This window comes from Rhinoderma darwinii, chromosome 1 (genome assembly GCF_050947455.1).
Source record: "Rhinoderma darwinii isolate aRhiDar2 chromosome 1, aRhiDar2.hap1, whole genome shotgun sequence".
NCBI classification, from domain to species: Eukaryota; Metazoa; Chordata; class Amphibia; order Anura; family Rhinodermatidae; genus Rhinoderma; species Rhinoderma darwinii.
In genome coordinates, this window is record NC_134687.1 from 124,033,328 (window position 1) to 124,105,416 (window position 72,089).

At 41.7% G+C, this 72,089-nt stretch overlaps 1 protein-coding gene across 2 annotated transcripts; it reads right to left on the reverse strand.

Annotated features, from left to right (window-relative positions):
* Positions 1–13,717: 13,717 nt before the first annotated feature.
* Positions 13,718–59,933, reverse strand: FHDC1 (FH2 domain containing 1). Of its 2 annotated transcripts, none has more exons than XM_075860343.1 (12): positions 59,687–59,933; positions 44,828–45,411; positions 35,095–35,156; positions 34,579–34,681; positions 30,294–30,379; positions 28,528–28,628; positions 23,187–23,257; positions 22,948–23,055; positions 22,304–22,374; positions 18,302–18,419; positions 17,993–18,157; positions 13,718–17,727 (listed from the first exon to the last, which is right to left on the reverse strand). In XM_075860343.1, exons 2-12 carry the CDS (start codon positions 45,296–45,298, stop codon positions 15,751–15,753), a joined length of 3,333 nt encoding a protein of 1,110 aa, XP_075716458.1. In that variant the 5' UTR covers positions 45,299–45,411; positions 59,687–59,933; the 3' UTR covers positions 13,718–15,750. The 2 variants fall into 2 exon arrangements, with proteins under 2 accessions (XP_075716458.1, XP_075716459.1); XM_075860344.1 differs by lacking the exon at positions 59,687–59,933 and adding an exon at positions 59,592–59,662.
* Positions 59,934–72,089: the final 12,156 nt, after the last annotated feature.

The window sequence follows — 72,089 nt, forward strand, 5'->3', positions numbered from 1 at the left end:
TACCATGTGATTGGCTTAGATACAGGGCCCAGCAGACAGGATCACGCATGGGCCATGTATCTAAGCCTACCATGTGATTGGCTTAGATACAGGGCCCACCAGACAAGATCACACATGGGCCATGTATCTAAGCCTACCATGTGATTGGCTTAGATACAGGGCCCAGCAGACAGGATCACACAATCTGTGATCCTGTCTCATGGGCCCCCTAAGCCTGCTACATCGTAGGCTTAGGGGTTGTGCAGTCCCTAAACATGTCCCACAGGATAGGCCATCAATAGCTGATGTGTCGCCCGGGACCCGCAAATCAGCTGTTTTGAAGGGGCCGCAGCACTCGTACGAGAGCTGCTTCCCCTTCATTTCACTACTTGCGCACACTGTGAATCGCCGACACGGATTCACAGTGTGACCGGAATGAAGTGACAGGAATGAAGGGGAGCAGCTCTCGTACGAGTGCTGCGGCCCCTTCAAAACAGCTGATTGGCGGGTCCTGGGAGTCAGACCCCGCCAGTCAGGGCAAACCTTACCTTCCTCTTCGGCCGCGGCGGGAGTTCTGTCGTCTCGATGCTGTGTGCGGCGCATAGCGCTGTGACGTCATGCGCTGCGCACAGCGCTGTGACCTCAGGACCTCCGCTGTGATCCGGAACCAGGAAGGTAAGTAAAGTATGTTACTATAGTAACAGGGGCCCGCGGCCCGAGTTACTATAGTAACTTTTTATTGATGTGGTGCGGGGGGGCCGTGGGCCCCCCTGGCTTCGGGGCCCGGTCGCAATTGCGACCGCTGCGACCCCTATAGCTACGCCAGTGATCCTAGTTCTAAACATTGGTGGGCGTGAGTTCACGGTGATCAATGCCTATGCCCCTAATACCGGTCAGGTCCCTTTCCTTCATCTCATAGACACTGCCCTTCCGGTTGTGCGGGGGACTGTAGTGTTATGCGAAGACTTCAACCTTACTTTAGATACGACATTGCATAATTCTAATGCTATCAAACGGGTGAAACGCGCTCTTTCACAGCTTCAACTATGTGATGCTTGGCGCCTTCAACACCCTTCTGACAAAGATTATAGTTTTTACTCTCCTCCGCATGGCACCTACAGTCGCTTGGACTACATCCTCCTTCAACACCATGCACTTCCCTGGGCTGCTTCCACGTCCATTGGCAACATATTATGGTCTGTTCATGCCCCAGTGTATTGTACCTTGCACCTTCCTTTTCTCACCAAAGGTCCCTGGTCCTGGAAACTTAACGAGTCCCTGCTCCTTGATGCGGTCTGCAGTTCTGACCTGTTGCAAATGGTTTAGCACTTCACATCCGATTACGCCCGTGATACCAATTCTCCTATGATGCAGTGGGAGGCCCTTAAATGTGTGCTCCGAGGTGTCTTCATAAAACATGGAGCGCGCCTTAAAAGAGAAAGGGCCCATTCCCTGAATCTTGCACTCCAAAAAATTAGCTCCCTGGAGCTGGCTCATAAGCGTGCGCTTTCTCTTCCGCTCTTAAGGGAGTTACAGAGTGCCCGACAAGAGGCCCGACGTCTGTTAGACTCGGCTCAACAGCGTGCCCTCCAAGTTTGTTGGAGCAAGTTTTATGAATTTGGTAACAAAAGCGGACGCATGTTAGCTAGAGCTTTAAAGGCTCAGTTGGCCCAATCCCATATACCAAGTATTAAAGCTTCCTCTGGCCACGTGGTCCATACGACTGTAGTGAGATGGCTGAGGAGAGGGAAGCTGATTTTACCTTGCCGGAGATCCTTGCAGTTATCAAGGCCCTCCCCGGGGAAAAGAGACCCGGACCGTATGGGTACACTGCCAAGTTTTATAAAACATTGCTTGACTGTTTGGCGCCACTTCTGCTCCAAGCCTTTAATTCTCTCTCCCCTGAAGTCTTGTTCCCCACTGGCTCCACCATGGCTCATTTCACGGTCATCCCTAAGGCGGGCAAAGACCCCAAGCTTTGCTCCAGTTATCGCCCCATCTCCTTGCTCAACGTTGACCTAAAAATTTATGCCAAATTGTTAGCGAACAGATTGAATAAACATCTCTCTAACCTAGTACATCCAGATCAGGTGGGATTCGTGCCGGGTCGGGAGGCACGTGATAATACCCTTAAAACCTTTGATATTATCCATCATGCCCGGACTCACCACATCCCCCTCATGATTCTGTCTCTAGATGCCGAAAAGGCGTTTGACAGGATATCCTGGCCCGCCCTTCACCAAACTCTTCAACATATAGGACTCGGACCTTCCTTTGTGAGTAAAGTCATGGCCCTTTATCATTCCCCATCTGCCTAATTAAAAATAAACGGCTCCATATCTGCGCCATTTGCTATTCATAATGGAACCAGGCTGCCCTTTATCCCCTTTGTTGTATGTCCTCGTTATGGAGTATCTCATGGCCTCCATTCGGAACAGCACGGATATTAAGGGTATTCCCATAGGCGGGACAGAGTATAAGTGCTCGGCCTTTGCTGATGACCTATTGGTTTATCTCACTAAGCCGCATATATCTCTTCCCTCGTTGATGTCCGAGCTGTCCCGTTTTGGAACATGGTCCAATTTTAAGATTAACTTCTCCAAGTCTGAGGCTTTGAATGTCTCCCTACCATCCGCGACATTGTCACTCCTCAAAAGTAATTTCCCTTCCTCCTGGCCTGCTAAGGGTATAACATATTTGGGTGCACATATAAACTCTGATCTCTCACAACTGTTTGCCAATAACTTCACCCCCTTACTAGCCAAATTTTGCACAGATCTTGCCTCTTGGCATAAAAGGGAATTCTCCTGGTTTGGCCGTATTAACATTATTAAAATGTCACTCCTCCTCAGGTTGCTGTACCTCCTGCAGACGATCCCCATCTCCATCCCATCCTCTTATTGGCTACATATCCAACAATGTTTTGGATCCTTCATATGGCCAACGGGTCGTCCCCGTCTGAGTAGGACAATTCTTACTCGCTCCAGGGACACGGGTGGGGTTGGTCTGCCGGACTGTCGGCTTTATTATCTGGCGTCGACTCGTGTCCTCGACTTCTTTCATAATCATGACTCTAAACTTTGGGTTCGTCTGGCCCAACAGCTCTGCACTCGTACACTATCTACCCTGCCATGGACCTGACCTGGGAATAGACAGACTCCCGCCTCCTTTGTGCTTCTCCATACCCTTTTGGCTCTGCAGTCCTCTGGGGTGGGGGCTCACTAGCTGACCCACTAGGTCCACTGACCCCGTATACTGACAACCCTGCCTTTCCTGCTGGGGAGGCGCTTCTTTCCTTCCTGGGTAGGTCTCCCGCAAATCCAATATTTTTCACTCAGGTTCTCTCCGATTCCTCTCTACTCCCCTTAGCCACTATCTGCCCAGCTGATACGCTTTCACCACGTCACATATTCGAAATACGCCCAGTTAAAACATTTCTATAGTGTCGTTAAGCGACAGGCTCACCTTCACCGGCCGCTTACTGACTTCGAACGCTTATGTGTCTCCACCCAGTCCCCTGCGCACGCCATTTCCATGCTCTATACAATACTCCTCTCCCAGCAATCCCCTCATCTCCCATCCTTCTGCAGGGCATGGGAGACAGAATTCAACGCAACATTCTCCGATGCACAATGGAGACAATGTTTTTGCCTCTCCCAGATAGCCATACGAGCTCAGGAAACTAGCTATAAAATTATTTCTAGGTGGTAACGGGTGCCCGCTGCCCTGCATAAATTGTACCCATCTGTGCCCGACACTGGCTGGCGCTGTGGAGCAAAGGGGGGAAGCATGTCTCATATTTGGTGGAGCTGTCCCTCCTTACGGAGTTTCTGGGAGGAGGTTATCCAAATTGTATTAGAGGTCACTGGGGTCTCTGTCCCTAGCTCATCCGAGGCGGCCCTTCTATTCATGTTCCCTATGCCATTTCCAATTTACAAACGCTGTCTACTTAGACACCTCCTCCAAGCGGCCAAATCAGTTATTCCCCGTAGGTGGTGAACGGCGGTCCCTCCACTGCTGGATGCAGCGAATAGAGCACCTTCTGGCTCATTCTGCTGCTGCTTCTATCAGATACAGGGACACTTGGTCTCCATGGCTTATGTTCCTTTCTTCCTCCACCTACCGGACTGCAGTGACTTGAGATACACTGCATATCCTCTCCCATGGGACTTCCCCAGGGCGGGGACTACATACAGATGTGCAAGGGTTTGCTTGCTCCAATCATGTTTCTGCAAGGTGCTTAGCTGCTTCTTATTTACTCATGATAATCTGGACCGGAGTCCAGGCTCACCATGAACCCCTCCTGCCTTGTCTCTTCTTTGCTCTTGTTTGTTTCCCATTCTATCTTCTTCTTCCCTTCTTGTGTCTGTCTTAAGTGTTCATCGGCTTCCTGTGATTGCACTCGCCCACTCTTGCCATTGCATTTTAGGACGTATGGGAAGCTGAACTTTGGTATTTTTATTTTCTCTCTTAAAGAGGCTCTGTCACCAGATTCTCAAATCCCTATCTCCTATTGCATGTGATCGGCACTGCAATGTAGATAACAGTAACGTTTATTTTTTTTTTATTTTTTTTAAACTTTCATTTTTGGCCAAGTTATGAGCTAATAAATATATATATATATATATATGCGCAAATGAGCTTTGAAAGGGACAACTGGGCGTGTTTTTTTTCGTATGTCCAACTGGGCGTGTATTGTGTTTTTAACTGGGCGTGTTTACTTGTTTTACTAACTGGGCGTTGTGGAGAGAAGTGTATGATGCTGACGAATCAGTGACCAGTCAGCATCATGCACTCCTCTCCATTCATTTACACAGCAGCATCACGTTCTTACTAGAACGATGTACAGCCACATACACAAGTGTCCTGATAATGAATACACATGACCTCCAGCCTGGATGTCATGTGTATTCAGAATCCTGACACTTCTGAATCTTTTTTGTGAGATTCCAGCAAGCCATGCGTAATCTCGCGAGATTACGAGGTAAACGAGATTTAGTTTCCCTTGCTGGAAATCTCACAGAAAAGATTCAGAAGTGTCAGGATTCTGAATACACATGACGTCCAGGCTGGAGGTCATGTGTATTCATTATCAGGACACTTGTGTATGTGGCTGCACATCGTTCTAGTAAGAACACTATGTGCTGTGTAAATGAATGGAGAGGAGTGCATGATGCTGACTGGTCACTGATTCGTCAGCATCATACACTTCTATTCACAAGGCCCAGTTAGTAAAACAAGTAAACACGCCCAGTTAAAAACACAATACACGCCCAGTTGGACATACGAAAAAAAAACAAGCCCAGTTGTCCATTTAAAACCTCATTTGCATATATATATATATATATATATATATATATATATATATATATATATATATAAAATAGATCATAACTTGGCCAAAAATGAACGTTTTAAAAAAAACAAAAAAACGTTACTGTTATCTACATTTCAGCGCCGATCACATGCAATAGGCGATAGGGATTTGAGAATCTGGTGACAGAGCCTCTTTAAGCAATGCTCCTTTCTCATATGCTTTCTTAGACTCCTATGGTACTTTGCGCTTTCTATAGGATGTGATGTTCACCCTCATGTTTGGGCTGGCCCTCATCTGTCATGTTCTCTTTGGTTGTGGGGACACATTTTCCCTAATTGTGTTTGTACCTGTGTGTATTAAAACCAATAAAAAAAACTTTGAATATGAAAAAAAAAAAAAAAACAACTGTCTGTTGCGTATGGAAACAAACTTGGCAACAATAATTTTGGGAATCCCCCACTGGGTTTCATTTAAAAAAAAAAAAAGAATTAGAGATCTGATGCAGATCTTGTTGGGAATGTCAAATGTTCGTGAAAACCTTGGTAACAGTGACCACAATATAGTTATATTTTACCTATACTGTAAAAAACAAACACAGGCTGGGAGGGCAAAAACATTTAATTTTAAGAAAGCCAATTTCCCCAGGATGAGGGCTGCAATTCAGGATATAGACTGGGAAGAACTAATGTTAAATAATGTGACAAATGATAAATGGGAGATTTTCAAATCTACTTTGGGTAATTATAGTGCAAAATGTATTCCTATAGGTAACAAGTATAAACGACTAAAATTAAATCCCACATGGCTTACACCTTCTGTGAAAGGGGCAATACATGACAAAAAAAGGGCATTTAAAAAATACAAATCTGAGGGTACATCTGTAGCCTTTGTAAAATATAAAGAGCTTAATAAAATCTGTAAAAATGTAATAAAATTAGCAAAAATACAAAATGAAAGGCAGGTGGCCAAGGATAGTAAAATAAATCCCTAAAAATTCTTCAAGCATATAAATGCAAAAAAGCCAAGGTCTGAACATGTAGGACCCCTAGATAGTGGTAATGGGGAGTTGGTCACAGGGGATCAAGAGAAGGCAGTGTTACTAAATGGGTTCTTTAGCTCTGTATATACAACAGAAGAAAGAGCAGCTGATGTAGCCGGTGCCAGTGCTGTTAATATCAGTTGATATACTGAATTGGATGAATGTAGATATGGTCCAAGCTAAATTAAATAAAATGCGTACAAGGCCCCGGGACCTGATGGGATACACCCTAGAATCCTTAAAGAGCTTAGTTCAGTTATTTCTGTCCCCCTTTTCATAATATTCAGAGATTCTCTAGTGACTGGTATAGTGCCAAGGGACTGGCGCAGGGCAAATGTGGTGCCTATTTTCAAAAAGGGCTCTAGGTCTTCCCCAGGTAATTATAGACCAGTAAGCTTAACATCTATTGAGGGATTATGTGACAAAAAATAGTATTATAAGTGACAGCCAGCACGGTTTTACTAAGGACAGAAGTTGTCAAACTAACCTGATCTGTTTTTATGAAGAGGTGAGCAGAAGCCTAGACAGAGGGGCCACTGTGGATATAGTGTTTTTGGACTTTGCAAAGGCATTGGACACTGTCCCCCATAGACGTATAATGGGTAAATTAAGGACTATAGGTTTAGAAAGTATAGCTCAAGGACCGTATCCAGAGAGTTGTGGTCAATGATTCCTACTCTGAATGGTCCCCGGTAATAAGTGGTGTACCCCAGGGTTCAGTGCTGGGACCACTATTATTCAAATTATTTATTAAGGATCTGGGTGTACTTGTAAATCATAAACTAAATAACAGCATGCAGTGTCAATCAGCTGCTTCAAAAGCCAGCAGGATATTGTCGTGTATTAAAAGAGGCATGGACTCGCGGGACAGGGATGTAATATTGCCACTTTACAAAGCATTAGTGAGGCCTCATCTAGAATATGCAGTTCAGTTCTGGGCTCCAGTTCATAGAAAGGATGCGCTGGAGTTGGAAAAAATACAAAGAAGAGCGACGAAGCTAATGAGGGGCATGGAGAATCTAAGTTATGAGGAAAGATTAAAAGAATTAAACCTATTTAGCCTTGAAAAAAGACGACTAAGGGGGGACATGATTAATTTATATAAATATATTAATGGCACATACAAAAAATATAGTAAAATCCTGTTCCATGTAAAACCCCCTCAAAAAACAAGGGGGCACTCCCTCCATCTGGAGAAAAAAGGGTTCAACCTGCAGAGGCGACAAGCCTTCTTTACTGTGAATCTATGGAATAGTCTACCGCAGGAGCTGGTCACAGCAGGGACAGTAGATGGCTTTAAAAAAGGGTTAGATAATTTCCTAGAACAAAAAAGTATTAGCTCCTATGTGTAGAAATTTTTTCCCTTCCCTTTTCCCGTCCCTTGGTTGAACTTGATGGACATATGTCTTTTTTCAGCCGTACTAACTATGTAACTATGATTAACTTCCACAGCCAACTCATTCATGTTTTTCCTGCAACTTTTAAATAGCTTCACAATTCTGTGCTGATTAATTTCTTAGTATATCTTTATAAAAGATCAAAGCTCCATTTTTCAGTTAAAATTCTGGGTCTCTGTGGCCACTAGTAGGGGAAGCTTAGAATTGAACTGCATACTCTTTTATTATTGATTTCAATACATAAACCGTATGCAGGAAGCTCCCTCTAGTGGTGGCCGCAGACCGATAGAATTTTAGGTATATTAACCTCTTCACACGCTGCGCCGCAACTGTACGTCCTGCAGAGGGCTTGCTTCCCGCATCAGGACGTACAGTTGCAGAGTAGTTCCCGGCGCACTCTGTCTTAACGGACAGTGTCCGGGAACTGGGAGATCAGCTTTCCCCGACAGCTGACACTCCAGTCTTGCCGGTCAGCGGAACATCGCCGCTGATTTCAGCAATTAACCCCATAAATGCAGCGACCGATTGCGTTCGCTGCATTTAAGTGGTCTGAAGCACATCGGCAGCCCCCACAAAGTGACTGTGGGGGCTGCCGATGCTTGTCGTGGCAATCGGAGGCCAGACAATGGCCTCCGGGGTGCCATGTACGGAAGCCTCGGAGTAGCAGCCTCCGGCCGGTCCTCCGAAGCTTCCTGTCAGTGTGACTTTCACGTCACAATGCCAGTTGGAATGCATTCCACTACGTAGGTAGTGTAATGTACTAGCAGTGATCAAAGCTGCAAGTCTGAGGCTGGGTTCACACGAGCATGTTACGTCCGTAATGGACGGAACGTATTTCGGCCGCAAGTCCCAGACCAAACAGTGCAGGCAGCTAGGCTCCTAGCATCATAGTTATGTACGACACTAGGAGTCCCTGCCTCTCCGTGGAACTACTGTCCCGTACTGAAAACATGATTACAGTACGGGACAGTTGTCCTGCAGCAAGGCAGGGACTACTAGCATCGTACATAACTATGATGCTAGGAGCCCGGCTCCCTGCAGTGTGATCGGTCCAGGACTTGCGGCTGAAATACGTTCCGTCCATTACAGACGTAACATGCTCGTGTGAACCCAGCCTAAATGTCCCCTAGTGGGACAGGTAAAAAAAAGTAAAAAAAAAGTAATAAAAATGTTTTTAAAAAAAGTGTAAAAATAAAAGTGAAGTTATATAAACAAAAAATGCTTTTTTTTCCTATAAGACTATTATAGGAAAAAAATGAACACATTAAAAAAAGGTACACATATTTGATATCGCCACGTTCGTAACGACCCAAACTATAAAGTTATTTTTCCCACACGATGAACACCCCAAAAAAAAAAAAAAATACACCAGAATCGCTTTTTTTTTGGTCACCACCCCTCCCAAAATAGAGAATAAAAAGTGATCAAGAAGTTGCATGTACCCGAAAATAGTACCGATAAAAACTACAACCCGTCCCGCAAAAAACAAGCCTTTACACAGCTTTTTGGACTAAAAAATAAAAAAAGTTACGGCTCTCAAAATATGGTGACAGAAAATAAATTTTTATAAAAAAGTGCTTTATTTGCGCAAATGCTGCAAAACATAAAAAAACCTATATACATATGGTATCGCCGTAATCGTACCGACCTGCAAAATAAAGTAAAACTGTCATTTATAGCACACGGTGAATGCTGCAAAAAAAAACAAAAAAAACTAAAACACATTTTCAGAATTGCTTGTTTTTGGTCACCTGGCTTGCAAAATTTTTTATAAAAAGTGATCCAAAAAAAAAATAAAAAAATCGCATGTACCCCAAAATGGTACCAATGAAAACTACAGATCGTCCCACAACAAATAAGCCCTCACACAGCTCCGGTGGTGAAAAAATAAAAAAGTTCTGGCTCTCAAAATATGGCGATGCAAAATGTGCAGTGTTCAAAAATCAGATAAGATCAGGCACCATTTATCAGTGCGACACTGGCCACATATCTATGAATTATTATTTATTTACCGCATTATTATACCCTCTTATTATGCCCTGATGTACTCTACCCAGCTTACACATGCCCTCCACATTATAAACTGAAATACCACCAAACAGAACTACTACCAAGCAAAATCTGCACTCCAAAAGCAAAATTACGTCCCTCCCTTCTGAGCCCTGCAGCGTGCCAAAACAGCAGTTTGCGCCCACATATATGGCATCGCCATACCCGGGAGAACCCAATTAACGTTTTATGAGGTATTTGTCTTCAGTGGCACAAACTGAGCATGACATATTATGCACTAAAATGGCATATCAGTGGAAAATTGCAATATTCACAACATCCGCTGTGCATTAACCCCTTTGCGCACTATGACTTAATAACACATCATGGTGCGGGGGTTGATGTATGGAGCGGGCTCACATGCTGAGCCCGCTCCATATACTGCGGATGTCAGCTGTGTATTACAGCGGACACCCAGGACTAACGGACCGGAACAGCGATCGTGCGGTTACAGAAGCCTGTAAAAATAACAATATACTGCAATACATTAGTATTTTGCCTCAGTATTTATAAGCCAGAACAAGGAGTGAAACAAACAGAAAAGGTATAATGGAAAGCTTTGTACCTATTCCGTGTTTTGGCCCCACTCCCGATTTTGGCTAACAAATACTGACTAAAATATGCAAGTGGGAAAGTGCGCTGAAGGTATGCATGTGTGTGAACGCCGCAGCCCGTTAATTGATTTAATTTCTGTTCATACTTGCACACGTCGTTAATTTCGTAGCGGCTGTGCAAGGTATTGCAGCATTGTCCCATAAAATCCCGGAAAACCCCCTCTAATGGCAGTGACAAAAGAGGACAACAAGGAAACGAGAGCAGGCGTAAAAAAAATTTGGTTAGTCCTGTACAGTGAAGAAATTGTCTATACATTATAGAAATTATTGTACATATATTATATAGGCAAATGTCAGGACTGAATCAAAACTTTGAGCTTGAGGTCCTAGGTAGAGGTAATTTTGTTTGCGCAATTGCTCCTGCTGCACGAAAGTTTGTGAATTTAGTGTGAATGGTGACCGCGAATGCCACTATCATCCACCATAATTTTTTTAAGCGCAGCTAGACTGTACATGAATATTTGTGCCAGGGGCACGTCACGCAAATTTTACACAATTGTTGCACAACAAAACACTAAGGGTATGTGCCCACGCTTACTAAAAAACGTCAAGGGAAAACCGCTCCTGAATTCAGGCGTTTAAGCAAACTCACGCTTTTCATGGACGTTTTTGGAGCTGTTCTTCTGAGTCAAATGAAAAATTGCTTCTTTTTCGTGGGCGTTTTTTTACGCGGCCGTTTAAGAAAAACGGCCTGTCGGAACAGAACGCCGTATTTCCCATTGAAATCAATGGTCAGATGTTTGGAGGCGTTCGGCTTTCGATTTTTCAGCCGTTTACAGCCCGAAAAACAGCCGAAAATAAGCCGTGTGAACATACCCCAAGACTGGAATGACACATGCAGTTTTCGTGGTAGTTTTTGATGCAGTTTTTTTGTGCCAGACTAGACCTAAAAAATAAGTATAAGGCCAAAAGTTCACACGTAGCGTAAATACTGCAGATTTTTCGCAATGGTTTTCTTGGAGGAAAATCTGCAGCATATTATAGTAGCAGAAAAGTGGATGAGATTTGAACAAATCTCATCTACACGCTACGTAAAAAAACTTTCATAAATTGACCTGCGGTGCCTTTTTTTCAATCCGCAGCATGTCAATTTATGGTGTGGAATTGCTGCATTTTTGTTGTGGGTTTTCCCCATTGAATTCAATGGGGAAGTAAAGCTAGCAACAAATAGGCAAATGTTGTGATTATTGCGGTGGAAAAGCTGTGATTACGCCGCAAATAAAAACACACAGCGTTTTTTTTTGTACGAATAGCTGTTGGTATTTTTGCGGCAGAAAAGTTGCGATTCCGTCTCAAAAGCGCAACTCAGAAGAAAAATGAATTCCCTGTGGCGTTCAGGGCAGATATGCGGTGTACTTTTACACCGTGTAACTGCTCTGTGTGAACATGGCCTAAGAGTTTATTCCCACAGGCAGGAAACACAGCAGATTTTCTGCAATAGAAAATCTGCAGCAGAATCTAGAACAAAAACGCAGGTAAAGCAGTCACTGAAACCCGCAGCAAATACTGCATTATCGCAGAGCATATTACTGTGGATAAATTGTGGATTTTCGGCTGTGGTTTTAAGCGAAATTTTAGTTTGAAGCATTAATTGCGGCAAACTTTATGTGCACCTGCAAATTTCCAGCAGTTTTTACACTGTTTACGTGAAGTAAACCCTATACAAACTGCAACTTGAATATTTTAGTGCGAAATTCATGCTCCCCATTCAAGTCTATGGCCAAAAACGCAGCATCTCCGCTCAGGATATGCAGCATAAATCGACATGCAGATTTTAAAGCCACACCGCAGAACACTTTCTGCATGATTGGTCTATGGTTTGTTTTTCTGCAGTGCAAGGCTGTTATTTGCAGAGATCCACTTTGCTGTTGCTGTAAATACTGCGGAAATTCCAGTCCTGTGTTTGGCTCCAAAAACTGCCATTAAAATTGCATGTGTGACTCCAGTTTGTATATATATACACACACACTATGTAAAGGGAAGTGTTTTATGTATTTATATCTTTGTACATGTGAGTGTAGATATATTTGTCCCTCCAGAAAGGTGTATATTCCTCCCCTCACTAGGTAATGACACCCCCTGGGGGGTGGGGGGCCTAAGCCATAAGCAGTGAACATATCCTGTATTTCCAGGAAGCAGGAAGTTCCAACTGCTTGTCACCCTACCCCCCCCCCCGCCAGGTAATGATATTCCATGAGGGTGCCATAAACCCATGTCCCCCCCTTGCATGTGCATGAGCATGTGATGTCACACAGATGTGCACGGACAAGTTATAAGCGGGTCAACTGTCCCACTCTCACTTTGTTGTTCCTGCCTCCCTCTTCAGAAAATACACCAACCTTGGACCAGATGAACTGCTAAGTATCCACGTGTAGCAGCAGCTACGCGTAATTTCTCCCCCCTAACACAACACTTCCCTGGTGAACCCTTTCCCATCTGCCTGACCTGCATATCCCCTGGTATCTGATTAATCCCTGGTACCTGTTTAACCCTTTTCCACTATTTACCTGCTATCCCCTGGCATACAGCAACCCATTCCCCTTGTTAACCCTCTACCCTCCTGAGTTCCTAAGTTAACCCTTGCTACCTGATTAACCCTTCGTGTACAGGGAGTTATTTGCTAGGAGGGAGTGGGCAGAAACAGTGAGCATGTGTATTGTATTGTATCGTAACTTCTATGTATGTTTAGGTAAGTGGGTGATGGTATAACGTAAGATTGTGATGCCCTGTTTATTCTGTACTGCGTATAGTGTGAGTATACTCAATATATATTAACTTATTATTTGTATTGGGGTATACTGATACTATACTGTGATCAGTTTCTGTGTATTTTATATGTAAGTGTGATTATTGTTAGTAATAAATATTACCCTTTATTCACTATACTATTGTATTTATACAGTCGTATACACTTACGTAGTAGCAAAGCAAGTAGACAAACGTTAGTATAAGGAAAAGGTAGGGGAACTAGTCATAACCCTAGTTACCCTGATTATAAAGGAGGTAGTAATAGCGGGCGACCAATTAGGTGAAAACCACCAGTATACAAGCCCTTTAACATACACACATAAATATATAAATATATATATATATATATATATATATATATATACACACACACACACACACTACAGGGTGATTTTTTTATTTGTGTTGCATGATTGAGAAATGTTTTGTGGCACCGCATATATTTATTTTTACTGCTAGAAAGGAATAGAGAACACCAGCGATTTACTTTCAGTTGAGAAATTTATTAGCAAACTATTCTGAAATATGTAAAGATCCTTTAAATACATATGGCTATGTACATTGTACCTTCTAGTATACAAATTTACATTATTAAACATACTTAAATAAATCTTTTCAGTCAGAAAACGGTAATAAAATGTACACACAAATGAGAAAATAGATACAGTCTACCAATCAATCCTGTTCCGGAATATCTGCTTTTATATACATGTTATTTCTGATACCTTGATATGTTAGTATGATAATACATGGGGTCAGCTATAATAAAGAAGAAAAAAAAAAAGGAAAAATGTTCTGTCTTCTCTTTATGTTGCACAGAAGATGCCATTTACATTTCATGATATTATGTGCAAAGACATAGTACACTTTTATAAAGGTGTTGGAGTTATCCACTTTGGCAAAACGTATTTGAATTACTGTAAAATCTTGTATTAACATAGGTAAATGTGTATATTCAAATAGATATCCACTATTAAATATAAAGTCCTGAGTATATAGGCCTCCACATTAACCAGAAAAAGATATATTTTTTTTGTTAAATTAGATTATAGGTTAAGCCACAATATCTTCCTATGTAAAATGGCCCACTGCGAACTTCTAATCCATAATTATATACTGCGTCAATGTCGCTTTCCTAACCAATAAGGTTTTCTTTAGGGCATAAACGGATGATATTCTACATACCCAATTGAGATTTGTGGAGGCCTCATAGAACAGCCAATTAAATCCACACGGCTTCAACAAGGAGGAGAATGGATAGTTTCAGAGGCACTAGGTGTTTAATTGATATTTAATATCGGCCAAGAAAGAATTGCAACCAATAATTTATATTAAAGAATAACCATGGGAAATTTATGCAACAAATATGCCACTTGTGAACAAAGCAATAGTAGAAACCGTAGGTAATAAAAGGTCAGTAAAGGCAAAAGGACAAGCAGACGTGAGGATCACTTTGTTTAAGTCACTTGTATACTTTGGCATCGGGTGTGTGAGAACTGGACATTAGATGAGCAAATAAAGGTTTAGCTTGCTTTAGGAAAAACATTTGTCTACTTGGGATCTTAAAGACTTCCTAATGCGCTTTCATTTATTACAGCATGAACAATACTTTATTACTTTAATTATTTTATTACCACCTTATTTATTATTCGTTCAGGATACCTACGTATTCCTTAAAACCTTTTAGCTGAACGTAGTAGTTAGTACAAAGACCCAACAGGTGCCCAGCATAAACTAATATATTTGTAATAAACCCAACATAGTATGCCGCTTTATAGATTTCCAGAGGTACATTGACTGGATCTAGTTCTCCTCATACACAAAAAATATTCATAATCTATGACCCACTTTGTTTGACCACATATCAAAGCTTACATCATAGAAGCCTAGCAGCAGGATTCACATGTGAATCAAAGACTAGAATCACAGTGAGTACACATTGAATGGTTGAAGTGCTGTCAACAAATATTTAAAAAAAGAGAGGAGACACCATTCATATGCATTATAAATACATGGCACTTCTGTGTTCATCAAGGTTGATAGATAGGTATTTATGTAACAGCATCACCAAGTTATTCTCTTGTTTTTCCTTGTGGACTAGCGAAACACCTGCGACAGTCATTGCTATAAAATCCAGAAATTTAAGAGACTCCTTCCAGCAGAGTCCCCATTATGAAGCCAATGGCAGAACGATCAAGTACTCCCTTAGCTGGAAGCCATATAAAGTCAATGACTAGCTTGTACCTTTGGAAAGTGAAAAAATCCTCACCAGAGAAGTCCTGCTTGTCCTAAAGAACAATTTCTCCCCAAATGTGTTCAAGAAATGATGACTGCAGATACAGATTCTTAGATAAGCACTCTTTCAGCTCAGCTTAAAGACTATTGCAACACAAATTCCTTCATGAGGCTGCATAATGCACTTGCCGAAAAAGGGGTAGTTAGGAGTCCCAACAGTCATCATAGTCCATATAAAAAAACAAAAAAACACTGCACTGTATATGAGCACAGCTTGTCAAAGGAAGGGGCATTATGAAAAAAGCCCTTCCTTTATTATTAAATTCACCCAAACAGGGGTTGTCGAATTAAACAGACTCTTTAAATAAACACCTACTTCAGCAAAGGCTTCAATATTTTACCTAGTGTTGCTTTGCCTGTATCCTTAAACTTCAAAGATTTTTCAACTATACTCTTTTCTTTTTGTGCAGTCTCAGGTTTGCTATTGTTAGTAGCTTCTGTTACCTTCAGGTTTGTCCTAATGCTATTGGTTCTCTTGAAGGTACCAACGCTACTATTTTCTTTGGGGGTAGAATCTCTACTTAATGGTTCATACTTTCCTTTAGATTGGCGCAAAGATGTTGACCTAGTTATAGTTGTCGTTTTTGGAGGAGGAGCAGGAACTTCTGTCTTTGCACGTCGGGAAGATGAGGCTACAGTGTTCCTGGCAAAGCTTGGAGTAGATGTTGAAGTTCTCAGGGTATTGGCTGGTACGGTCTTGCTTACGTCTACAGTAGGTGGATTTTGTTTCTGAGTTGTCCGACATATCTTGGTTTCATCAAGCTTTGGCTTACTAATATCTCTGACTGGCTTTGCAGCTGTTTTTTGGACAGAACTTTTCCGCTGAATCTGGTCCCTCTGGAAACGTGCACTGTTAGAAGTAAAACTTGCTCCTCTTTGAAACTTGGGCTCCTCAGTAGTGGTACTAGACCTGGGTGAAGACCTTTGAGCATTATCCGTTTTTGCTAGAAGAGAATGACGCAGTGTTTGTTTGAGTTCATCTGATTTTGACTCATCCCGAAAGGAACTCCTGAGTTCTGCACGTTTTATACTTCCAGGTCTGTTAGATTTAGAGATGGGCACAACTTTCCTCATTGTTACATGCTCAGAGTCATTCAACATACGAACAGGTTTTGTAGTGACAGTGCTGCTTGGCCGAGTAACATATGCCTTAGTGAAGCTTGGGGTTCTCTCTTTCATCGAGTTATGTCTCTTTGAATCCATAGGGTCTTTACTTTTTAAGGTACTCTCCATGGAAATAATGCTCTTTCTATTACCACGTTTTAAGTTTTCGGACTGATCAGAAACACATGTATTTGATCCTACTCCACCATCAGATTCATCAATCTGTACATTTTCAACTTCTCTCTCATTCATATCTTTGCTTTCAGAACAGTCCAGTGTTAAAGAGTTATCGGTACTATCTTCAACATAAAATAATGGACTGTGCTCTCGATTATCAGAGATACATGTGTTTTCTGACATACAAGTACCAACGCTGTTTAAATGAGCTTCAGTTGTATCAGTTGATTCGTATGAGGTACTTACTGAAATAAAGGGTTTGTCTATGCTAGTTTTATTTAATGGCATGTTATTGTCATCAAGTGTCTCTAAGTTTGTGATACACGTATCAGTGTTTTCTCTTATAGATCTTTGGAGATCGAATGTGTGCAACTCTTTAACCAGCTCTCGTTCTTCTAAAGTGACTGTTAAAGGACTTAACGTTGTCTTTTTGGGCGGACTTTCCTCCTTGTTCTGGCAGCTTGGTTGTTGATTATTATTTCTGTCTGTTTTATCCTGTTTGTAATACAAATTAGAGATGGCAGTGTGGGAAGGTATCTCATCTTCCAAACTAATGAGTACCGTAGGCAATGGATCGGAAATTTGAATGGCTTCGTTCTTATTCAAGTTCATAATGTTAACGGTCTGGTCCTTTTTCTCCTTGGTTTCTATCCACGCAACTGTTGGTCTCGGCTGGTGAGAGTGAGATCGGGGCAGACTGTTAAATTTGTTGGTTTGATCAACCTGTGGTGCTTCCAAGTACATCTGTAATTCTCTATCTGCTGCAACTCCTAGGGATAGGCGGGATCTCCTTGAGCTGGAGTTTCTGCTTAATGGACTTTGGGGTGTTTGTTGCAAAAATGGCAAAACATCTTCAAGTCCTTTTTTTGTCAATAACTCCACATCACTTTCACTGCTACTCCTACCAAAACCTCCATTCTCTCCAAAGATCCAGGAGCGCCGTTTAAGTTCCAGTTCCTTGTGTCTCTTCTGCTGCCGTAGATCTTGAATTTCCCTCTCCTTGTTTTCCTATAAATATAAATGCATAACAGTCCTTTCAGAATTATACGATATATCCATAGGCACAATGCAATGTTCACCATCCTGCCTAACATGATTTTTATAAAATATGGATAAGAGTCCAATACTTATTCAGATGTTCGTCCTATTTTAGAATACAGGGCAAAGTTTAAACTACATTTGTTGTGCCTACATTTTATTAAAAGAATGAAAACAAGTTGTAACTTTTCTATGAAGCACCTGTCACCATCAAGCTTATGTATATGGATCTTACCTTTACAGCTTTGTTAAACTTTTCACAAAAATCCCGAAATATTTGGAAACATTCATCAAGTTTCATAGTTTCTTTGTCTTCACAGAAGAAGTCTATTAGAGTGTTCCCCTGCTTTTGAAACTCCACTTTCTGCTTCTCCAGCTCTTTCAAGTCTTTCACTGCATTCTGAAATACAATAAAAAGAAACCCACCATTGGTTACATATTCATGTTATTTATTACTGTATACATTTATACCACACTCTAACTAGTCAAGCTTCAATATGAGCCCCTCTTACTATTAGGATCCATCTTTTCTACATTCATGTACCTGAAGAAACTGCTCCATTTGCTGTGACAACTCCGCATCCTTCTTAATCTGGTCTTTGAGGGTTTTTGTTTTTGTTAACAGTGTCTGGAACTCTGCCTCCATATTGTCTGTAGACAACCTGCCAAGTAAAGAAAAACAATTACATAACAAGTTAAAGGCCTGTACTGAGACATCATTCGTAATGTTTGAACAGTTCACCAAACACCTGAATGTCAAACACAGCCATGCCTTGTTGTCAAATTCATAAAGAGGATAATTTGGGTGGAAGCAAGTTATCTCGGATTAACAATGACTAATTTCCGCATGAATATACCACGTGGTAATATTCTGAGGCCACTCGTCGCTGCATCATGGTTACTGAAGTCATGCTAATTAATTTCAGCTCCAAATGGTAGTATTTATTAAAAGGTTTATTATCCAGATACAACATAGATATTGCCTTGGAACCTGAACCTAAATAATAATTAAAAAAAAAAGCCAATTGGACTTGAAAGTGAGCCATTTAATTGACATTTTAAATCAAGTGCAGACCTTAAAGTTCACTAATGGCTTTAGTGATTTAGACAATACAATACTGTTAATATATATCTTTATTGTTACCTTTAAGGGATTCTAGAACTCTATTGGATTGATACAATTTGGGGTAATTCGTATTTTGCTTGTTGTATATATAGTATAGTGTATGTATTTAACTTTTTTTTTTTACGAGCAACAGAGCTTTATGAATGCTTGTTTTTTGTAAGACAAGCTTTGGTTTTCATTAATACCATTTTGGGATACATAGGACAAATGAACTTTTATACCTTTTTTAGGGAGGGAGGGTGAGCAAAACACTGCACATACGCCATTGCTTTTTTTCTTTTACAGCATTCACGGTGAGGGCCAATTAATGCATTTATTTTATAATAGGGGTCGTTGCGGTTATACCAATTATGTCTAGAGTACCATCCGATCCTGGCCATTGTAGCAGATTGTCAGATGTAATACACAGCTGACACCCCACTGTAGACACAGCACTTATGCTTGCACCATCCCTGCGCCATACATTTACAGCGCTTTGCGCTAACGTTGTAGTGCCAAAGCCGTAAATGTGCGGCAGATGTTGCCAAGGGTTTAAAGGCAATGCACACCTTTGAAACATTTAAAAAAAAAAAATAAGATTGTCCATCAGTGTTCGCTAAGACCCGAATCCGTGAGGTCCGCATGACCGACTGGTTCAGTGACAGCGGGTCCTGCGTGTCTCTGACACATCCAGCTTCTATCGATCACATCTAAGTTTATAACTGTGATAGATTACAGGTGGATACAGCGTGTCAGAAACCGCAGGACCCGCTTTCACTGAACACGTCAGTCCTGCGGACCTGACTGATTCAGGTCTTAGCGAACAATACAGCTGCTCTGTATACAGAATACAAAGCAGCTGTATCTCAAAGAGTAAAAACTATTTTTAATAAAACGTATTTAGGAAGTTGCACCAAACACTACTGACGCACTATTCTGTACCTGGTGAACACTCCTTAATACTGTATAGAGCCCTGATCATTAGCAAATAAGTACCAAATGCAAGTATTTGATATTTGTACGCAAGTTGGCTTTCATGGTGTATTAAGAGGCTCAAGTCATTTTGCAAAAAATAATAATAAAGCTCTTTCAACAGCAGTGCTTCTGCTGATAAGAGTTGGAAGCAGCAACAGATTTGTTATATAATGCACAAATTAAACTGAAAAATGTGGACGTCTCTGGAATCTATATAAAAAAAAATTAAAAAAATACAAAAACCTTGATCCAATGCTCAAAGTGTGAATGAGAAAAGAAATCTTACCACTAACCAAATCATACATAATAAGTTCTCAGGACAGCACAAGGGTAGCTACACAACAGATGTGTAGAAGAAAGGCGACTGATGCTTTTCACCATGCCAGTTTACATGGTACTGCTGTTCTGAAGACGTTAGTTTGCTCAGGGCTGAAGTACAAGCTGAGCTTTTGTGCATGAATCAGCCTTTTGACCTTGCTTTCTCTGTCATAGTAACAAGTGAAAGGAGAGCCCAGTAGTAATGTGGGAAAGCAAAGCACCGGACACAAAAAGGTTAAATTCTTGCTCTTATTTTTCATGCTCCGTAGTTCTGCTTTGGGCATAGAAACCAAAACATAATTTCACAGGAAAACCCATGACCGTAATGCCTGACAAGCAGAACATATAGCTGCATTTTAGTTCATGAAAGAGAAAGGCATCCTCTCATTTTAGAGGTTAAAAGTAAGATGCTTGTGTTTGCCATATACTAATAAATAATGATATTATCTTTCCTGACATGTATGTGTTAGTAACTAATTGTAATCCTCATTAAATAAGTCTGGAGCACCTTTTCTTAGAACTCTGTGTTGTGCCGTTACTCTGTTATTCCTCCTAGAAATGTATGACTAAATTGACAGCTGGGTGTTACCAGTTGGGGGTGTGTCCCTACACAGACTGGCAATGTTCAATCAGTGCCGACAGTGAGATTGTGTAGGGACACACCCATTTTACAAGGTGAATCGCTGGAAATGTATTCATAAATTTCTATGAGAATTAACAGAGGAACGGCATAATGCAGAGTTCTAAGAAACTATGTTGCAGAATTGTTATTTCAAGGGGAATACAAGTATTAACTAAAATAGACGTTTCAGGAGACACGACAGGTCCTCTTTAAGTGAAGCTGTAGGCTGTGCTATTCTTGCTGTCAAATACAACGGAACCCCTGACAATAAACACAAACCTTAAGGCCCAGTTCACATGGAGTTATTTGGCGCTGATTTTGACAAGGAAACGCTTTCGAATCAGCGCCAAAAAACGGCCGAGGCTTGTTTTTTCCCCCCGAGCAGTTAAAAGCAGGGAAAAATGTGACATGTCCTTTTTTGCCACGGTTCTGCCTCTGATCTGATGGGAGGCAGAAAAAGCGATTTTCGTGGCTTTTTTTGCTAGCGGCGCTCAATGGCCATGGGCAAAAAAACACTGCAAGAATGTGCAGGCAGGTCAAAATCTACCTGCAAAATACTCTCATATTTTGAATTTCAAAGCTGTGCACTGCTCCACATCTTAATTATTTTCAATTACTTATACAGCAACAACATTTTCCGCAGTGCTTTACATACGATGTAAAATCTCCCATGCACGCGCACGCGCACGCACACTGGAAAGTTTGGATAGTTGTTAAGGCTGTAAAATAAACGGTGTTATATGAACCATGAACTAGTGTTGCTAAATACAGAAGTATTATAGAAATAAATAATCACCCAAATGATAAAGTGAACTGAAATTTTTAGGTCTCGCATTATGTATTTATTCAGTTTAACATGTCGGAAGGAACTAATAAGCTGAATCCAAGCCAACAAGGTGTGTTTGTACATTCTGATACTGAACATATTGTCTGTTGTAAGACTTTATATTTTCAAACAAATTTTTTTTCTTTTTTATTATGATGCCTAAAGTAGAGGATGTTTACTATACAACAGCCCCTGGCAATGTGAACATCTATAAGCAGTGTGTTACTTAATACTTCCTCTTCCAGTATCACTGCTACTGTTACTACAGTCCAGAGCCTTATGTCATGTTCTGTGTATGGTATTAATACAGTGCAGGACATTTTGCCAGTGAACATGATGTGAACACAGCAATGCCGACTAGAATTCCTTAACAGAACAACTTCTCATGTGCAAGCGTTTTTGTCGTTAAGTATTCACATCCGACATATTAAAGATTTCATGAAACTGATGGAAGAAGCGACTCAGAATAAAGGCCCATCCATTGTGATCATAGATAAAACTTCAATGCAAATTACATGCAGCAAAACTAACGCTCAACAAGTGTTTATACCAATAATGTGTGGTGCATTCTGGGATCACATAAAGGCTTGCTGTTTGGTTCTCGCCTTTCCTTTACCATGGCAATATCACTATAGGGACAGTAAGGGCAACATGTGCAGATGTCCACAAGGACAATAGATAGAAAGTATATTCTATTTACCTGGCCGCTTCATTTACATGTGGCAGCTTCTCATAAAAGGTAAGTAATGCAGCATCTTTCTTCTGGGCTTCCTACAAATAAATATATTATTACAATACAAATGTAATAAAAATTGGCAGTGTAGATTCTAAATAGATAGATAGATAGGAGACACATTTAATTACACAAATATAGAGATCAGTGTTACCCTTCATGTGTTGTCTCATCAAAAGTGTGGGGGGGGGGGTTCACACACTCGGGACCACAATGTATCAGCCAGAGAAGAGAACCACTAACAAAGAGAATCACTCACTCTGGTGGACACAAGTTCACGTATTACAAGCCATTTATTTAAATGGTTGCCACGTAACACTACATCGGAAATCTATTGAAATGTGTGGCAGGCCACAGCTTTCCCTGACGGAAACAGGGGTCGTCATCATCATGAGACAAACCATTTAATACTGAATAAGCAATAAACAACAAATGATGCTTATGAAAAAGCTTTGAAGGGCCGGCCACAATTACTTCTGACATGCCAGTTGGGCAGCCATAGCATGCCCACCTGTAATACATAGCGGTGGAAAAAGTACCGATGGACAAACCAGTCCCAGAACTTGTGTTGCATTTGTGCAATGAGTAACAATCATCTACCTAGAACATACCAAAGCCACAAAATGTAACAGATTCATTCCAGGTTTATTCGCCTTTGTGTCTGCCAGCCTGAGCAGTGATGACAGTTTAAAACCAACAGCATTGCCAGCATATCCACCCTGGAGAGAAAAAGACATCGGAAGATCTCAGAAAAACAAGTCAAATGGGAATTCTACAAGGGGCACGTGATACTCCAGCATTATATAAAAGAAGGATAACAATAGTCATCATCACAAGGCATCAGACTTACGGCATTCATAATGTTCCCAGCTTGCAGGACCAAGTACAAGATGGAGTGCAGCTGTTCGCATGACATTAGTTCTAAGAGGGGAAACATAAAAAAGAAAAATCACATGGGAATGCGCAAGAAAGTTACTGGACATCTCATTTTCCACAGGAACTGAAACCAGTATTATTACTGAGCGAATGGTAGAAGTATGGAGTTTAGGGCAACTTGACTCCACCTAAAATCCACCATAGAATAATACTAGAAGAAAAAAATAATAAATGCACGCTAGAAGCGATACATGGTTTTGTTTTCTACCTGTCCCACTTCTGTACAGGGCAGTGTAATATAACCCTCTGCTCTACCGTGGTAACTGTAATGTATCCCTAGCTCAGTATTCATGGATTTCATGACAGCACAATGCTTTTTAAGACAAGATGCTCCAACGTTGTAGTAAACAGCAGCAGTACTGTGGTAGGCATTATTTACATTGCATCAGCCCCTCTCAAATTTCTGTTTCACAAACTTAGGGGAAAAACAATTCTGCTTCCCATTTACAAAGTCAGATTACTAGATATAAAAGAAAATGTAACTACAAAACCAATGAACTGTATTACTGCTCTTAATAATGGCCTCTATACAGCCAGTACTGACTAAATGATGAAGTGGTTCATACATAATCCTTTTTATTGTATTATCTATTGCGCACAATCGTCTCACTATCTTGCAATTGGCCGCAGGAATTAGTCCGTCCTTTGTCCACCGTAAATTAGTGATGGCATTTCCCTACAGGTTTGGTCTCTTTTTATTGATCTGGTTTGGCGATGTTCTTAAATATTACTCACCAAACAAAGCCTGTAATTATAGAAGACCAACGCCACATGAGTTTATACTTTGTTATTTTTTTATGAATGTTCAGCATCAATAAAAGAAATATTGCCTCAGATTTCCATGACAACGCTACCATCTACTAACTAGAGAGCCAAGGGAGAGCCTGTATCTTTACGAGCTATGGACCCAAATCTGTAAGAAATATCTGGACATTTAGGATACACGTTGCGGAATTTGGTGCAGAAAATCTGAATTGAAACCACGGTGAATGGCACAAGTAAAATAGTGTGTTTTTAGGTGTGGTTTTTACGTTTTGATGCGGACATAGGTGTGTTTTTATGCGGCGGATTTTGGTGTGTTTTTTTAAAACTAGTCAGATACAATTCGCAAGCGCAAGATAAATGGACATGCTGCCTATTCTAAAATACGCACCACAGGTCAATTTACATGCAGAAAAAATAGCTTGAAATCTCATTTACTTTGCTGGTGCTGTATTACTCTTTTTATCCCTGTATTTAATATTCAACACGTTATATAAATGTACTGCATACATTTAGGTAGCATGCAGGTTTCATTTAGGATGGTTCAATTTGGTTTACCCTCCTACATTACAATATTCACACCCTAACAACATGTGGGTCAAACCCGTCATATAATCCAAAATTATATCTTGCAACAGCAAGCACTCCTCACCACAGTAATTATCGTACACATATGGGTGTACTTTTAAAAAATTTATTTAAAAAAAAAAAAGATTCCTATGAACACTGATCACCCTGTGTATACTGCGCCTTCTCCCTAGCAAACAGCTGCTTTTCCTGCACAGACAGGTGAGGAGGCTGCTGTCCAGGATAATGTGTAAATCTAACGGATCTTAGAAAAATACAAAATGACTTTATTGAAGACAAACAACACAGTTGATCTAGATACTTTAAAAATATACACCCATAAAAACAATGTACAAGCAGTACAAAGAAATAGACCGTGTTGAATATAAGGCAGGGCAAACAGTGGTGATACTATGCATACTATGTCATAGAATATAGAATATATACCATGAGTATAAATGTACTTATACCAATCTACCACAGCAAATGCTGGAGTATGACCGCAAAAAATGTATGGTAACAATCATGGAAAAATCATTGAGACCTCAAAATACGCATAACAAGAACCCACCATGAGCCATTCCACTGCCACAACACGGTCAGAACACCCCAACGCGCGTTTCGCACCTGGCTTCGTCAGGGGGTCCTAAAAGAGTGTGACCAGAGGGTTTAAAGAGTGGGTACACAGCTGAAAAGTGTACCACACTTACTTGTCCATAGGATGTTCAGCTGGCGCCTGCACGAGGAGAGGCGGCACCTCAATCACGCAGTCCACGGCGTCCGGAAGTGGGCAGTGCGCAGCTGCACAGAGCCCAAGTCCATGTTGCGCCGTGGACTAAGTCATAAACGGCCCCCCGCCTCGCGCATGCGCACAACAACCGCGGACCACCGCATCCATCTTGGACAAGGGCAAGGTAATCACAGTTGCCCATGTCCAATAATAGAGAGCGGTATGTATACAGGAGCACTATTAACAGTTAGAGAAATGCATTTACAGAGTAACAAGAATATTATATATGAGAGCATACTTTGGCATTTCAGAATATATAAATATTACGAATCGAACATTAGTTCCCGACAGATAAAACCATGGCAACAGCAAATCGGGCAATAAGATATGTGAAGAGAGTGTACAGAGGGGGACCCAATGCATGCCTAGGAGCCCACTGTGCACACAAATCACATAAAATTTAAGGTGAAATATCACTAATATATATATATACATATATATATATATATATATATATATATATATATATGGAATTGTATGACCAAACATCATACCACATTGCATAGATGGATCAAAAATAAATAAAAAATATATAAAATAAAAAAATAGATATGGATTAGAATGTGACATAAGTGGTTAAAAGTTATATAGGTAAAAAATAAGTAAATATATGAAGAAAATATATATTTATATGACTATATATAGAAATAGGTAAGCATGTATGCATACGTGCATATACAATTATATATATATATATATATATATATATATATACCCACATTCATGCTCACATAAAAATAAGTGAAAAAATAAGTGTGCATAAGAGGACCCTCATGGTGGGTTCTTGTTATGCGTATTTTGAGGTCTCAATGATTTTTCCATGATTTTTACCATACATTTTTTGCGGTCATACTCCAGGCATTTGCTGTGGTAGATTGGTATAAGTACATTTATACTCATGGTATATATTCTATATTCTATGACATAGTATGCATAGTACCACCACTGTTTGCCCTGCCTTATATTCAACACTGTCTATTTCTTTGTACTGCTTGTACATTGTTTTTATGGGTGTATATTTTTAAAGTATCTAGATCAACTGTGTTGTTTGTCTTCAATAAAGTCATTTTGTATTTTTCTAAGATACGTTTGATTTGGTCTTATTGTAGCATGTAGGGATAACTTTTGGGTGTTTCTATGCATGGGGTCCCATATGTGCAACTATACTTATTGATATATGACCTTTAATATATAGGTATTCTTTTTTGGTTTAATTAATGTGTAAATCTGCCCTTCCATATAATAAAAAAAAAGTCATCCGAAACCAATAATTTTGGCAGAATTGTCCAATGATCTTAAGTGAATGTGGGCCTTCTGACTCGGATGTCAACGCGTCCGATCCGATGTTCTTTGGGAGATAAGCTGCTGCCTATTACCCTATCCCCATTGGAATAAACATGCATGCACAGACAAGCATGTTTATGACGGAGTCGAGTGAAATTAGCCGAATGTTCAGATGACACCTATCTCATGTGTATGACCGATTTAACTGCAATAAGCGCTTGCACTTGATTCTAGGCAGCTTCTTCCTTGCTGCCTCTGAATTGAAGCAACTGCCTGCTGAGGAGACAGCACTATGCTCAACACATAGTGCTGTCTCCCGAGAGTACAGAGTTCCAAAGGAACTTCTTGCTTTTGTTTTGTATACAGTGTACAAACGATCTGTATACAAAGCAAATGAAAGCGTATGGGACCTGTTGACTCGTATTTTTACTGAAAGGAAAAAAAAAAATAGCACATAATTAAAGAGACAACACACAAGTCTGTCCTATCTGCATTCTCTGTGCAGTTGAATGCAATCTATATTTCTCTGGAAGTAGCAATTTGGGATGGACTAAAGCTGCCCAAACATATCAGATGAATGCCGATGGGACCAGATGACAATCTAATGTCTGTAGTGAGCCTCTTGGCTATCCCCTATGGCAAGATCCTTTGTTCTCCCCTTTGAAATAAACATGCGTGCCTGGCTGAGCGTGCATGTTAATGGAGAGGTCAGGGGAGACCGCTGTCAGCAAACACACCTTGTGTATGGCCAGCTTTTTTGTAGTGTTCCTTAAGGGGGTTACCAACCTGCCGTCCAGAAAAATGTCTCTCTATAATCATTATTTTGTCTTCTCTAGGAACATTTACATGTGTGAATGCTCTTTTTATAAACTGCACAGATTAGGTTTAGGGTGTCTCAGCGCAGGATAGAGAGAAGGGACAGCCCTTTCAGCAGAAAAAGTAAAAGAAATTCATACTTAAGTATGAACTTTTTTTTTTTTTTATAGGTTGATCTATATTGTGATCGGAAGTCACTGTCCAGGGTGCTGAAAGAGTTACTGCTGATCGTTTAACTCTTTCAGCACCCTGGACAGTGACTATTTACGGACGTCGCCTAGCAACGCTCCCGTAATTACGGGTGCACACACGTAGTCACCCGTAATTACGGGAGCCCCATAGACTTTTATGGGCCTGCCCGTGCCGAAATTACGGCCTGAAATAGGACATGTTCTATATTTTTCAACGGCACGGGCACCTTCCCGTAAGCATACGGGGAGGTACCTGTGGCCAATAGAAGTCCATGGGCCCCTAAAAACGTGCCGTAATTACGGGCGTTTTTACGTTCGTGTGCATGGGGCCTAAATCTGTATTATTAAAAAAAAAAAACGTGCAGCCAAGATGTTGTATATCCTGGTTTATGAATAACAGACATTAGACACCATCAAGATCTCAATTTAGTTTGTATTTATGGAGGCGATTCTCTATCTTGCATCCCCCTGTAGCAATCTAGTTATGTATCTGATGTGAATTAATGACCGAGAGAGAGACAGAGACAGAGACATATATATATATATATATATATATCATGCCCCAGCTAAGAGAAATGACATACAGTGCACTGCAGCTTCAGCTTTTTCTGGCATCCTATGAAATAAAAAATTTCTAAAGCTTCCGAACGGTTTATCCATCATATCACAAGCGACAGTATAGACATTTTTCTGAATGATATTTCCCTGCACATGGCAAATAAAAATATTACATGGCCCATTGTGGATACCAAATAAAAAATAATCAAATCCACCATTATAGCATACTTGTTGAATTGCATTTTTTAACACATTAGGGGACCAAACAGAATAAAATAACTACTCACCATTTGTAGCTAATCTGATAATCATCATATCTTGATTCAAAGAGGAGTAAGAAGGGGAAAACTCTTTCTTCAGCACCATAGCTTCTATTCGTAAGGAATAACTGGAAAAAAAATAGATATCTATGTATAAGGGTATGTTCACACGCAGAGTCAAAAAAGTCTCAAAATACGGAGCTGTTTTCAAGAGAAAACCGCTCTTGATTTTCAGGCGTTTCTTGTGCCACTGGCGATTTTCGCGGCAATGTTTACGGCCGTTTATGGATCGTTTTGTAAATGGGGCCTATGGAAACTGGCTCCAAAAACGTCCCAAGAAGTGTCCTGCACTTCTTCTTTGCGTAAAAAAACGCAGCGAAAAACGCTCTGTCGGAACAGAACGCAGTTTTCCCATTGAAATCAATGGGCAGAAGTTTGGAGGCGTTCTGCTTCCGATTTTTCGGCCGTTTACGGCCCGAAAAACAGCCGAAAATAGGCCGTGTGAACATACCATAAGACTTAGTTGTGTGAAGGCTTTCGTTTTGCAAAGTAAAAAGGAAGTATATTGAGCGAGACATTATAATACATAGGTATTCCACACAACAATCTTTCTTAGTCAACTTGAAAGGAGCCTCATATCTTTACGGTTAATAAAAAATAACTTTCTAAAGAGCTTAATTGACTAGCAGAAGCATGAGGCTCTCAGGGCGTCTGGAAATGCCACTGTATCCACCAATGTAGGACAACCCTGGCTGACTCAGACACCAACACCTCATAGAGCTTCGAACACAAGTAATAGGAAAACTGCAGCAAGAATGTTGATAACACAGAATTTCATAATGTAAATCGTAGAGCGGAGCTATTCATGGGACAGCCACGATTCAGAACATTACTTTAACCCCTTCCCAACCACCCCACGTAGATTAACGGGCTTCAGAGCTGGTCCTTGTGCCTGCAGCCAGTTAATCTACGTGTGCTCCTAAAAGAGCACACAGGCGCTACTAGCAACCTTAGTACTGGGGGAAATCGGGTTGGATCACAGCGGTGATCCGAACCGTTTAACCCCTTAATTGCGGCGGTCAATAGTGACCGCTGCATTTAAGTTATAGCAACATTGGCACCCCGCTACGCGATTGCGGGGGCCGATTGCTATGGCAACCGGAAGCCTAACAAAGGCTTCAGGTCTGCCATCTATTGAAGGCGTTTACGTACTGCCAGAGGCAGGACCTAATATGCCTCCTGTCAGTGTGAAACTGACAGTTATAGTACCCTGCAATACATAAGTATTGCAAGGTATTAGAACAACGATCCAACAATTGGATCTTCAAGTCCCTAGTGGGACTAAAAAATAAAAAAAATAAAATAAAAATAAAAAAAAAGGAAGATGGATCCTGCGTGTCAGATCCGCTGTCACTGAAACCCGTCAGGTCTGCGGGACTGACAGATTCAGGGAATACCGCTAGACACAGCTGCTTTGTATAGAGAATACAGAGTAGCTGTATATAAAAAGAGTAAAACTATTTTTTAATAAAAAGTATTTGTAAAGTTGCCCCAAACAAAAAAATTGCCTTTCAAAAGGTGTACATAGCCTTTAAAAGGGTATTTGAAAATGTGTTTTTAAAAACCAAAAACCCCTTTAATGGTTCCCACGTCAGGCCAAATTGGAGGATTCTTTCATTAGTCAACACAAAGTGTAGACAAAAAAAAATATGATTTCAAGACCGGATTAAAGTCACCAACAAGACAACATTGACACCATAACAAGTCTACTTGTTATTTCTGGTTTTACTTACTTTGGCACCTGGATCAGCATGTACATAAATGAATCTGCCAGTGACAATTTCGTTATTTCCCCACTAAAGGCCTTTAACTTCTTCACCTATTAAGAAACAAAATATATGGGGAGATTATAATTTATCTTATTACATTCATATCAATACGGCAAAAGCAGACAGTGTCAGAACAAGAATGGACTATATGCTGTAAATTCCAGGTGGTTTATTTTATTTCACTGAAACAGGATAGCTCAATTGTTCCGAATATGAAAGGACGCTCCCAGATTGTACATTACACTAAGCCGATAATAGTCCTTCCAAATTCTTATTTTCTTCTACATAACATTGAAATTGTTTTATTTCTATATAAAAGACAACCCTGAAAGGTTATTTGTAATCCCCAATGTAGCCAATTCAGCACGTTTAGACAAGATAAAATATAAAAGTAGAAACTAAATATATGCACACATCTATAATTGTACATAATCCCTCACACAGTATACAAAAACACAATGGGTTGCAATAATAGGATTTCTGCGTAGTGTATTATTATAGAATTATCTATACAGGTATATGTCATATTTGACATGCAAATCTTTTACAAATCTATGAACAAATTCAGATTTACTGCACGCAACATACTTAAAAGAAGGCAACGGAAAAAAGTAATCCAGGATATTTCGGAGAGAAAAATAATTGTGACCTGCAAATAATCCACTATAACTATTCTGGATAAAGAAATATTGAACCTCTTTGCGATTTCCTATTAGAAATATTAATATTATTTTAATAATCATTATTTACAGTAGCTCCTATTTCAGAATACGGTAACAAAAAGGGACAACAAAGTATCATTCTAGAAAATAAACTACTATTTCTCCCGTCCTCCCAGCCTTCACCCATACATAAATTACAGGACTGCTCTGATGCTGCCCGCACACTCTGGAATGCTCTTCCTCAGCCTATTAAATTTGCTCACACCTTTAAAATGTATCAGTCATCCTTCTAAACCCAGTTTTTCTAAATTGCATATACATCTTCACCAATTGTTAACACCACAGTCCCACTCACAGACAAAAACTATGCTGCAGGAAGAATTCAACAAGTCTACTTTTACGCAGAGTAGTCAATATGTTTTGATCCCTATACAGTGCTGAATAACACATTGTCAATTTATAAATAAAGGCGGATAATACGAATACTAGGTTTACATCTGCGATTGAGGTGGTGTTCGAAAAATGACAGAAAATCAGAGAAAACGAAGGACACTGATGGAAAACGGACATTAAAGTCAATGAGTTCTGTCGGGCATCGTTGATGTCCCTTATGTGACCGATCCATCACGTCATCATTTTTGTTGTTCTGCTCCTATGATGGAACAGAACGATGGAAATGACAGACGCAGATAAGAACAGAGCCTAACTCTCCTAAACCTTGCTCCCTAGAATTGAAAATATATTACTAATAACAACCAATGTATATATACACCCAATAAAAAAAACATTCAAAGCAGTTGCCTAGTGTGCACAGTGGTTGGGTAACCTGGAGCCAATTTCCATCATTTCATGGACTTCTTTGTAGGTTTATAGAGGGATAAATGACAGAGCATGGCAAATACTTAAAATACCAAGTACACACCTAGTCTCGTCCTATTTACTAAAATATATGGAACAACTTTAACAATTCATTTTAGATAGACAGGTTTTAAACGTCCTTAAATATTTATAGGTTTTTCTAAGAAAAGCCATGAAAATGAATAGTGGGATGTACTCATAAATCAACCAAGCTCATATTAAAAGCTTGCTTAAAGTACTTGGCATTACATTAGCACAATTGTAGGCTGAGTGCTCGGTGTACAGCTATGGAACACGTTAGAAGAGTGATAACAGATGAACCTGCAGGGCAAGGCCGCTGCCAGCACATATAGCAAAGTAAATAACAGCCTTTGTAGAAATGGATTAACATTAGAGATAGAAAATCCCACAGAAATATATAGTTATGATCCTCTTACTTCCTTCATTGTCAGTAATACTAAGTATTATTACTGGTGTAGTCACATTACAGCAGGCCTAGATCAGGACTATCTGGACACCCTCCTTTAGTTTCTGCACCTCTAAAGAATACGTCCCCCCTTGTGAACATAGGAATGGACACAGACAACAAATACAAGGGTGCAAAGAAGCCCTACGTGTGTCCAGGTGGGAGAACAGAGTCAGTCAGTGTTCCTCCATAACAGTGCCAACCACCCAAGGAAACACACAAAAGAAGATTTTACACCAATCACTTTTATGGCATATTTCAGAGCTTGTTTGCGAGGGTTTCCAGCAGTTGGAATCCCCACCAGTCACTAAAATGACCGCTGGCTCCCATTGGCCTTGCTTTTCTTTATCCGGGAGAAGACATCAGGTCAGCCAATGGACTAATGAGTTTGATGGGAAAATCCTTGAACCCTTCATGTTCCCGAGCCACTATGACCTCTTCTAGCAAGCAGTTTCTGTAAACAGCCAGTCAGCAGCTAATGCGGCAGGAGCAAGAAGCGCTGCTCCTTCTACTTCATGGCTCTGGTGCAGGAGAGAGAATAGTGGAGTTGTCAAGGAACAGCTCCCCCATCCTATACGAGTGCTCATTAAAGGGGTTGTTAAGGATTAGCAAAGCATTGCAGCTTTCTTCCAGAAACAATGCCACACCACGGGTAATGTTTAGTATTGCAGCTTGGCTCCATTGAGGTGAATGTGACAGATGTAATACCATTCAACCTGAGAACAGGTGTGGCGCAGTGTTTGGAAAGAAGAAGCCATGTTTTTTTTTAAATCCTGGACATCCAATTTCACCCTCATTACCTTCATTGACTTCAGGTGGGCACTGCACCCTATTTAGCTGCCTTCTGTTGGTGCCTGGGTGGCACAGAAACATTCAATAGGGAATTACTTTTGTTACTTTTATGAAAGTTATGTAGCAGCTTCATCACAATGGATTATAAATGCAATATCTTTCCATATCGCCATAGACTAAGCAATAAAGTTCTATTATTCAGAAAAAAGAACGGCTTCCACCGTTTACCCACACCCCAATGAGCGAGTATATCCAAGTAGTGACATAAGGTTATATTACAATAGCTTTGCACGTGTTTTACTGTTTGATACAATGTATATATATTAAAAACACAATGTGATAGCAACAGAGCTTTGACTTTTATTTTAATATTTTTTTGTGCCACAGACAAGGGAATTATCTGGTCTTAGACAGGAAGGGTGTCAGCAGCTAATGGAAACAGTTGCAGTGGAATGTTGTGACGTAGCAGGATATGCTTTTTCCACCTTAAATATTGATTATATGTTAGTTGATGCTTTAAACAGGGTACAGAGATGGTTGGATGTAAAGACAAATGGAGTAATTTCCATCATAATAAAACAAACCAATAAGGTACTTATAAGATTGCAAAAAATGGTGTGTAGAAAAGGCGGATCCAGCCCTCAAATATTAAAAGTTCCAATTTTATTTAAATCATGTTAAAAACAAGGATAAAACAAAATCCCGGGACCACGCTTACACATTTCAGACCGCTAGGGTCCTATGATTAAGGACCCTAGCGGTCTGAAACGCGTAAGCGTGGTCCCGGGATTTTGTTTTATCCTTGTTTTTAACATGACTGAAATAAAATTGGAACTTTTAATATTGGAGTGCTGGATCCGCCTTTTCTACACACCATTTTTTGCTTCAAATTGCCTGCAGTCGACACAGGACTATTCTAGGAGCATCTACAAGCACCTGCAGCGTTCGGATTTATTACACAACCATTTGCATCAGTCAAGTATAATGAAAAACGCATTGGAAAACGCAACCATAGCGTGGTGGTTATGAGGTGAGCGAAACTTTTAGTAAAAAGGTTTTCATTTTTACTTAAAAGATTGCGCTATTGGTCCAACCAACACCATTTTGAGACACGCTTCAATAAAAAGCTCGGCACATAACTATGTCATTATTGAAAACTTCCTCGGTAAGTGGTTAAAGCCTGAATACGACATATGTTTCACTCTCTTCCTCTGCTAGCGTATATACAGTTCACAGGTTCATAGCCGAGTGCGCTGGACACTTCTATCAATGGAAAAAGTTACGTCACTAATGAGATCACAAAGACTTATCACCATTACCTTCTGCGCAGGGAAAGCAGTAACCCTTAACAAGTCACCTATTACACTGCTGCAACTCAAGTCACACTTCAGAGGGAACATTAGTAGAAGAAAAAAAAGTCATTCTAGAAATGCAGATGATCAACATACAGTAGTACATGGATAGGTCTTACCTCTTCTGGCTCAGGAGACATCTTTAGAAGTTCCTGAAGGGTTTCAGAGTCATACAAATCACACGTCCCCTTTTGGATATCTTCAATAATATGTTCTACAGACCTAATAGTAGGTTAAAAATAATAAATAGTAACTGCCCTATGACTAAGACTTTATATACATATCTATAGCCCACAATTTCAAAGTAATACAGTGTTCAGAAACCTCAGCTCTACCACTGTATTTAGCATAATAAAGGCTTGGTATAGTAATACTTGGCAAGAGTTTTTAATAGATGCCTCGTGGTGTTGGAGGAAAGTCATATTTGACAACCAGTTGCTTCAGATATTTAATACAGTTTTCCATATTTTAAAAATTTTAGGAAAACATTGCAATATTGAAGCTGAAGACTAAAATGCTAGGCTAGTCCAACTAGTTCTGAACAACTCTCCACAGAGTTCCCCTTTTACTAGTATTAGAAGCCATAATAAACATACTAGTTTCCAGTTTGCGCATTCGACTAGATGGAAACTTACTTTTTAAACTGTTTCAAGAATATCCCAATATTCATGTTTCGTTTGGAATCCAGAAGAGAAACCTATAAAGACAGGAAACAAATTATATCTATGGAAATGTATAGCTGCAAAATCTAGAAACATTTTATAATAATAAGAATATACATCATGGCGTGGGATCTGTGAATGAATTATAGTCTAGCAGCAGACGGTCCTGTAAACAGATACAGGTAAGAAACCACTTTTCAACCACGTTCCCCTTTAATGATAAACCTGTTGCAGAAACCATCCTTCTATAAGGGCGTTTTAACCCCTAAACATCTTACCCTCAATGCGAAGGACCTTATTAAAGCAAATTTTCTATGGACCTGTGCATGCTGCTTATCTGCTAGTTTCTTCAGTAGTTGTGGTTTCTAAGCTCTATTCCTTTAACTGGGATCAGCGATTGGGTGGGATCAGTCTATTTGGTGTCTTAGTTCAAATTCTACCTCCTGTCTCAGAGGCTTGAAATGTTCTGAGCCTCTCCCATACTTTATACTGCATCCCTGACTATTCAGACTGGCTTCTATATTTTTCCATTACAGTATGGAGAGAATCATTATGAACTAAAAGCACCTATACAAGCAGGAAAAAAAAAAAAGAATCAAGTAAATGATGCACTAAGGCCATGGAGTCTCAATAAGGGGGCATATGGAGGTGGACCTTAAATAACAATAATAAATGCATAAAAAGGTTGATGGTGTCAATATTCTCTGCTGTTTGTGTCTTATTTATCTACATACACTACGTGCTATAGACAAGTAATTGCCAAACTGTGAGACGTGCCTTACCAGTGGGGTGCTTGCCAGTCATTGGGGAAGCAATTTTGGCCGAAGTTATCATAAGCTGCACAGGCCGATCTCTGGCTGCACCAAGGACTCTTTTTAAGCTTATATTATTGTTATACTGGGTTCAGGAGACAAGTACCGTATTTTCCGGACTATAAGGCGCACATAAAATGTTGAGAATTTCTCAGAAATAGAAAGTGCGCCTTATAATCCGGTGCGCCTTATATATGAACCCGACAGTAAAGAGAGGGGTTCATACAGGATCCTTTACCTCTATCGTGGGCGGCAGGGGTCGGCGGCGGCATACCACAGCACACACCATGCTCCTCCCCCCCGTGCGCCTATGAATTTATTCTTCACTTGGGTTTTTACAGTATCCATAAATGGATTGAGCATTACGGCCACCGTAATCAGGAGCCACACTGAGTGATACTTACAGCTCTGTAGGATCCTTGCAATATATCTTTGCTTTAGCGTTAACTATACCCACTACCCCAAAAAATGCCTCCTGTTAAGAGACATGCTTATGATGCAGGTTTCAAGCTTAAAGCTATAAGTTATGCAGTAGAGCATGGAAATAGGGCAGCTGCAAGAGAATTCAACATTAATGAATCCATGGTGCGTAAGTGGAGAAAACAAGAAGATGACCTCCGCCAAGTAAAGAAGACCAAACTGAGTTTCCGAGGAAACAAAGCAAGGTGGCCACAGTTGGAGGACAAAATAGAACAGTGGGTTATGGAACAGAGAAACGCATGTAGAAGCGTCTCCACTGTCTCTATTAGACTCAAAGCCACTGCTTTAGCACGTGACATGGAGATCAAGGACTTTCGAGGAGGTCCTTCATGGTGCTTTCGTTTCATGCAAAGGCGTCATCTCTCCATTCGCACCAGAACTACTGTGTGCCAGCAATTACCAAAGGATTATGAAGAGAAGCTGGCCATTTTCCGCACCTACTGCATAACCAAGATAAATGAAAAGAATATCCAGCCAGAACACATTATTAACATGGATGAGGTTCCCCTCACTTTCGATATCCCCGTAAACCGTACTGTTGAGAAAACAGGGACCAGTACGATATCTATACGTACCACAGGAAATGAGAAGTCATCTTTCACTGTAGTTCTCGCTTGTCAGGCTAATGGCCAGAAACTACCACCCATGGTAATTTTCAAGAGGAAGACTTTGCCTAAAGAAAATTTTCCTGCTGGTGTCATCATTAAGGCTAACCCAAAGGGCTGGATGGATGAGGAGAAGATGAGTGAGTGGCTGAGGGAGGTCTATGTCAAGAGACCGGGTGGCTTTTTTCACAAATCCCCATCCCTATTGGTCTGTGACTCGATGCGCGCCCACTTGACCGATACTGTCAAAGCCCAAGTGAAGAAAACTAATTCGGAGCTTGCTGTCATCCCTGGTGGATTAACCAAAGAGCTCCAGCCGCTAGATATCAGCATCAACAGGTCATTTAAAGTTAAATTGCGAGCTGCATGGGAGCATTGGATGACAGAAGGTGACCACACATTCACCAAAACAGGGAGGCAACGCCGTGCGAGTTATGCCACTATGTGCCAGTGGATCGTGGATGCCTGGAAGAATGTATCAGTCTCCAGTGTCATCCGAGCTTTCAGGAAGGCTGGAATCACCACTGAAGAGCCTAGCAGCAGCAACGAAACCGACTCGGATAATGAAGAGGAGGACCCCATGCTTGATGCCGAAATCGCCCAACTGTTCAACTCCGACACTGAAGATGACGGATTTGATGGATTTCTGGTGGAGGAATGAACTGAAAAAGTACGGTAAGGGTATGTGCACACACACTAATTACGTCCGTAATTGACGGACGTATTTCGGCCGCAAGTCCCGGACCGAACACAGTGCAAGGAGCCGGGCTCCTAGCATCATACTTATGTACGACGCTAGGAGTCCCTGCCTTGCTGCAGGACAACTGTCCCGTAGTATAATCATGTTTACAGTACGGGACAGTTGTCCTGCAGCGAGGCAGGGACTCCTAGCGTCGTACATAAGTATGATGCTAGGAGCCCGGCTCCTTGCACTGTTCGGTCCGGGACTTGCGGCCGAAATACGTCCGTCAATTACGGACGTAATTAGTGTGTGTGCACATACCCTTAACGTTTTGATTTGCAATTACAGCTGAACCAGTTGCAAGTTATTGTTAAAAAGTGTAATAAATTTTGACTTGCAGTCTGAGCAATGGTTTATTTAACGGTAATGTGCTGCGCCTTATAATCCAGTGCGCCTTATATATGAAACATGATTGCTTACAAGGCGCTCATAGAAAGTGCGCCTTATAATCCGGTGCGCCTTATAGTCCGGAAAATACGGTAAAAGGTGAATTAAGCAATAATTGTAATTTCGGAATAAACTTTGACCACTGATGGTGAGGCCTAGGCATCACCATGTTCTGGGTGGTAAAACCCCAGTGGAATGAGATTGAGAAGCCCTGCTATAGACAGACAGGCGTCACCGCAAACAGTTCTGCAAAAGTGATGATATGTAGCAATAGATATGTGCTTGTTCTAACCATACCAAATCACAACAGCGGTTATCAGTTATTTGAGCCATCACGTAATGGCGGAGCATGGTAACATGTAAAAGAAGAGCGAGTCTGTGGTCCTCCGGCATTATCATCTTCCTGCAGTGCCATCATCACTTTCTAGCTCCGACTATGTAGTCTCTGAAAACAGGTCTTTATCTGGGGCAGCAGGACAGAGCACAGGATGTACATTCTCTATAGAAAACTATTTCTGATGAAAAGGAAGGTTATTTGATTAAAAATAAACTGACATATGTCCAAGAACCAGTTCCCTATCATCTGCTCCCTACTTGCACACAGGGATCAAGGTCACATGAAACCAATAAACCTGCCAGCATCTTTTTTAATTTGTGAAGAAACCTGAATTAGCGTCAGTTCACACGTAGCGTAAATACTGCGGATTTTGTTGTGGAAAATAGCAGCATAATGCAGTAGTAGCAGAGTGAATCAGATTTGAATAAATCTCATCCACACGCTGCGTAAATTCTGAGCGGAAAAAAAACCACTCAGAAATTGACCTGCGGTGCATTTTTTTTTAATCCACAGCATGTCAATTGTATTTGTGTAAACGCTGCTTATTTGTTGCGGATTTTCCCCATAAAATTAAATGGGGAGGTAAAACCCGCAACAAATAGAAGTTGAATTTTTTCTTATGGCGAATCGGTGATTCCGCCGCAAAAAAACGCAACTCAGAATTACCCAGAATTCTGTGCTTCTTCGTTTAAGCTGGCCTTCAGGGATGACGTTTAATCACACGTGACCACTGCAGCCAATCACAATTTAGTGTGTTTTTTTGGCCAAAATCCCCTGCGGTGACCAGGGGTATACGCGGTGAGTTCTTAGGCAGCGTATCTGCCCTGTGTGAACATACCCTTACCCGGAGAAAACGCACTCAAACACGGGGAGAACATACAAACAATGCAGGTTTTGCCTTGGATTGGATTTGAACCCATGCCCTCAGTACAGCCAGGCAGAAATGCTACCCACCGGACCACAAATGGCATCCAGATCAATGGCAAATCACCATTAGGGACAAAATGGCATTGTATATGTCCTGCTAAAGGACCTATAGCCATAAAAGGTCACGTGACCCGTCTTGCTACGGTTTAGAGACCTGCTGGTCACATGACCTCAGCTCCTAGAACAGCAGCAAGAGAGAAGACCGTGAGGTGAGCTGCTGGGTAAGTATAAGGGGATTGATTTGTTTTAAGGGGTCTGGTCATATTTAGGTGGTCTTGGGGTCTGTATTAGTTTAAGGGGTCTGGGTTCTGTATTTAGTGGGCCTATATTTAGGAGGTCTGGTGTCTGTATTTAGGGAGGTCAGGTCTGGGATCTGTATTTAGAGTGCTTGTTTTGGGGTCTGCATTTGTTTAGGGAGGTCTGGTCTGGGGACTGCAATAGTTTAGAAGGTCTGGGGTCTGTATGTATTCTAATTTTATAGTGGGAGTATAAGGGGTTGTCCGGGCACATCGATAGGTCATCAGTATGAAAAAAAATGGTCCGTGCCCAGACACCCCCTTTAATGTATGGTCCTGGGCCTTGGTGTCTGAATTTTGTGTTTCTATAGAGGCTTAAAATGGCTGCAGAAGCGAGGAGCAAAGATGTCTCATCAGGAGACGTCGCCATACCGGTCAGGGTCAGATGGAGAAGAAAAGAAAACGACTCCCATCAGTGAAGACGTCACTTGTGAGTCACTGGATCTATAGGGGATCTGTCCCCTCTCCGGACATGTCTGTCGTAGGAAATCCTTGTATTCGACATATCTTTGTGCACCCAGGACTAATAGACAAATGCGTGTTATCATTCCCATTGTCAAGAGGATGTGTCCCAGCAGTGTGATACAGTCAGCGAAAGTTGGAGACTGTCAGTATGTAGGGAACCAGCCCTTTGAAAAGAAGAATCGTAACACCCATTTGTCAATGCTCGCAAAGAAAAACGGTGTTCACTATAGACAACACGGCAGAGCAGTGGTGGGGGAAGGGGGGCCCCCCAAGTTTGTGGAACAGCCCAGGGCCTATGGTCTACTTCGTTAAGCAGAGCCTCTCTAGACTGGCAGCTACTTCTGATAATTTCTGCTCTTAACTTTGTTTTTCCAACATGTTGATGTCCGGATTAGAGTTCAACTTGTCTCACTTTCTAAAAAGATATTAAGTAATATGGACTCTCCCCAAACAAATTAAAAGTGTTCAGCTAAACAATCCTTTCACTTGCACATCCAGAACTGGCTCTAGGCATACAGTAGCAGCGCTTCTTGGAGTCACGTGTCAGCGACAGACGCCAAGGATAACACAATAAACAGTAAATAAATACAGGAGAACATCCGTGTCTTGCACCCAGGTTCAGAAAACCAGCTCCTCCTTCAGAATAGGTACATACTGTACATTTCAGTAATTAGTCATAAATAGGGTGAAAGTCGCTGTCCAAACCTTGCCAGGATCTTCAGCTGACCTTTACTCGCAACAATGGCACGGAGAGAAGCAATAATATTGTATTCAATTCTACTTCTGTCACTCGCTGAATTGTCTGCTATGAATAATGTTCTAATGGAAAGTTCTCTAAAAACACCCATAAACAGCAGACCAACACCAGGCTCCATTCGATCATGCAAATGTTTCCACATCCACTGCTCAGTTATATGGATCTGTAAATAGAAACTGCACAACACAATGGCTATGGTTGTTACTTCACAAATTAAGTGTGCGCAAATGTTTCACGGATTAAGGACTTGCAGCAACACGACATTAACATACAAGTGCATCAGCAGTGAGAAAGTCCAGGTCAAGCGAATATTAAAAAGATAAAAAATAAAAATCATGTTCCAGAGATGCTAACGTTTTTTTTGGAAGACTCTACAGACTGTTCTCTTACCGAATAACAAAGGCCTAATGTACACGACCATGGTTTCATGTACGTGTGCGATCCACTATTTTGTGGCTAGCACACAAACCCATTCATTTCTATGGCCCAATGAACACGACCGTGATAATGGATCAGTGTGGGGGGCAGTAAAAACTCAGGACATGTCATTTTATGGTCCGTATTTGTGGCACGGACTCGCCCATCGTGCATGACCTTCACTGCGTTTTTTTGGGGCGGATCTGTAAACACTGATGACAAACGGATGCATGTTGGAATTTTTTTTGTTGCGGACAAACGGACCGCAATGGATTGGTAGTTTTGCGAATCGCAAAATCACCACGGTCATGTGCATAAGGCCTAATGCTCAGCAATATGCCCTGTCATAACCGCACCAATGTATAATCTGCCCAACATTTCTGATCCCGGGTGCCAAAAAATGACTAATGCAGGTGTAAACAGATTCAGGAAACACAAACTCCCATGATTCAGAGAATGCCACATCACAAGAATGGCAACCAGAACTGTCATTTTCTACAGTTATAGAAAAAAAAATAGCTAGGAAACTCTAAGGCGGTGTTCACATGTCGTGGATTTGTCGCAGATTTAAGGGGTGAGATCTGCGCCAAATCTGAAACAAAACATAGATAAAAAAATGTAACCTGTCAGATCGCAATCTCTTCCAAACTGAGGCAATATATCATATAGTTAACGAATCCCGTCAAAATCTCATTCCGATTACCAGTTTCAGGGAATTTTGTTCCACAGGTAAAATAAAGCCACCTAACAAAGAGTAGACAATGCTTTGCATATTCAGTTTTGATAGCAGTTGCAGCATGCAGTATACAGACACTGACTCAGTCCCTAGTTCTTGCAATGAGTCCTCATTATAACCGGATTGAGGAGACGGAGCTCATTAAAATACACAAAGTACCACCAGAAATAGTGCAGAAAAGTCGGGAACTTACACCAAGCTAAAAACTGGCATCTTCACATACCACAATGCTGTGGCAGAGCTTAATAAAAAGGTTTAGAGGAAGACCTTCAGGACGCGCACGTCAACAGACAACTTTTAATGGCAGTCTGGTGACATTCCACTAATTTATGGCTGTCTCTACTAAAGTAAGGGTCTGCAGCATGAATAAAAACAAACAAAAGGATGTTACATAGATTGCTGAACACCCATGGAGGCCCGCACCCACTGTTATTTTAACATTTTTCCACAAAAAAACGCTTTATTGCCCATTTATTGCATGGCAATGAGCAAGGACGAGTTATCAGGAGTGTAATGACTGAACGGGGCCGTTTCCTTCGAAAACTCTACAATACATATGGGGTCAGCAGTGCACCAAAATAATAGGGGCAGACAAGTTGGAAGACAAGGTAACATACCCCATCCATTTCACGATACTCCAAAGTCAGCTGCACACACACACAAAAAAAAAAAATGTAAAAAAAAAAAATGTATAAGGTAAAGTTTGGCAAGGCATGACCAATGCAAATCTTGAGTATTCCAAAAACTCCAAACATGGAATATATTCTGGAAGACACTCACTTTTCCTGGAACTGCTCGGAAATATCAGCAAAATTAAGATATGAGGCAACCGATTGTTGTACAGACAATGTCTTTATTTATATATTTTTTTAAAGTATCTGAAAGAGCGATGTCACTAAGGCTCAGTTCACATATGCATCATGATTTCGTTTTTCTTACAGGAACCATGCCGTATCAGTTTATTTCTCCATTGATGTATAATGGATCAGTCATGTTTCCGCCAGTTGTTTTGAAGTTGCGCAAAATTATTATAGTAATATATGTTAAAAAGTTATTTCTATAAAGAAAATAATTTAATAAATCTCTTGGCGTTTTTTTCCGATTATTTAACAGGAATAAGAAAATCAAGATTTAAATCTAAAATCACCCATAGTGTTGAAAAAAAATCTAGATTTAATTTTTGGGCAAAATCGCTCAGCCCTACTGAGGTTAAACATTAAATATAAAGCCCTAAACACAACAGGCTGGTTTGCAAATCCCTTTGTAGCTACAAAACCATTTGACGGTGAAACAGGCTGCTCCGGGAAATGCAAACGAAAAGCATGAATCACCTTGTAGCCGCACAAGCAAGAAGAGCGAGAATAAATTGTTCTTACACCCTGTTCGCTTTCTAACATGTGCAACGCCTGTTACTCCACCTTCAAACATGTTCACACCCAAGCCCACTGTCTGCACCAAAATAACGATGAGTAAGTTACAGTTGATGCGTCGTAAGGAACACTATATAGCGATCCAAAATGTATTCCTAGTGATAAGTATCATCCATTCCAGAACACACTTTCACAGATACGAAAACCTGGATTTTTAAATTTGGTTATTGTCCCGATCCTGAGGCTGGCCATACATTACACACCCTAGATAATCTCTGGGTTCACAGCCTTTTACAGTTGTGGTTTCAAATGAACACGCACGCACACCATGTCCCTGCCACAACTACGAATATTCCCAAATCACTGGCTTTAAATTGAAATTGTAAAATGGCACAAAAATGTACTAGCTTCAGATACAAAAAACAGAACTCCCTCACATCTGCATCAGTCTGAGAAGCAGAACATAAAAAATAAAAAAAATGAAAGCCGGTTATGACGGACACCACCAGCGCACGACAGAACCCATTGACTTTAATGGGTTCCATCAGGTTTCCGTCGGCTGTCCATGGTTTTACTGGAAATCATAGTGCAGCACGACGCGCTATCATTTCCAGTCAGATCTGCGACAGAGGCAATGGATCCTCGAATGCAGATGTGAACCGGGTAACTCACAGACCTGTGCTTGGATTTCGGCATATTTTAGGGCAAACCAATAAACAACTTAGCTTGTACAGCTTTGCACTAGCAATTAAAGCTACGCAAGTCTCATTGGGATGCTATTGCTTACTGACTACTTGGATGACACCAGAAAAAAAAAAACTTTTTTTTTTTAATGTGGTGAAACAACTTATTTAAAGCAATCACTGTGAAAACATCTGTTTAGGACATGGTTTGAACTAATACTTTTGCTTGTAACCTAGTGGATATAAACCGTTATGAGCACCAGCTTAGGAACGTATTGTTATTAGGTTAAGGCGACCTAATAGGTGCCAGATGATCAAATACCCTGGATTGTCAAACGTTTATAGGAAAGTATATAAACCTCGCTTATAAATCAGAGAACTGTCAGAAAGAATACCCAAAAATAAAATCGTTCCACAAAACACGCTGATATAATTTTTTTCACCTAGATAAGGGCTAGATTCACAATGCAGCGATTATTGCTATATGTGATCAGAATCAAGTAGAATTGTAGCAGGTAAACAAAGATGTAGTGTAGGATCAATGATATTTTTACTGCCAAATGCACTGAGAATATTGTTGCTATTCATATACGCTCATCTACTTTCTTCATATCTTTGGACACGTTACCATGGACTATGTAGGTTTAATGGGCTGCAGAAGCAGTTCATGTAAACTTTTATTAAAAAATTACCTCATCCTTCGGTTGACGGAAAGACGACCTAGAGCTTCCATTTCTCTTGATCACTCCAGGCTTTAAGTCCTCTTGTTGTCCAAACAATTCCTCAATTGTCTTTGTGTCAATTTGGTACTGATACTGTCTAGCAGCTATAGTCCAAATGTTGGTTTTACCCTTAACTTGCTCTTCAGGGATGGTTTTCCAAAAAAAGCTCCTCATTCTTTTCTTCTTGTTGTTGTTGCTACCATGTCCATAAACACCGTTATGTAGAAATGGAGGAGGTGGGGGAGCCCCAGGTGGGGGAGGTGGTGGTGGTGGCCCTGGGTTACATCCATGATTCTGAAAGGGAAGTGGAGGAGGAGGAGGAGGAGGTGGTGGAGGTGGTGCTGCTATTAATCGGTTATCCAGCATTAAATCGCTAATGACCACGTTGCAATCACCATTCTCTTTATCATTGACCAGGGATACACAGTTCATAACATGCATCTTGATGCAGATTCGTTGTCAAATTGGGCATCACTAATGACGAGTCACAGGGCAGTAGAAAAGCATGCTAGTCCAAAATGTCAGCCACCGTCACATGCATTTTATTTCAAGACCTGAAATGGGAACAATGGTGTTATTTTTATTGTTTTGAAACCATATTAAAAAGGGCTAAAAATTTGATTGACTGTTAATAGTCCAAAATGACCGACCAAAATAAATATTCCATAAAGAGTGCCAAACATAATACATTACAATTTAGAACCAGTTTTTTTGCACATTAAAACTGGGACAGGGAGGTAATATTACCACTTTACAAAGCATTAGTGAGGCCTCATCTAGAATATGCAGTTTAGTTCTGGGCTCCAGTTCATAGAAAGGATGCCCTGGAGTTGGAAAAAATACAAAGAAGAGCAACAAAGCTAATTAGGGGCATGGAGAATTTAAGTTATGAGGAAAGATTAAAAGACCTAAACCTTTTTAGCCTTGACAAAAGACGACTAAGGGGGGACATGATTAATTTATATAAATATATGAATGGCACATACAAAAAATATGGCGAAATCCTGTTCCATGTAAAACCCCCTCTAAAAACAAGGGGGCACTCCCTCCATCTGGAGAAAAAAAGGTTCAAGCTGCAGAGGCGACAAGCCTTCTTTACAGTGAGAACTGTGAATCTATGGAATAGTCTACCGCAGGAGCTGGTCACAGCAGGGACAGTAGATGGCTTTAAATAAGGGTTAGATAATTTCCTAGAACAAAAAAATATAAGCTCCTATGTATAGAAATGTTAACCTTCCCTTTTCCCATGCCTTGTTCTTGTTTTAACTTGATGGACATGTGTCTTTTTTCAACCGTACTAACTATGTAACGGGTACTCTGTTCAGTTTCAGACATATATACTATGTATAGTATCTGCATTCAATTCTGTAGACCAGCGGTTTCCAGCTGTTATGAAACTACAACTTCCAGCATGCTCTGGCACCCACAGTCAGCACATGCTGGGAGTTGTAGTTTTGCAGTAGCTGGAAAGCCCCACATTGGAGAGGACTGCTGTAAAAACTTATTTTCATGTATATTTCAATATACAGTAAATGTGAAAAAAAAATTCCCTAGCGGTTTCAAAGCCTTTCATAGAGATTTTTCCACTATCACAGAGAAGTTTAGAACAATCTTCCATCTTAATGAGAACACCGTTACCTGCAGTGACTTCTTACCTGCCTACAGCTTCTTGTGTTTCCCCATTCACTAAAATGTTGACTTTCCAGCAGGATAAAGGATATTGGTTACAAAGGGTGAAGTGACGTAAAATTACTCATTCGGCTATCGTTTTTCCACAATTTAGAGCATCTCTTTGCTTTCTGGTTTATTTATAGACAAATACATCCTGGAAATGTTTCTCAGTGTTCAGCTTTGTACACACAGTAAACAATAGTAAGAAATCCCTTATAGTGGTGCAGACTTTTCTAGGTTTCTAGTCTATGTTCAGGATTTGTCCTACATTGCGTTATCTATTTAAGCGTTCTTCCCAAAAGCGCTAATAAGCAAGTTAAGCAGAACAGTAAAGAATAGTGCGGGTAATTATAGTTTTATGTCATATAGGGAGAAGGTTGTATAGTTTCAAATATTTATTCTATTCAGAAACTGACATTTATACATGCCTGTATGTCCAATAAAAACAGTCACATTGCAAGTTTTTAGGCCATCAAATTGCTATGCTCTTATAAAATGGCCACTTTTAGATCTCCATTCTGCAAACTTTTCTGACTACATTATTATTATTTTTTTAAAAACAGAGAACACTTTTTTTGTTAGAATAAAGGTTACTTTTCTACCCAACACACTGAAAAAATGTAATGCAAACAGGCAATCTTTAAAAAGAAAAAAGAATTAACCGTAGGCCATTCAAGATCAGGGGTAGGCAACCCTTTTTTGTATGACGTGCCGATAAACAAAACAAAAATGTATAAAAAAAAAAAATCAATGATGAAGTACTGAGTGTGACAAACGGTTACCACTTATGTGACATATACCAATTAATCAAACTTACATTTCATTGTGACCCATGTCCCTGACTTTCTTTGCAAAGATAACCCACCTGTGGTGCATACGAGGCTAATGAACACCAGCTAGGGGGAACAGCTCACAGTAGAGCCCTCGGCTACTGAATACCAGCTTAGAGGAGCTGCACACAGGAGAGAGAGCGCGACTACTGAACACCAGCTTGGGGGGGGGGGGGCACATAGGAGAGATTGCTGCCAATTAACACCAGCTGAGGGGGTGCCCATAGGATAGACCGCGGCTACTGAACACCAGCTGAGGGGGTGCACATAGGAGAGATCACGGCTACTGAACACCAGATATGGGGAACTGCTCATAGGAGGGACCACTGCTACTGAATACCAGCTCGGGGATGCTGTATATACAAGAGAGCGACTACTGAACGCCAGCTTGGGGGCGGGGTGCACATAGGAGACTCCGTGGCTACTAAGAACCAGATTTGGGGGAATGCACATAGGAGAGACTGCAGCTACTGAACACTAGCTGGGGGGGGGGCACATTGGAGTGGGAGCTGCCAACTTTTGCTAACTTCTTTTACAGAGCGCTTACTGAATCCCGTCCTTGTGGCGCTGATCATTAGGAGAGAGCAGTGCTTCATTATGCGCTTGGGGACACTGAACACCAGGAGAGAGAGTAGTGCTATATTAGGTGCTTGCCAAGTGTTCAACAGCGACAAATACAATAAAGATCTGCTCTCTCTCCTGGTGATCAGCGCTGCCAAGCAAAATAATGAAGCGCCACTCTCTCTCCCTGTGTTCAGTATCGCCAAACACACAATGGCTCTGGATACTGGGAGAGGGAAGTGTGAAAGCAAACCATGCCTCACGTCCTCGCTGTAGCACCGATGCCACAGGTTGCTAACCCCTGTCCTAGATGTATGGTCAAGCAAAAACATATACAAAACGGATAAACAAGAACAAAAAGTTACAAAAAAGCCCAACTAGGCTCTGTTCACACTAGCCTCAGTGTGAGTTATGACAGCAATGCTAAATCAGTTTACCAAAGACTACTGTTGAATCCTTATGGACCCTATTGACTTTAATGGGGTTCATCTGGTTTCCGGTGTTTATGATGCCAAGATTACCACAGCAGATTGCCCTTTTCTTCCGTCAAAAATACCAGAAACCCAATAGAACTTCCAAACGCAAGTGAGGCTTAGAGCATTAATGAATATTCGTATCTCCAGCCAATGCAGTCATTATTCTAGTGCTCTGAAAATAGACTTGGTTACTCATACTGCTGTTCTAACATGCACGTATGATGATCTGTGCAATTATGTGTCAGACATTTCTTGATCTACGATGGCTTGATGATAATGTCAGCTTAGAGTTATAGGTGGGAGATTTTTAGACTGACAAACTAAGTAAATACCCACAAATCTAGAAACATCTGGTTACTGGCACTTTCATCCTATAAATACAGTCTTGGTCATGCCTTCTTTGTAAAACCTCCAGTCCCTTCTCCCCTACAACTTTGTGTGGTCATACCGGTTGTCCCATCTCATAACAAATCAAAGTCGAAAATATAACTACACTTTCCAACAGTATTGGTTACATTTTAGCGGTATACAGAAAACGGAGGTTCTAAATACCATTAGGATACTAATAATTAGTTTGTATTTGGTTTTTCCTATACTCCATAAACCTTCAATATGTATAGCTTCTTTAAAGGAATCTTATCAGCAACAATCCGGATTACTTGTATCCTGTAAAAACAAATGGGCTCAGCTTTGTCCCTTTTAGACATCTCAATTACTGATGGATATCTATTTGCCTAATGATGGAGTAATTGCTGTACAAACACAAAACTAACACAATTCAAAGCACAAAAACCAGAGCATGTTAACCAAAAGGATAGGAAACTTATGTTCCTATTTGACCTAGCAATTTCTCCTTTACAAAATACTTCCTACACTTTCGGAGAAAATAATAATAATACTGTGCTAAATGTTCCCATTTGTCTTTCGAAAGCCACAGCTATTGTTTTAAAAGGGTTGTATGAGATCTGAAAACCATGGCTGCTTTCTTCCAGAAACAGGGGCTGCAATAATAGATTCAGCACATAGACAAGAATGGCATGGGGGAGGGGGGGGGGGAGGGAGTATATCACGAGATTTAAGCCAGCTTTATAAAAAAATAAAAGAAGAAAAGTCCCAAATTTTGATGCACGCCATAGCTGCGCTAAAATTATCAACTTTTTACAGTTTCCGCCACTTTCAGAAAGTGGGGAAAGGGGTGGGGGTTAGGCAAACTGTCAGGGCCTCCACTGGAGAGAAAGATTTATCATAATTTACACGAGAAACAGCTATAAATTATGGGGAAAATCTACACCTGCTTATAGAAGGCGTAGATTTATATTTCTGTTGCACGGACAGCCGGAAATGTGCTGTTAATGCCGCGCGCACCTCTTAATATATTTGGCACATTTACCGGTGATGTAAATAAGTTTACGACTCGCGATTGCAATGCCAGTATTAATATATCCCCCCGCACTGTTTCTTATAGAAAACAGCCGTGTTTTTCTAAGTTCACGTAACCTCATTAAGGGTACGGACACATGTAGCGGCCCCTGTCCACCCAAATACCGTTTCCACATGCAGTTCTACCTCAAATCGATGTGGTTTCCAAATAATTGATGTCTATGCGTTTTTGCGGTTTACTTGCAAAAAACGTGTAAACATTACAAACCCGCGGTGGTAAAATATAATTCAGGCAGGGGCCGTCACATGTGTCCACACCTCCTAGAGCAAAAAACATTAATGCAAATGACACACATGCGATACCCGCATCTTCGTGTGGGCACACAAAAAAATTAAATACATAAATTAAAATTAAATCTCCATAGAACATAGCAAGTCAAAAATAGCAAAGCTCCTTCTTGGAGCTGCTCTGAAGAATATGTAATTCCACTAAGACAAACGCCCCATGGCATCCCTACAGACATAAGCTATTTTAGGCCACGGACTGCAGGCTGCAACTGGGAACAGCACCCTATAATCTGCCTATTTGTAGAGAAAATGGCAACTCTGTATCCAGTACTTTCAATCAGGATGCAAAATGTTATAATCTCTCATAACTCACATTATTAAAATCACTTTCAACGCTCAATGCACAAAAATTGGTTTAACAGGTATAACGAATTGTCATAAACGTTTCTATCAATACGTCCACAACAGACTTTATGAACAAAACAAGAGCATGATGACTATGTGAATAACAGTCTATACATTATTAAATGTTTGCATTAATAATATAGTGACGGTCAATCAGGTCACCTAGATCTCCAACTTTAGAGCTACTTTATGACCAATATTATACGTCCTTGCAATCATGTCAGGTTATATGGAGTAAGAACTATAATCATATGTTTCATCATAATAACTGGGCTTAACAATGCGAACATCCCTTCTTCACCAACACCTGTGGATATAGTTCAAACTTGTGGATTTCAAAATGTATCAAGACTAAAATAGTAGACTATATTTATGTATGATAAGCAGTTATTAACATAAATCCAACACTGTCCTACTGGTGAGCCTTCAGGCATGTAGGTGGGCTTCAGGATAAGAACGCTTTCTGTAATATTGGGGATGCAACTTACGAAAGTAACATTGGTGCAAAGCGAAGACAGGACCAGACTGTGATTCAATGAATGAGCTAAGCGAGAATGTTCTTCTATAGAAGTGCAGGGTTGGACTAGCCAACCAGAGGACCAAGGGAACCTCTGATGGATCCAGGTTCAAACACGACATTGAAGCCCATCCCCAACATAATCAATGAGGTTCCGCAGCAGACAACCCGTCTCGTGTTGCCAATGAAGCAGATCACTTGCTGCGGTTGTTTGTAAACAATTCATGGTATCCGAATATATGGTCTCTGTGTGCAATAATAAGACAGTTAGCCATACAATTAAGGTAGATATACAATTCTTCCATATGTAGCTTGACTGTGTGTCCAAGTTACCCAAATCCACCTTTGTAGTAATCATATTTACATACAAATAATGGGTCAAGAGACTCAAACTGTGGCTATTCTGTTCTAATCTATAATCAAAACACAGGTGTCAAGGGTATAATGACGTCTACCCAATGAACGTCAAACCTTAAGACAATATGGACATAAAGGACAATGTTTAAACACCCCCTCACTTCATAATGAAGCACGGTGGTACTTCATTTTGCAATTACAACTACATCCTGAAGAAAAGTGATTGTACAGGTAAGAAAAAAAAATAAAAACCTCTCATCCAGGTCCCCAAATCTATTATAACATCCTGCCTTCAGATAAGGGACAAGTGCAGATTCAGGGAGTGGATGTAGAACAAACAATGGAAAAACCCATCAAAACGACACTTGAAAAACAAAGTCTCTTTTGCGATGACATGGCTATGGAACTTGTGAAGGAAGAACAGAACAATCACCTTAAGGGAAATTAAACAAATCCATAAGAAAAGCACAGACGCTAATAAAATAAAGCCACATGCTTTGGCCCGAGGGGCTTCCAAGGTTTTGTTTTGATATTTCAGTAGATTTTATAATCTCCCTGCCCTCTTAAAACTGACACCTCAGTGTTAATTTAGCGTGGGTTACCTAAGAGTACCTGTACTTGGAACAGTAAATGTAGCATCACATGTAGAGCAATGTCATCGGACATGCCACAGCTAGAAACCCTTCTGGGCACCTTCACCTTGTCTTTCGTGTACCATGAAGAACATGCTCAACAGTAAATGGGAGCAAATCAGTTATCATTAAAACATTTCGTCTAATGCAGAGTACATTCTTTTGGTTAAATCGGACATCTTCAATATTATTTTCCACAAATAACTAACTAAAATTGGTCACCGCCAATGTTTAGAAAAAAAACTCATTTGCAGATAACGAGGAATCTAAAGGGGGTTTTACACTGGGAGATTATCGTGCAGATGAGCGTTCTTATAACGCTCGTTGCCGATAATTCCCCTGTGTAAACAGGGCAGCGATCAGCAGATGAACGAGCAAACGCTCGATCATCTTTTGATCGTATCGTTTTAAAATAAGAGAAATATTATCGTTGTCGGCAGCGGATCTCCCTGTGTAAACAGGGAGATGCGCTGCCGACATGATGATAAAGTACGGGGATGAGCGATCGGAGTAACGACCGCTCGTCCCCATCCATAGCTCCGTGTGACAGGAGCAAACGATGTCTCGTTGATCGGTGTTCACTGCACCGGCCGATTGTCGGCCGGTGTAAAAGGCCCTTAACTATATGGCATTTACAGAGCGTGAATGCATCCAAGGGAGACCAGGTAGTTATCTTCAGCCATGCGATTTAAGGTAAAGAACCCAGTTCTGTATGTATACATTGTAAAGAGTTGCAGAACTCCAGAGGTAGACCTAAATACACCAAAATCTCCCTAAAAAACCACACCTGCACATGTAATTCCCCTGCCTTCTGTCTAAACCTTTCTACCCTGTGTAACTATTTGCATTATACAAACGCCTCCTTGATTAATCCTATAGTTTAACAACCAGTGTGAAATCATGAAGACATGAGCTGCTAAATTGTTGTGTACTATAAAGAACTGTTACATGTATTAGAACACTGGTGGGTAAAGAAGGGGTTGGTGCTGGGGACACATAGCTGATGATATGGGCTCCCACCACAAACACCAACCCACCTTTCCCTCCTGCGACCGACACTCCTTGTGGCAAACAACTAAACGTATTAATATTTTGCATACAAAATGTATACATTGTAGCATGTTTTCTTGTATTTACCTCTCCCCTTTGCCACCTGAGGCTTCGTTCACATCTACGTTGGGGTCCCGTTCTGACGTTCCGTCTGAGGTTTCCGTCAGAACGGGACTCTGAACAGACACAAACGGAAACCAGAGGTTTCTGTTTCCATCACCATTGATTTCAATGGTGACGGATCCGGTGCCCATAGTTTCCATTTGAGTCTGTTGTGCACCGTACCCGTCGTTTTGTCGGAAGCAATAGCTTGGTCGACTACACTACTACTTCCGCCAGAACGGGACCCCAACGCAGATGTGAACGAAGCCTTATATGTAGCAACTGTAGCAAAATTGTGCACTTACCCTATTTGTTAGAAACCCAATACAATAGTTTAACCCATTTAATCCCAGACAGATAAATTGGAGAAATGTTTAAACTACAATGCAAGAGCAATTCACACCACGTCTGCCAATATGTTATGCTTTTGGCATACATTTGGCAAATATATGTTAGGTACCCACAGACAAAACTGTATTTAAAAAAAATAAATAAATAAGTGTACCGTATGGGATAATTATTTTTTAATGGCAATCAATGGTAGATATAGGCTAGGCGTCCCGCTGAATGTATGGCCAGACTACGCAGTTCGCTGCAGGTCGTTTTGCCAAACGTAAACTGCTATTGTGGTGTTCATTTAGCTTTAAAGGGGTGTCGTTTAAACAACCAGCAATATGTTCTATTATATATATATCATCCTGAAATAATGGGTCCCATGATCAGAATCCCAATCTAGAGGATAGAAGACATCAATAAAAATACATGAACACCTGCTGATTATGAAGGTCACCATGCAATACCTCATTTGACCAGTAACACATCCCCCTGGCAACTCATTGGGGGGCTCCCAGATGAAAAACTCTCTGAGATCAGCCTGTCTCAGTAGAACCAGTAATGTGCAATGGGGCTTCCTAAACCAGACAGTCTCTTTTTAAGGCTACGGCTCCACGACGTCTTATCTTGGTGTGTTTCAACGCCACTATCAAATGTGACAAATACTTTGCGAAGTCGATATTGCATCGCAGAAAACCACATGCATAACGTGCAATTTTACCAATTATTTAAGGGTGGAGCCTTGCCTCAGAATGTTGAAGAAAAACACAGTATGCGAGTAGACTATTAATATACATCCCAGTCCCCCGTCACGCTGATTATGAGATTAATAGATTTTTACAGTGATGCCGGGGGACCGGAGGTCTAGTGGCACAGTAACTTCATGACGACATGTGACCGGCCGCGCTGTACTCTATGTAATCAAGGTACTACTGATAATAATTATCCGCCCCCACATAATCCCTTTCAATTTCGTTGTGATATTGCAGAACATGATTTGTAATCTTAATACAACTCTATGGGGTAAACAATTGCAAGCAATTTGTGATCACCACCAGAAGTATGCCATTGTTGGATCTGCAATTACGTTATTACATCGCTTTAGAGGTCGCAATAATGCCTGCACAGACGCCATTGACACCTGTACAGGATATTTTACGCTTTAGGGCTCATTCAGACAAACAGGTATCACGTCCGTTAAAACAACGGCTGTCACACGGACCCATGTATTTCATACTTGGGGCCGTTCACACGACAATTGTTTCAACGGAGCGTGTGAAGGGTCTGAGTAAAATAGGACGTGTCCTATTTTTTCAGTGTCACGCATCCCTCCATAGATTCTAGTCTATGGGGATCCGTGACAACGCGTCCCCAACGGGCTCACCTCGGACGTGAAAAGAAATTCAGTTTTTCACGTCCGATGTTGCCGACGCTCGTCTGAATGAAGCCTTAGAAACAGTCTCATGCATATTCCTATGCAAGAAACTCAACCTTGTACTGAGAAGTGCCGCAACGCTACAACAACATGCAGCCAGAGCAGGAGAGCGAATGAGAAAGCTCCTTACGCGCCGCAAATGGTGGCAGTGCCGGCGGCTAGTAGGGAGCTCTCTTTGGCAAACAGCCGATTAGTCTGTTTGGGCAGGCTGTAGGATGCTGCCATCCCTTCCCCACTCAAGCATGGCAATAAAATCTTCTTTACATATATACTTCTACTGTGCAGTATATATATTATATGTAGAAAAGTTTCTATTGCCATGCTTGAGAGGGGAAGGGATGGAAATAGGGAGCTATGCTGCCCTTTCACTGTTCGTCTGCATAAAAGGAGAGAACATGCGAATACATCATATAAATAGGTTATTCTTACGTAACTTATAGCATAAGCAACGTGCATTTAAAAGGGAACTTGTCAGGATGTTTAAAGTCCCTAAACGGCCACCATGATATTATACCATCCCTATAACCAGGCTCCTATGTTATCTATACAATCACACTGTATAGGCTGTATGTATAGTCAACCAATTGAGTGTAAGATGCTTTCTCTACACAAACTAATGGTGGTACACGACTGGTAGAGTATGGTGTAGGTTAGAGACGCTGCTCCTATTTGCACTGGTGGGTGAGGGGGGTGTAGCAGTACCCTCTCCCAGCGCTATAATGTTACCTGTGGTAAAATGGTATTAGCATTACCTAAAATTCTCTATTCATGCATGGAAGCATTGTTATAAGTTATAGTAATGCGTCTCTGCATAAATAGCGAGTTTTTACCACCACACATGCCTATGTATTATTCATTTGAATTACATACTCAAAAAAAATGTTCCTTAAAAATGTTAAGAGGAGTATTTTTACCCTGCTGGAAAATATGTAGTGCGACCTCTGCATCGCATGTAATTACATGATTTCATATGACCCCGTAAGACACCATAACATGTATCACAATGATCTACCGCGATTAGATTAGTGCTACAATCGCGTGCATTGGAGACCTGGCTACAAAATGTAAACACGGCAGACAGGACCACAACATGTAAAACAGTCTAATGATAGAGGACTATGCTGTCAGGCTGTGCGTGTGAAGACTACTCTTGAGAGCAAACAAGTCTATCCAATATGAAAAGAACACAAGCTCCATGTAAAACCCACTCCTGATGAATGCGCGGATACCATCATGTGTCTGCTCCAGATCTGCGGCTAAATATAAACACTGCATTCCTAGCGCAAAACTTTCTCTTACCTGGATACCTTTAACTTTCACCTGCTTGACTTCGGCTACGTTCAGTCTGAGCTTTCCGTCAGAACGGAACCCATTTGCATCCCCATTGATTTCAACGGTGACGGATTCGATGCAGACGGTCTCCGTTTGTCTCAGTTGTGCAAGGGTTCCGTCGTTTTGGCGGAGTGAATAGCATAGTGTACTACGGTACTGCTTCCGTCAAAATGACGGAACCCTTGAACAACAGAGAAACGGAAACCATTTGCACCGGATCCATCACCATTAAAATCAATAAACAAAGTCAGGGCTCCGTTCTAACGGAAAGCTCCAACGGAACGCCAGAACGGAGCCCTGACGAAGCCTTAGGGTTTTACAATATTTTTGGATCATGAATTAAATAACTGCCAAAAGATTTGTTCACATGTGATCTTTTACTGAAAACCTACAACCAGTATCTTCTCACAGTGAATCATCAATACATGTCCAGATGCCATGATAAAGGATCAAGAAGAATATAAGACGAGCCAGATAGATTTCCCAAACCATTCATTGGGAACCAGAGAAGCCACGATTTATTATTATATCAGATTGGAAATGGTTGTGTCTATAGTCACGTTTTGGCTACAATTGTATATATAAAAATCATAGTAAACACTATAAATAGCACAAAGATAACTTGTCTTATCAAATAAAACAGACTTATTTCAGGATCTCTGCTGGGTAGGTCTACACAAGGGATATACTATTATAAAAGAGTCTTTACTAGAACATAAAAGTGTCATAAACGGTAACTGCTACAAGTAAACCTAAACCGACAAGACAAATACTTACCTCACTGAAGATTTATAGGAGCCAAAGGTAAGTATCTCCGCACCCCTACACTCTTTTCATACCGGGAATTGTCAACTTCCTAACTATTTTGTTCCACATCACGGATATGGAAAAAGTCACCTTTGCATAGACACAGGCAAAACAACAGGTTGCTCGACAGCTTCCCTGGGAAAACCAATTAGTAATGCTTGTGATCGTGCTGGGATGAGATCAGCGTCCCCAGTCCTCCTCCTCCCCCACCCAGAGGACTCTCCACTATCCCCTCCCTTTATTTTACTATGCAAACCTTTTTTGATGTCACTTGCCAGCTCTCCCATTGAATGATCCTGGGTGGCGGTTAGCATCTAGTATCCCTCCCCCTCCAAAGCCACTCAGTCTCCAAGGCTGGGAGTTTATAGCTCATACTTGGAATCAATGGGGAATAAAGACTCGCAACCATGGCTCCAGGACTCCAAAGCTCCAGCATGCAAAGGGTATCAATCACTGACCGCAGACTGTGTGAACTCCACAGACAATAGCACAACGCACACATACACAGACTATGCATGCGAGGTGTACACAGAATGGGGGATGGACTCTACATAAGGCTGCCCATACAGGTCATTATAATACTGGGTTTATGGGAATAAGAGCTGATATGGGATTTAACATTATGATCATCATTATTGCATGTATATCAACAGAGACAGCAGCATAGTGTTGGGGTATGTTCACACACAACTGATTTGTTGCAGAAATTTCTCAAAATCCCTTCCATACATCTGAATGGGTTTGTTTCTGCAGCATGTGCATGGGTATTTACAAACCCCATTCAGATGTAAGAAAAAGTCACAGTAACGTCCACAACATCTCTGCCACCAGTGAGCGTACCCTTAGGGTGCAGTCACACACAGCAGATGGCGTTGCAAAAAACGTTACAACTAAAAATCAGTTCTATTCAATTTAAGGCTAGGATCACACACAAAGTTTTGATGCAATTTTTGGGGCAGTTTTTGAGCCAAACACAGAAGTGGACACAAAATAAAGAAGATGTATCAGTCTTTTCTTCCTTTTAGATCCACTTCTGGCTTGGACTAACAAAAAACAGCCAAAAACTGCGTGTGTGATCCTGGTCTAATGGAACGTGCAGAAATCCATGCACCTGCTGCAGAAACAACCACATTCAGATGAATGGAACGGATTCTAAGGGGGAGTTCACACTGAGTTTTTTTTACAAGTTTTTGACATGGAAACCACATCAGAAAACGCGCCAAAAAAAACGTCCGAAAATGCCTCCCATTGATTTCAATGAGAGGCAGAGTTGTTTTTTTCTTTGACCCCAAAACGGGTAATTTGTCCAAAGATCGCTGAGTCACGCTGCATCCATTGCAGTAATCCATCCAGTTTGAATTTTTTGAGATGGTCGCGGCCACAAGTTGCAAGTCGTAACCCAGCCACTTCCACTTACGCTGCGTCCATCACAGAAATGTGACACAACGATCTTTTGACGTGCGACCTGAATGGTGGCCAAAGTTACCGTGTAGACCTAGCCTAAGGGTATGTTCACACGGCAGCGTCCGTAACGGCTGAAATTACAGGGATGTTTCCGCCTGAAAACATCCCCGTAATTTCAGCCGTAACGGCATGTGCAGGCGCTTGAACGCCACGTCCATTACGGACGTAATTTGCACTGCTATTCATTGGAGTCAATGAATAACGGCTCCAATTATGGCCAAAGAACTGACAGGACACTTCTTTGGCGCGGGCGTCTATTTACGCGCCGTCATTTGACAGCGGCGTGTAAATATACGCCTCGTGTGAACAGACAAACGTCTGCCCATTTCTTTCAATGGGCAGATGTTTGTCAACGCTATTGAGGCGCTATTTTCGGACGTAATTCGGGGCAAAAACGCCCGAATTACGTCCGTAATTAGTGCGTGTGGACATACCCTAAGTGTCGCAGAAGTCCAGAGTGCTCATTCTTCCACCATACATGTAACATGTATGACCTGCCTAGTGACATGATCATCTCCCAGTCACCGGCTGCATATACTGTACCAGTTACATGTTTGATAAACTTCTGTGAGAGAGGGAGGAGGGGGTGTAAGGAAAATGTCAAATCAATACACCGTTATACAATACACTGGATACAACATGACGGCATCTAGAAGTAGATTATATCCAGACTTCACCCCGCACTCATCAGCCATTAATATTTCATTAAAGCCAGCAGTACAAGAAGTGCATTCTGCACCGAGGCACTAATGTAGCAGAGCTGAATCTGTCATTTCATCGGGGTTTCCCACAAATATCAACACCAATTTGCATTCATTTGGCTATTTCTGTATATTCCCGTCTCAGAATTGGGGGGGGGGTCGCAGCATTCAGACTCCCAACATCATATCAATCATAAAGGTTTGTCATAGAAAGAAATTATTTAGGGTTAGATCTGTTTGTGCAACACGCTAAAAATAATAATTGTAAAGCTTTACCTGCAGTCCTATGTAAAACCAATGTGAGTTGTGGGAAATGACAAATTAGCTCTGCTACATCTCTAGATGAAGGAATAATCCTTTACATGCTACACAAGTGTCACTAGATGAGATCACCTGTAAATGCCCCTGTTCCCCTGTAGGACAGTCTAGAACTCCAGGCTTGGTGCAGGTTTTGAGGGCACCGGGATCGTACAGCAGAGTAACATTACCTGGCAGTGCCCAGTAACATTCACCCCGTCCTCCTCGGTAGCCGGCAGTCAGGGTATATAATCCAGCAGGGTGTAGTGTTATCCTCTGGAGCACAAGCCTCCGTCTCTAGGCAGCCGTTGCTGTAGTTCTGCCGGCATCCACCAAGCTCTGTACTATCAGAGGACTGGTACAGGAGTGAAGAGCCACGCACATGCGCAGTAGGCTGAGGGCGGGACCGCGGCAGGTACAGAGGTTGCAGGTTTTCCCCGCCCCTCTCCAGGGACTGGAATCGGTCATTAGTGACGAGGTGACATTGGCTTCCTCCAAGTTTCCAGTCACGAGATTCTATCACACAAGAGGAGGGGGGCACTAATTATATCACAATAATCACGAGCCTGTGTGCTAAGTTATCTGTCGTAATACAATCCCATTGTGCAGACTTCTATTAAAGTGATTGAACTAATTAATGGAAGCAGCAACTGCTCTGAGACGTGGTCACATTCATTCTCCTCAGTTTTAAGTCATATTCACACAAACGTGTTTAACGTCCGTGATGCGCGTGTGAAAATCACGCGCGTCGCATGGACCTATGTTAGTCGATGGGGCCGTTCAGACAGTCCGTGATTTTCACGCAGCGTGTGTCCGCTGCGTAAATCTCACTCCATGTCCTATACTTGGCCGTCTTTCGCGCATCACGCACCCATTGAAGTCAATGTGTGTGCGAAAATCGCGCACGGAAGCACTTCCGTGTGTCGCGCGTGATTTGCGCAACAGTAGATAAAGAAATGAAGGAACGCACCGTTCGTGTGAATAAGGCTCCAGGGTGGAATTTATAACCACCATAGCATTGAACGTCTGATAGATCCCATATGCATGCATCAATATGTTTTATGACATTACTCTTTTTTATTGCCCTCAAAACCTGAATAAGGCCTCCATATTTTGAGTTCCACTCCCATAGGAAGGTCATGTGTTGGGATTTCCCAGGCATTTCCTACCAACGTATCTGCAAAATGTGGACAACACACGGGTGGCTTCCGAGTGCTATCCGTTATTTTTGCAGGCCCATAGACTTGAATGGCAGCACGGGTCCGCAAAGATGGACAGGGATAGGACATGTTCTATAATTTGCCGTATAGAACAACAGATCCGCAAAAAACACTGATGTGTGCATGGCCCCATAGAAATGAGCCCTAAACCACGGATGACACTTATTAGTGTCTCATCCACAGGTACCTCCGTAAGTGCATCCGCCAAGTGCCACTTTTAGTGCCTCTGCCACATCTGATTGGTTAGTGATAAGTGTGTCTTTAGTGCCTCTATCACAGGTGTCCCCCAAACATCTCCAGCCGAGCACTTTCTTTAGCTGCTGGCAGGGACATCTGTACCGGGACGTCTGGACATCCTCACGCTGCCTAATGCAGGATGCCCTCAGCGTTCAACTCTTTTTTTTTTTTCTTTATTTATGCACCTAAATAAAGAATAAAGAAATATTGTGAAAAGTAGAGCCAGAAATTCGGTGCCTCCAGAGTTAAGGGCCTTTAAGGCGGGATTCACACGACCGGGTCCCGCCCGAGCCCGAGTATCGGCCGGTAAAATCGGCCATTTTGCCCGGCCGGTTTGCATAAAGTTTTGCATCCGTTCCGGGCCGGGCAGATCTGGACAGTGACATCAGCGGCAACTCCTGAAGGGGAATCCCCATGTGTTCGGGGATTCCGCTTCAGGAGTTTCCCCTGATGTCACTGCCCAGATATGGACAGAGACATCAAGCACTCTGTCCAGGAGCGGAATCCCCGAAAACACGGGGATTCCGCTCCTTCAAGGAGCTAAAGTGTGGCTAGCACATAGCAGAGCGGGGAGATACCTCCCTGCTCTGTTATAGTGGCGTCGCTACAGTAGTAGCAGCCGCTGCAGCTGCTAGCGGCGCCATGGAAGGTGTCGCCGGGCCAGGGCGCTTTTAACAAGCAGGGGAAGGGAGCCAGCGCAGCGCTCCCTCCACCTGCTGTACACCCCAGCCCTGCCACACAGTGTACAGCCATTCGTCCGAATGGCATCAATTCCTCCTCCTCACATGCACTCTGCGCTGTGAGGAGGAGGAGATAGAGCGCAAGCGCCGGAAAACCCGGCCATCACTCGGGACACATTCCGGTGATGGCCGTGTATTACCCGGCCCCATAGACTTCTATGGGAGCCGGGCGGGCGGGCACCCGGCCGAAAATAGAGCATGTCCTATTTTTTGACGGCCGGTTTTCCCGGCCGTCAAAAAATCGGTCGTGTGAATAGCCCCATTAGGGGTCTATTATTCCTAATGCAGCCGGGTGCCGGACGATTTATGATCTGCCAGCACCCGGCCGGGAAACCCTGTCATGTGAATGAGGCCTTACACCTGCCGACAATCAGCCGATGCAGCGAACACCTGTCAGCGAGACATCGTTGATCGGCGCTCGTTTGCTCCTGTCACGCTGTGCTATGGATGGGGACGAGCAGTTGTTACTCCGACCGCTCGTCCCCATACATTATTATCATGTCGGCAGCGCGTCTCTGTTTACTCACGGAGATGTGCTGCCAACAATGATAATCTTTCACTTTTTTAAAACTATACGGTCAGCAGATGATCGAGCGTGTGCTCGTTCATCTGCTGATCGCTGCCCTGTTTACACAAGGCAATTATCGGCAACGAGCGTTATACGAACGCTCGTCTGCCCGATAATCGTCCAGTGTAAAACCCCCTTTAGTACATGTGGAGGGTTGTTAAGTGTAAATAGGCATCTTGATAAGTGGGTTGATATCACTGGATAGCAATAGATTACCGGTGATTATTTCATGTAAACATATTACCAGTAAAGTACATGCACCCACTGCAAATTTGTCATCCACTGGCAACTCCTCACGTGGTCTATATGCCCATAATTCCTGGCCATTGCCTTTATAAGAACAAGTATTGAACCCCCTACCAGTTCCACTCACATGTGCCTTAAACCAGTGCCAACCATTTATTATAGGAATTCATGTTCATTCTTGAAGAGAAGACAATACTGTCTCAGAATTCTATCTTCCCCCATCGTTAATTTAATAATTTGCTCTTCTGTATTGGGGCATCTTGTAGATAGGGGTGCCACCTTCTTCACCTATAAATACCAGCCAGGTTTACGGTGTATTTACAAGTGCCAGTTATGTGACTTTAATAAACAACTCCACATTAATGCCTATGGATATGGAATGGGATGTCATAAAAGCTCCTGTAGGTGTAATGTGTAGATGTCCCAATACTTGGGTCCATATAGTGTATCATTGACCTGTGTAAAATGAGAGTAGTAGGGACTACTTATTTACAGCCAGTGGATATAACACGTCTACACACCCCTGTTAAAATGCCACGTTTTTGTCATGTTACAAAATCAGTCCAAGATGAATTATTTCAGAACATTTCAGAAAAGCAAACTGAAAACTTTTAGGGTGGAAAAATAAAAATAAAGAACAAAAATAATGTGGTTTCATAAATATTCACACCCTTAAACTAATACTTTGTTGAATTACCCTTTGACATTATGACAGCATTCAGTGGTTTTGGGTAGAAGTCTATCAGAATGGCACATCTTGACTTGGCAATTGTTGGCCATTCTTCCTTAGAAAAGTGAAAAGTGCTCCAAATCTGTCAGTTGTCGTGCTGAAATGTGAAATTCCACTTCAGCTTTTTAGCAGAGGCCTGCAGGTATTGTGCCAATATTGACTGATATTTGTAACTGTTCATGATTCCCTCCACCTTGACTGAAGCCCCAGTTCCAGCTGCAGAAAAACAGCCCTAAAGCATAATGCTGCCTCCACCATGCTTCACGGTGGGTATGGTGTTCTTTCGGTGATGTGCAGCATTGGCTTTGCACCAAACATACTTTTTGGAAGTATGGTCAAAAAGTTCAATCTTGGTCTTATCAGACCATAACATGTTTTCCCACATGCTTTTCGCAGACTTGATGTAGGTCTTTGCAAAACATAGCCGGGCTTGCATGTTTATCTTTGTTAGAAAAGGCTTTTGTCTTGCCACCCTACCCCATTTCCCAGACATATGAAGAATATGGGAGATTGTTGTCACATGCACTACACAACCAGTACCTTCCTAGAAAGTTCTACAGCTCCTTTAATGTTGCTGTAGGCCTCCTGGTAGCCTCCCCAACCAATTTTCGTCTTGTCTTTTCATCAAGTTTTGAGAGATGTCCAGTTCTTGGTAATGTCACTGTAGTGCCAACTGTAATCCACTTCTTCATGACCGTCTTCACAGTCATCCAAGGTATAGCTAATGCCTTGGAAATTCTTTGGTACCCTTCTGCTGACTGATGCCTTTGAACAATCAGATCCCTTTTATGTGTTGTAAGCTCTTTACGGACCATGGCTTTTGCTATCACATGCAACAAAGAAAATGTCAGGAAAATCCTAATAGAACAGCTGAAATTTATATGGGGTTACTCAGAATCAATTTAAAAAACGGCAGCTGTGTACTGACTATTTTATTTTTTGTTACTTATATAGCACCAACACATTCCACAGCTCTGTACAAAGGTCCACACTTACTGTCCCCATTGTAGCTCAAAGTCTAAGTTCCCTATCAGTATGTTTTTGGGGCGTGGGAAGAAACCCACAGAGAACATACAAACTCCATGAAGATGTTGTCCTTGGGTGGATTTGAATCCAGGACCCCTACACTGCAAGGCAACAGTGCTAATCACCATACTATTTAACATGAGTTGAAATGTGATTGGTTAATCCTGAACACAACCACATCCCCAATTATAAAAGGGTGTTCACACTTATGCAACCACATTATTGTAGTTTTGTCATTTTTATTTTTCCCCTCTAAATGATTTCAGTTTGTTTTTCAATGGAATTGTACAGATTATGGGTCACATTAAAGGTGGAAAAAGTTCTAAAATGATTAATATTGTACTGATTTTTTGCCATGACAAAAACCTGACATTTTAACAGGGGTGTGTTAACATTTTATATCCACTAGATTTGTCCAAGAATGTTTAGACGTTATTTTTTAAAATATATACATTCCATCTGAAAAATCACGCCACATTGTTGTGCGTTTTTTTTAACGCCATTTCCGCTGCGGAAAAAAATGCTCAGTTTTCTCTGAGCATAGTGCGGTCTCCTACAATGACGTTACTGGCCATGTGACACTGCAGTTTGTGATTGGCTGCAGCAGTCACATGGTATGAAACGTCATCCTAGGAGGCTGGACTGCAAGAAGAAGGAGAGCGTTTTGGGTAAGTATGATTTATTTTTTTCCGGTGTTGTGATTTTTGCCTCGTAATCTCTGCGAATCCACCGCAAAAGCCGCAACACTTGGCTTTATGTTGCAGGTTTTGCATCCCCAATGAATTCAATGGGGGAAACCCGCAACAGAAAATCAACAAAAACGCAGCATAAATTGAAATGCTGCGGAATTAAATTCTGCACCGCATGTCAATTTATTAACGTTTACGCTGCAGGGTTTTTTTCCGCAGCGTGGGCATGAGATTTTCTACATCTCATCCACTTTGCTGCTACTGTAAATGTTGTGGAATTTCCACACACAATTCTGTTGCAGAAATTCCGCAGTGTTTACGCTACGTGATAACCCGGCCTTACAGTAGCAGAAAAGTTAATGAGATTTAGAAAATCTCATGCCCACACATTGGAAAAAAACCGCACAAATGTTGTTCGGCCCATAGACTTCAATGGGGAGCAGAAATTCCGCAATTATGTTGTTGCGGTTTTTACAGCGTTTATGCAGCAGAAACGCGGTAAAAAACGCTGAAAATTCGCAAGTGCACTTATACTTTTCTATAACCAATGTTTAACACTAGATCCGCAGGTAAAACCGCTGCGGAAAAAACGCAGAGTTTCTGCAGCAATATGAGCATAAAAAACGCACTATTTGGTGCGGAATTCTGTCACAGATTTACCAGCGTTTTTCTTGAGATTCCACTACAGATTTTCTGTTTCAGAAAATCTGCAGCGTATCCTGTGTGTGGGAACATACCCTTAGAATTATATTACCCCAAGGGTATGTTCACATGCGGCAGAAACGTCTCCAACTATCCCATGCATCTGAATGAGGCTTACAGAAATCCATGCACATGCCGCAGAAACAACCCTATACAGATTTATGGAACTGATTTTAAATCGCAACAAAATCTGCAATAAATCTGCGACGTGAATATACAGTAAGGGCACGGCCAGACGTGGCGGAATTCCTCCGCAACTGTCCGCATCAATGCCGCACAGAATCTGCGTTGCAGATTCTGCTGCGGATCTGCACAAAATGTGCAGTACATTGATGCGGACTAGCTGCTGCGGACTGCGGGAAAAGTGCTTCCCTTCTCCCTATCAGTGCAGGATAGAGAGAAGGGACAGCACTTTCCCTAGTGAAAGTAAACGATTTTCATACTTACCGGCCGTTGTCTTGGTGACGCGTCCCTCTTTCGGCATCCAGCCCGACCTCCCTGGATGACGCGCCAGTCCATGTGACCGCTGCAGCCTGTGCTTGGCCTGTGATTGGCTGCAGCCGTCACTTACACTGAAACGTCATCCTGGGAGGCCGGACTGGAGACAGACGCAGGGAGTTCTCGGTAAGTATGAACTTATATGTTTTTTTACAGATACATGTATATTGAGATCGGTAGTCACTGTCCCGGGTGCAGAAACAGTTACTGCCGATCGCTTAACTCTTTCAGCACCCTGGACAGTGACTATTTACAGACGTCTCCTAGCAACGCTCCCGTCATTACGGGAGCCCCATTGACTTCCTCAGTCTGGCTGTAGACCTAGAAATACATAGGTCCAGCCAGAATGAAGAAATGTCATGGTAGTAAAACCAATACGCTCCGCACCACACATAACATCTGCGGACTTCATTGCGGAATTTCGATTCTCCATTGAAGTGAATGGAGAACTTCCGCAATGAGTCCGCAACCAGTCCGCCACTGCTCCGCAACAGACAGAGCATGCTGCGGACACCACATTCCGCTCCGCAGCCTATGCTCCGCAGCGGAATTGTACGCAGCGTCTAAACGAACACTGCTAAATTAAAGTGAAAGTCAATGGAGAAACGGCTCCGCTGCGGATTAACGCTGCGGAGTGTCCGCAGCGGAATTTAAGTGAAATTCCGCCACGTGTGAACCCGCCCTAAGGCTGAGTTCACACGTCGCGGATTTGAGGCAGATTTTCAGCGCAGATTTTACACTTTGCAATGCAAAAGGGTGAGATCTGCGTCAAAACCGCAACAATATCTGCGACAAATCCGCAACGTGTGAACTCAGCCTAAAAGTAGCACTATACCTGGAATTACACAAATTATGTCAATTCTATCTACATATCATACTACAGTGTAGAAGGTAGTCATACTAGCTACAGGTATTCATCTGAAGGCTACAAAGGGAGATTATACTATGACACAGTCATATTACCAGATATGACCCTAACATACCGTTCTATTTTGAGAAAAGAATACTTGTACTCGGATATAATCTACTACAATAGTTCCAAAATAAGATGTAATTACAAAACATTTAGCTATTAGAGTATTTACGAGAGAAATCCCACCAACTAGGTTCAAAGGATTTCCCTCATGGATTAACTCTAAATAGTGACACCAAGGAAAAAAGTAATAGCAAGTGATGCTAAAGATAGTCACAAATTCTTAATAATAAATATAACAGCAACACGTGAGGTGGTGGAACCTAAGATCGTGCTGTCTTAAAGTGTGCCTGTCATCTCTGTTTATTATAGGATACTATCTAATATATAAAAAAGCTGATTCATACACCAGTCTCAGCCATCTGCTCCGCTGGAGTAAGATGCGATAGATTTATTAAGAGGCGCACACCTCTAAATAAATCTGTTGCATCTTTCCGCTGGCTGATTTCCACAATTGGGGTGCAATGACCGAGGCCGTGCGCCATCCATATTCCCCCTCATCCAGGGATGGGATTCAAATTTTTAACAACAGATTCCCTGCTTTTCGGACAAAACATACGCGCCGCGGGGAAGGGTGGGTCACGGTGTTTTGCGGTATATCGCGCCATTGAAAATTATTCTAATAATAAAATAAAACAATTACGATATTCCAAATACCCCCTACATTAAAGTGGACTCGAAATAAAGAAATTCCCTGTCCAGAATGCTTTAGTGTGGATTATCACACTATGCATATAATTACATAAGTGTACAGACCTACCCACACATTATATTAAACTCACCCATTACGTATAGATATATATATACCCTAACTGAAGAAGATGCTCAAAATACAAGGGAGTATGCAAAAATAGAAAAATACTTTATTGAATATACATAATAAGTAACAATAGATAAAGGAATCCATAAACCAACAGATAAAAAAGGACAGTGGGCCGTGTATCCCACAGATAAACAAATAGTACAAAAATTGTGCCAATGATGCACTTTACAATAAGTTAAACCAGAGGCGTAGCTAGGTTCTCCTCCACCCGGGTCAAAGATTCAGATTGGCGCCCCCCCAAATTATTTCCCGACATCTCCTTCCCCCTCGCCATATTTGTTTTCTCTACCAATCAATGAGGTGTCACACACAGCCCCTTGTAGATAGTGCCACACAGCCCCCCTTGTAAATAGTGCCACACAGCCCCCCTTGTAGATAGTGGCACACACAGCCTGCTTCCCCCCTTGTAGATAGCAGCACACTCCACCCCTTGTAAATAGCGGCACACTCCACTCCCTTGTAGATAGTGCCACACACAGCCCGCTGCCCAGGGGCGTAACTAGGAAAGACTGGGCCCCATAGTAAATTTTTGACTGGGGCCCCCTTCCGCAGGGTAACACACAACCCCCCTTTGTAGATAGTGCCTCCATATAGACTCCACCACACAGCGCCCCCACTATAGATAGCACCATACACAGCCCCCTGTAGATAACGCCATACAGACCCCCCCTCTGTAGATAACACCATACTGAACCCCCCCCCTGTAGATAACGCCACACAGACCCCCCTGTAGATAACGCCATACAGACCCCTCTGTAGATAACCCCATACAGAGCCCCCCTGTAGATAACGCCCCCCCCCCCCCAAAAAAAAAACAGCCCATACTTTGTCCTACAAAAGACATGCATCCCCTATCCACAGGATAGGGGATACATGTGTGATCGCTGGCAGCAATAAGGAGAACGGGGGACCGAAAGTCCCCCGAAGTTCTCCATGACAAACCTCGGACTTCCGGCGTCTGCACAGTTCAATAAAAATGAAAGGTGCGCTGGTCACGCATGCGCACAAGCGCGACAAGTGCACAATTAATTTCTATGGAGCTGCAGACAGACCCCGGAAGTCCGAGGTTTGTCATGGAGAACTTCGGGGGACTTTCGGTCCCCCGTTTTCCTTATCGCTGGGCGTCCCAGCGATCACACGTGTCCCCTCTCCTGTGGATAGGGGATGCATGTGTTTAATATTCTGTGTGATGTAACCAGGGCATTAGACAATGGTAAAAAGGGATAAGGGAGAGGGAGGGTATTTTCCTCAGGTTATTTCGCCCTCAGTGTGATTTATTTGATGTCACTACACAGGATTTCCTGAGAATTAGTCTGATAATGAATGGTACTGTGGATCCCTATGTTTGTTCTGTAAATATTGTACTGACCAGCTAGTGTGTTATAAAGGAGCTTACACAGATGTAGAGGACAATAGTCCAGTTTATTCTTCTATAATCGTCTCTAAACAGCCGTGAACTCATTAGGTAGTAGTCCAGGCAATGAACACTGTGTAATAGAATTGTTATAGCAACACACAGGGTACCACCAGGGCCAGACAGACTCGATTTTCTAGAATGAAAGCAGGAATGCTTCGTTTTGCCTTATGATGGTAGCAATATCTCCATCATACCAAGAGCATTTTACAGATGGCCCTGGTATGACTGTGATTATCATGGATTGAATTTTTTTTTGGAAAAGCAGACTAAATTACTAGTTGTCTGTGTAGTCTGGTTTCAAGGACATACACGCTATACATTTTTTTGAATCAATGATAGGAACAGATTCTAGTCCAAAGTATAAGGGTGGCATTATCTATCTATCTATCTATCTATCTATCTATCTATCTATCTATCTATCTATCTATCTATCATCTATCTATCTATCTATCTATCTATCTATCTATCTATCTATCTATCTATCTATCTATCTATCTATCTATCTATCTGCAATATGATCTGTTCCTATTTTAATAAAAACATAAATGTTTGGGAGAGCAGATCTCCTGAACCCAGTGAATGCAGCCTTACTCAGAGGTGTAGCTAGGTTCTCCAGCACCCGGGGCAAAGATTCAGTTTGGCACCCCCCCCCCCCCCACCAACCTCTTTCCCGACATCTCCTTCCCCCTCGCCATGTTTGTTTTCTCTACCAATCGACGTGTCATTTCTTTTTATGTAACGCGAGCATAAAATTATTTGTCCATTTCACAAGCAATATGGTTCTATACACAACACCAGAACCAAGCTCAGTACATATATACAGCCCCAGAACCAAGCTCACTACATATATACAACACCAGCACAAATACAGCTCAATTTAGTGCAACAACTGCCGTATAGGTGTGTACGACGAAAAACTACAGCTCCCAGCATGGCCCGAACAATGGTAAGGATATGCTGGGAGATGCCGTTTCACAAAAAAGAAATCATATCATAATCAAATCACCCATCATCTCGCTGCAGATCATACAGTGACTACAGTGCTGATTAGAGGCAGAATAAACATTTACATTAAGTGACTCACCGGTGACGTCTCAGATTCTAGTTCTTTTTCTCCATCCGGTCCAGACCTCTATGATAACTTCTCCCGGTCCATTTCTGCAGTTTGCCGCTCACATGTCTTCAGCTTCTCACTTTACCAACATTTCTGCACCTATAAATAAATATAAAGTTCTCATTATACCACACACTATGCCCATAAATATAATAGCGCCATACACTGCACCTCTAATTATAATAGCGCCATACACCGTGTCCCACACACACACACTGTGCCTGCCATAGTGCCTGCCATAGAGCCCCCTGTAGATAGTGCCTGCCATAGAGCCCCTGTAGATAGTGCCCCCTTAAAGACCACCCCTGTATATAGTGTCCCACAAATAACTCCCCCTATAGTGCTCTACAGATAGCCCAGCCCTGTATATAGCCCCCTGTAGATATAGCCCACCCCTGTATATAGAGCTCTACAGATAGCCCAACCATGTATGTAGCCCCCTGTAGATATAGCCCACCCCTGTATATAGTGCTCCACATATAGTCCACCCCTGTATATAGTGTTTCACAGATAGCCCACCCCTGTATATAGCCCCCTTGTACATATAGTCCACCCCTGTATATAGTGCTCCACTAGATAGTCCACCCCTGTATATAGTGCTCCACAGATAGCCCACCCCTGTATATACTATATACAAGGGTGGGCTATCTGTGGAGCACTATATACAGGGGTGGACTATATGTACAAGGGGGCTATATACAGGGGTGGGCTTTCTGTGGAGCACTATAGGGGGAGCTATTTGTGGGATACTATATACAGGGGTGGGCTATATCTACAGGGGGACTATATACAGGGGTGGGCTATATCTACAGGGGGACCATATCTACAGGGGGACCATATCTACAGGGGGACCATATCTACAGGGCTGGGCTATACACAGGGCTGGGCTATACACAGGGCTGGGATATACACAGGGGGGCTATATCTACAGGGGGGCTATATCTACAGGGTTGGGCTATACACAGGGGGGCTATATCTACAGGGGTGAGCTATACATAGGGGGGCTATATACAGGGGTGGGCTATATACAGGGGGAATATATCTACAGGGCTGGGCTATATACAGGGCGACTATATCTACATGGGGGGGCTATATACTGGGGTGGGCTATCTATGGAGCACCATATACAGGGGTGGGCTATATCTACAGGGGGCTATATACTATATAGCCCACCCCTGTATATGGTGCTCTATAGACAGCCCACTCCAGTATATAGCCCCCCCTGTAGATATAGTCCCCCTGTATATAGCCCCCTGTAGATATAGTCCCCCTGTAGATATAGTCCCCCTGTATATAGCCCAGCAGATATAGTCCCCCTGTATATAGCCCAGCCCTGTAGATATAGTCGCCCTGTAGATATAGTCCCCCTGTATATAGCCCCCCTGTAGATAGTCCCCCTGTATATAGCCCCCCTGTAGATATAGTCCCCCTGTATATAGCCCAGCAGATATAGTCCCCCTGTATATAGCCCAGCCCTGTAGATATAGTCGCCCTGTAGATATAGTCCCCCTGTATATAGCCCCCCTGTAGATAGTCCCCCTGTATATAGCCCCCCTGTAGATATAGTCCCCCTGTATATAGCCCAGCAGATATAGTCCCCCTGTATATAGC

Bases quoted from the DNA above. Each gene is read 5' to 3' on its own strand.
- FHDC1 (XM_075860343.1), bottom strand. From the start codon at position 45,298: ATGCATGTTATGAACTGTGTATCCCTGGTCAATGATAAAGAGAATGGT. The intron at 35,157-44,827 runs GTAATTTTTTAA...CTGTCTTTATAG, and splicing joins TCCGTCAACCGAAGGATGAG to GTTTCTCTTCTGGATTCCAA. The intron at 18,158-18,301 runs GTACATGAATGT...ATTGTATTTCAG, and splicing joins AAATGGAGCAGTTTCTTCAG to AATGCAGTGAAAGACTTGAA.